Here is a 72,089-nt window from a genome sequence, read left to right as displayed (position 1 = left end):
TTGCATAATAGTTTGGTGTAAATATAAACAGTCCTACTGTCAGAGAGGTTATATTTTTAAACCTTCTTCAGTTGTAGTGTTTTTGTAAAACTTTTCCCATAAGTCCCATTTCCCTCTGAGGTCATCTGAGGTGATTTTGACTGTTTTTATCACGTGTTCGCGCTGGAGTGAACACACGGTCTGATAATGAGTCAAGCTGAGCTGCAGACTTCTTCCTCCTCGACAATAACTTTCCCCCAAACAGCAGACTGTCAGCCAACATCACCGATTTATAGTGACTCATTAACTCGCTTTATGAGCACACGTGACCCCGCCTCCTCCTCCTCTTTGGTGTGATTCCTGGACGATGAGTTTACCTTTCCCCCCAGCATGGACTCACGGTCCGGTTATGCCCTCCATAGAGACCCCCCTTCTCTGATGGCAGACCTGTGGAGCCGGGGGGCTTTGGCGACTCCCCAGGGAGGATCAGGGAGGAGGTGTAGAGTTTAAGGAGAGTGTGGTGGGACGATGTCTCCCGCAGATCTGTGCTCGCTGACTGCCGGGGTTTCAGTTCAGCCAGTGAACATCTGCACAAAACATTCAGCCCTGTTACTCACATGATGTGATGCAGGCCGTTAAAATGAGAGCAGTGGATGCTGGCTGTGTTTACGGTGTTTGTGGTTTTCTTGAGTCTTCTCTGTGAACAAAGAGAATCAGAAAGACAGAATCAGTCATCACTGGCTCTGAAATAAAAGAAAGAAAATGAGTAAAAACAAAAAAACACAGCTGTGAGGGAGATAAGAGGACTTGTGTTTGGGTTGTGAAAACATCCTCGGCCTACTTTTAAACTTCACACACCCCAGAGTGAGGGAAACTTCGGCCAGCTGTCTTCACAGCCTGTACAGCTGCTGTCGTGTCCTTTCAGACGTGTTGTCTCTCGTGATACTCCTGGATCGTCCCTGGACTTCATCATGGACGAGCTGGCTGCTGCTTTCTGCAGCCAGGGCCATAGCTAGGGATTTTGGGCCCCCAGAAAGAATTTACACAGGGCCCCCTTACCTGGTGAGACAAGCAACATATGCTGAGTCTCTTTTTTACAAATACCTCTGCATTTTAATGTATTTTTAAAATTTATGATAATTTCCTCATTTGTGAGCAACATTTTTACTATGGTTAAATTTAATTTACTTGACATATTTCACAACGCTCTGTGCCAGCTCTATTTTATGCAGATTTCAGTGTGTTGACCAATTCATTTAGTCTGGTATTACTCAGCCCTGCTCAACCAAAGAGCCAAACTGTTCAAAAATGTCAAAGAGCCACAATCTAAGTGGTGAAAAGTGGCAATTAAAATAGGTTAAAGGTAGCAAAAATGGGCTAAAAGCGGCGAACGCTGAGAGAAAAGAGGCAAAAATGGGAGAAAAATCACAAAAAAAGGGCAGAAAAAGTTAAAAATGGTGGTAAGTGACCAAAAAGTGAGTTAACGGTGGCAAAAGCGATCCCAAAGTGGCAACAATGTGTCAAAAAAGGAGTGAAAAGTGACTTAACTGGGCAAAAATCCAAAAGCGGCAAAAGGCAGCTTTAACAGGAAAAAGTGGCAAAAAATTGTAAAAGCAGGATAAAAGTGGCAAAAATGGGCAAAAGTGACCAAAAGAAGTGGCAAAAATGGGCTAAAAGCAGCAAACACTGGGAGTAAATTACAATAAAAGGGGCAGAAAGTGGCAAAATTTGGTGGGAAGTGACCAAAAAATGAGTTAAGGGTGGCAAAAATGGTCCCAAAGTAGCAAAAAAGGAGTGAAAAGTGACTTAACTGTACAAAAATCCAAAAAAAGGTGGGAAAAATGGGCAAAAAGTGGCATTTAATTGCACAAGGCAGCTGAAATGGGCATTGAGGATCACTGCTTTAGTCATTTTTGATTTAATAATGTCACTTATTACTAAGAATAAATAAATCAAAATACAATTTCATTGCAGGCGTCCCAAGGGCACCTTCCTACTGTGGGCCTGGGTAATCAGTACCCTTTTCCCCCCTGTGCTACACCCCTGCTGCAGCACTGCAAATGCTGCTCTAGTATTACCCAGCTAAATGTTCATGTAGTTTGATTTGCTCCAACACCTGTCTCAACTTCATGTGACCATCAGGTCACACATGGCATCTTGTTGCATTGTGCAGCTCTGCATCTATTAAATATGAAATAATCAGCCCTATAAATGAATCAGTCTGGCTCTAGGCAGGGCCACTCTCCTGAAACTGCACTTTTGTCGGTAATGGAATTGTTCCGTTTGGCTAGAGCAGCTGGTCAGTCCTCAGTTCTCTTACTGCTGGATCCGTCTGCTGCTGGGGGTGCCTCAGAGGTCAGTGTTTGGTCCCCTCCTTTTCTAAATATACACCACCTCACTTGGTGCAATCAGCCACTCTCATTGCTTTTCTCATCACTGCTATGCAGACAATACCCGGCTTTTTCTATCCTTTCCACCAGAAACCTATCCAAGACTGAGCTTATTATCATTCCAGCCAATCCTACCATGCAGCCTCAAATCAATATGCAGCTTGTATCAAAAAATCTCATGCCCACAAAGTCTGCCTGAAATCTGGGTGTCATGGTTGATGACCAGCTAACCTTCCAGGTTTCCCTCTATAACATCGAGAGGATCAGACCCTCCCTGACAGAACATGCAGCACAGCTCCTGGTTCAGGCTCTTGTAATATCACGTATTGACTACTGGCAGGCCTCCCTGCATGCACAGTTAAACCTCTGCAGATGATCCAGAATGCAGTAGCACGTCTGGATCAGATTCAAAACTCTAGTCATTGCTTACAAAGCAGGGACAAAAACTGCTCCCTGTTTACCTGGACTCCCTCATCCAGGACTAGACTCCTTTCTGGGTCAGCGAAAGGCACCTGGTTCTTCCAGCACCAGTCAGATGAATCAAAATTTGAAATTCTGGTTGGACGCCGTGTCCTACTTTATTTTAAGAGCAGAAAGGCTCACAACACCACACGTTTTAGTTTTTCCTTTTTAATCTTTGTCCTACCAAAACCTCCTTCTGAAGAGTGTTTTCTCCTCCTCCACCAGTCTAAACCCTTTCCTTTCTTTCCTGGATTATTACCCCTCAGTTGTTGGTCTCTTTCTGCTGCTGACAAACAGAGCTGACCACAGAGCTGACACTCAGAGGAACGTTTACAGTCCTGCAGATGGATTTACAGGGGTTGGGTTTACAGTCAGAGAGTTCAGTTTAGGCTGATTTGACCTCACAGGGTATGAACCCTGATGTCAGGAGGTGTTGTTTTTATTTATTGAAGGATACAGACAACCCGGACATGGCGAGAGCTCTTGAATGTCTAAATGTGAGGAGGAGATGATAGAAGAGGAGGAGCGGTGTGATTACAGAGAGCAGTGAGCTCTGAAGGCTCCTCAGCAGATTATAGTCTGAATTACACAAACTTAAGAACAGTGTTTATCTGCAGCTCTGTCATTAAAATGAGCTGCAGCTCTCAGGCTTTCTTATTATGTTGTACACAAACACACTCTCACGTGTTCACCCAGGAAAGTCTCCTTCTCTGATTAAGTCCATGTCAGCACATGCAGACTGGAAAAGGCCCAGTATGACTGGAATACGAAGCAGGAACTTCCTGCTGTGAGGAGATAGGATTTTATTCACCCTTACTCTAATATTTGGCCATTTCATATTTTATTTTGAAAAGCCATTTTATTTTGAAACACCATTTTATTTTGAAACACCATTTTATTTTGTAATGCCAATCTATTTTGAAAAGCCATTTTATTTTGAAATGCCAGTTTATTTTGAAAAGCAATTTTATTTTGAAATGACGGTTTATTTTGAAATGCAAGTTTATTTTGAAAAGCCATTTTATTTTGAAACACCATGTTATTTTGAAATGACGGTTTATTTTGAGATGCAAGTTTATTTTGAAAAGCCATTTTATTTTGAAACACCATGTTATTTTGAAATGCCAGTTTATTTTGAAAAGCAATTTTATTTTGAAATGACGGTTTATGATAAAAAAAACATTTTATTTCGAAATGCTGGTTTTATTTGAAAAGCCATTTTATTTTGAAATGCAGGTTTATTTTGAAACACCAGTTTATTTTGAAATGCCAGTTTATTTTGAAAAGCCATTTTATTTCTAAATGTCGCTTTCTTTTGAAAAGCCATTTTATTTTGAAATGCCAGTTTATTTTGAAACGCTTTCCAAATACAGTTTGATTTTGAAATTCTTATCAAAATGCAATCATATTTTGAAATGAGGTTATATTTTGAAACACCTTACAAAAACGCGGTTTTATTTTGAAATGCTTTTCAAAATGCAGTTTTATTTTGAAATGTGGTTCTATTTTAAACTGCTGTATTATGTTAAAACCACATTTTATTTTGAAACTCACTTTTTTTAAAAACGCTGTCCAAAACAGTTTTATAATAAATGCTTTTTTGTTTTTAAACGCCGTTCTATTCTGATATTCTGTTTTATTTTGAAACGTCTTTTAATTTTAACATGCTGTCCAAATCAGTTTTATTTTTAACGTTGTCTAAAACCCCTTTTTATTTTGAAATGCCTTTCTATTTTGACACCATTTTGAAACAACATTTTATTTTGAAAGGCCGGTTTATTTTGAAATGTTGGTTTATTTTGAAATGCCTTGTAAAAATGTTTTATTTTGAGACACAGTGCAGTTCTATTTGAAAATGCCATTGTAATTTAAAACAAGGTTTTATCCTGAAACACCACATTATCTTAAAACACTGTCCAAAACATTTTTTTCAAAATGCTGTTAATTTGAAATGCTGTTCTGTTTTGAAATTCTGTTATATGATAAAATCCTTTCCAAAGCAGTTTTATTTTGAAATGCTGCCTTTTTATTTTATAATGCCCCTCTATTTTGAAACGCCTCCCATTTTATTTTGAAATGCAGTTTTTTTTTTTTTTTAATGCAGTGCAAAATGCTGTTCTAATGTGGTCTAATATTCTCCCTGACTAAAGGATGAACTGAATAGATTTTGGAGGCCAAAGGTCAAGGGTCAGGGTCATTGGGCCTTTCTACAAACACCACCACAGAAACGACCCAAACTCTTCTCACCTAGAAGTCTATCACCACCAGACAAAAGCTTTAGTTTTAGTATTAAACTGTTAAACGGGGGATTCTGGTGACTATCTCTGCATCCAGAGCTCACAGTAAAGCAGCACAGCTCTGAAAACTGAGTAAAGTGTTTTCACAGATTCATCTTCACCTCCCTCTCTCAGAGCGGGTTAGTTCAGCTCTGGTTTCACGGCTTAAATTGAATCAGAGAACTCACCGTGGTCTACATCCTGGTCTTAAATGAGGGAGGTTTGTGTGGGTCTGTGTTTTCTCTAGAAAGGTCTCAGTGTTCTGGGAAGGAAGCCCAGAGAGGAGGATTAACCAAAACCCAGAGGAAGGAAGAATCAGATACGCTGGACTACATAGTATCACCCAGATGGAGCAGCTGACAGCGGGGCGGGGCGCTGCTAGAGGAGATCCTCTCCTCAAATAGAAAACACATTGATCCTGAACGCTCTGTTTTCTTTTCATCTCACTGTGGAGGCTCTGAGGGTTTTCCACAGTGACCCCCACCCCAGTGCTGACCTAATTATCGGTCAGGACCCCCCCCCCAGTAAGACCTACATCACCTTCACAGCTCCATGCTAACGCCATTTATCCACAGCGCCATGCCACCAACTCACACTCGTTGTGATCCTGTGTTTATGTTGAACAAAGAGTAACAGCAGAGTCAAAAAGAGTGAACTGGACTCAAGAAGGACTATCAATCAATCAATCAATCAATCAATCAGTAAATCAATCAATCAGTCTCTGTATAGTACCAATTCATAACGGACATTATCTAGTGTAACAAAGTGATTTGTGTCAGACAGCAGCTCAGTCTGAGTCCAGTCATCAGCACGTTTCAACATGGTACTAAAGATCTTTGCACATGGGTCCATTATTTTTTCTGAACCTTGCATACTGAATCCAAAGGGTTTTAATTTGCCTTCACTGTAAAAATTCATACAGTGTGGCAAATAGTTTCATACTGCGAGCCTGTGTCTCAGGCACTCCTTTAAAATCCTGCTGAATACATCCATCCTGACAGAGAGCTTCATACAGCACCCACTCATGCACCATAGTGCTGTGCCAAGTTAGAGAGATGGAGAAGAACCTTTTAATTTAGTCTTTGTTATGACCTGTAAGTAGGATACAAGCGTTAGCCTTTATCTGTTATATTTTCATGGTTAACATCCACATGACACTCTGGGAAACTAAGGTGTTTAAAGTGAGGTTTCAGTGTGTGTGTGTGTGTGTGTGTGTGTGTGTGTGTGTGGTGGGGGGGGATAAAGCAGCAGCACTGATCTGAATCATCATTTAAAGACTTGGACTGAGGTAAAATTTTACATAAAATCAAACCTGTTCCATAAAAAATAATAATGAATGAATATTTCGGTGTCAGTGTGTATATATGATTAGAACAACATGGTTTCCTTTTTCAACAAGCAAAAAAAAATCTGACAAAAAAAAGCAGACTCAATGTGCAAAGGCCTTAAAGAGCAGCCAGAAAACAAACACCTGTTTGTATCTGTAAAAGGTACAGGACGTGCCTTCTCCTCCTGAAGTTTGATGTCTGTAAAAACCACGTGGTAACGTCTGGCTCTGAAAAATGAAGCCACTGCAGAAGTGCAAAAAGTTTCCACTTCAGGCTGGCTGCTGAAACACTGAAGCATGAAGCGAGCGTTCGCTTTGGCAGTTGGAAAACTCAGTAGTTTGACTTCGATACAGAAGTTTGGTGGTTTGAACCCCTGCAGGGCACAAATCAGTACCCAGCATGGACCTTTGGGTAAGCTCGTTAACACCATGAACACCTGTCTATGTCTCAGATGTACACTATGTTGCCAAAAGTATTCGCTCACCTGCCTTGACTCGCATATGAACTTAAGTGACATCCCATTCTTAATCCATAGGGTTTAATATGGTGTTGATCCACCCTTTGCAGCTATAACAGCTTCAACTCTTCTGGGAAGGCTTTCCACAAGGTTTAGGAATGTGTTTATGGGAATTTTTGACCATTCTTCCAGAAGTGCATTTGTGAGGTCACACACTGATGTTGGACGAGAAGGCCTTGCTCTCAGTCTCCGCTCTAATTCATCCCAAAGGGTTTCTATCAGGCTGAGGTCAGGACTCTGTGCAGGCCAGTCAAGTTCATCCACTCCAAACTCTCTCATCCATGTCTTTATGGACCTTGCTTTGTGCACTGGAGCACAGTCATGTTGGAACAGGAAGGGTCCATCCCCAAACTGTTCCCCCAAAGTTGGGAGTATGGAATTGTCCAAAATCTCTTGGTATGCTGAAGCATTCAGAGTTCCTTTGACTGGAACTAAGGGGTCAAGCCCAGCTCCAGTGGCGGCGTGCTTTACACCACTGCATCCGATGCTTTGCATTGCACTTGGTGATGTATGGCTTGGATGCAGCTGCTCGGCCATTGAAGCCCATTCATGAAGCTCTCTACCACTGTTCTTGAGCTAATCTGAAGGCCACACAAAGTTTGGAGGTCTGTAGAGATTGACTCTGCAGAAAGTTGGTGACCTCTGCACACTATGTGCCTCAGCATCTGCTGACCCCACTCTGTCATTTTACGTGGCCTACCACTTGGTGGCTGAGTTGCTGTCGTTCCCAGTGGCTTCCACTTTGTTATAATACCACTGACAGTTGACTGTGGAATATTTAGGAGCCAGGAAATTTCACCACTAGACAGGTGGCATCCTATCACAGTACCACGCTGGAATTCACTGAGCTCCTGAGAGCGAGCCATTCTTTCACAAATGTTTGTAGAAACAGTCTGCATGCCTAGGTGCTTGATTTTATACACCTGTGGCCATGGAAGTGATTGGAACACCTGATTTACATTATTTGGATGGGTGGGTGAATACTTTTGGCAATATAGTGTATGTCCCTGCCAAAGCGTCTGCCAAATGGCATGACATTATAATATTGTTCCCTTTGCACAGTGTTTCCATTGGCCTGTCTGAGGCTTTAATGAGAGCTGGGCGCAAGAAGGTTTATCTGAATCCCAGCGCTGCAGCGCCTCGTATTAATAACCGCTTCAGCAACATCATTCTAGACGTGTAAGTTCATGAGGATTCATAAAAGCAGGCTGTGGCGATTAACGAGGTCAGAGACAAGGCTGCAGACTCTGTAGAAGCATAAACTCACTGGTTCACCGATGACTCCTTCAGAATAAAAGTCCATAGTTATGGTTTTCTCTAAGGGCTTTTATTGTGAAAGCCTTCATCAGGAAAATTGATGTTTTGAGAAGCAGCTTGACTCACCTCAGCAAGAGGACTTAAAGGAAAAATTACTGATTTAAGACATGAACACAAAGAGCTCTTACACTCAGATTTTAGTATCTCAGCTTTGTCTGAATAAGCATTAAAAGCATGATCTCTTTTATTTTGTTATACTGTGATATAAGTCTGTTACTGTGGAGGGCGAAACTAGTACAGTGAAGTTTCTGCTTGAATTTTTAATGACATTGCACAAACTATTTTCATTCTGACTCCTGTTGAGGCCGCCCAGAACATTTGTAGTTTTAAATTTACAGCGCCGTGTCATTTCTACATCTTCTCATGTCGATATTGTAAATTTGCACCCACACTGTCGGTTACAGCAGCTTCCAAGAACACGGGTAGCAGACAATCTTACTGGAAGTCAAAGAGGCTGATCGATATTTGCACACTGAGACTTGTCTGACCTTAGAGGAGTTTGTTCTGTCTGCATTCAGGTGAGGTTATCAGTAAAAATGCCTAGCCTGGTGTCATTTTTAGATCACTTCTCAGCTGCATCTAAATTTCAGCGAAGCTTCTATCTGTCTTTGTGGTCAGATTTCTGGGTTTACCTGAAGTTACTGGAATCTTTTTCCATATCTGAACTTTTTAAACGCCCCTCCTCTCTCTGTCAGTCTGTTGGAGTTTTTCTGTAGTTTTTCTGCTGTGAGTGCTCAGAAACAGTTGACCTTTGGGGTTGAACTTTCTGTCCTCCTCTCCACCTCTGGCCTCTGATCAGGGATTCCCAGCGTCTTCACAGCCCGTTAAGCCCTCCTCTGCAACGCCGTCAGCCCCCCTGTGGTTCCTCCTCCCATGCTGAGGTTGGCCCCGTCTCTGCTCATGACTCAGTGAGATGTTACCGTGGAAACCAGCTGTGGTGAGCTGTTCTTTACGGTCTCCACGATGAGAATCCAGACCCCAAAGATATTTCACTTCTAACCACACAGACAGGAGCACGCAGACCGCCGCTATCAAAAACATTTGTGTTGGAGACGTTTTCTCATTTCTGCAGAAGTGAAACTTTAAGATGAAAGAAAGAGCAGGATCCAGCATGAAGTCTGACCTTTCTGATGAAGCAGATTACTAGAGAGAAGTGTTCGAAATCTTAAATATGTGCTGATCTTCTTTTGGTTTGTGTGCTTTATGGGGCCAGCTCTGGTTTCCTGTGAGGAGTTTTTGAGTTGAGTGCCACCTCTGTGAAAGTTTAGAGTGAAAGCTCAGTTAACATAACATAATTGTACTATAGTTTTCAGAAGCTGATCAATGGATTTATATCTAGAAATAAGAATACAAAGTTATTATGACAGTGTACAAATATATGTCATTAAAACATTTTAACCTGTGTGCTCTCTGACAGGCTGATTTTATAAAAGTCCTGGTCAAATGATGGTAACGTTGCGGTGCAGATGGACTGTCCAGATTCATGGCTATCATCAGGCAAATCCATCTTTAAAACTTCAAGCTGATACACTTGTTCCTGGTCCGAGAATGACTGGACCAATCAGCATCATTTGAGGAAAAAGAGAATCAGAATCAGCTCTATTAGCCAAGTATGCTTATTTCCAATGTACAGGAATTAAACATTAATTTCAAAAATACAAACAAAAATGGAAGAAGTAAAAAAAATTAAGATTTAAATATGTATACTTTCTTGTTGGATATTTTTTTTCTTATACTTACAAGTCTGTGTGCCTTGATAGTTTGATTGCAAGATGTGCAAAGGGTGTGTTAGGGGTCAAGCCTGGTAGGGGGCGGGCCTTCCTGATCTCACAGCCAGCGCTGATTAGAGGAAGGGACTGCTTGACTGAGCTGAGGCAGGCATGTGTGCCCGAGTGGAACGAACCAAGGCCGAGAGCTCTGTTTGGAGCGAATGAAACACTGTTCCCCTGTTTATTTTCTGTTCTTGGGTTTATCTTTGAGTTTTGTTGTGTGTTTATTTCATTAGGGGCTGCACAGCTGTGACAGTGTCACCAAATAAATACATTAATAATATGAGTGTATTTGAACAAAGAGTAATGAATGGAAGGATGAAAACAGCAGGTCTTCTTTAAATAGGTCAAATGAAATATTCCCTGTATATTCAAGTGTATGGAATATGAGTCCCTGTTGTCATTTTTTGTGTATTAATATGTGGTTAAAATAATAAGATAACAGGACGAGTTAATATAAGGAGGATGTGTCGTGGGGGAAAGGGCGGAGAAGGAGAGACCCAGGAAAAGGACAAAGGAGCAGGCAGACCAAAAATCATAAGCCTAGGTTGAGAGATTAGGACCTGAAAGACTTAAAGAAAACGTAACGAGCTGTCCAGTACAATAAGTAAAAACATCAGAAATAACAAACCGGGTAGCCATTTACAAACGAAGACATTAAGTAATATTCCAGCACTTCTCTGTACGGACGCTGGAGTGTGCATCGGGAGTCGGACAAAGGAAACCTTTCCCTGTGGATTATGTTTCCTGGATCAGCTGAGATTGTCCCTTTTTGTAATTTTTTACATGAAGATTGGCCTTAAATATTATTTCCGCATAGGGCAACAATGAGCTCCATCCATTAGCAAGTTCACTTTATAGGAGGCTTAACTGGAGGCTTAACTTCAGTGCCTCAAACAACCAATTAGCACAGATTAACTTCATCTATTTCACATAAAAATAAGTTTGAACATGTTTAACGTGTAAAGAGGACTTTATCGCGGTGCCATGCAGCGCTGTGCCAGGCCATGGTGCACGGGTCTCTATGTGCTGGTATGTATGTGCGCATTCATGGTTTGCAAAATTGGCTCAACATCATTAACATAAATTCTGCCATCTCCTCTAAAGCATCTTCACACAGACACATTGGTGCTGCTGGTGGGAATGGACACACACTCTCAAGGCATTTATTATAGGCGTGTGCTTTTTACGCGGTACCATTTTCATGACGGTAATTAAAGCGATATCCTGGCCATTTTGTAATACGCCGGTATACGATCTGACCGCCCATTCCTACTGTCATCAGACATCACTGTCACGTGTCGGATCCAAAGCAGAGCGAGCTGGTTGAGGCGACCTCGCATTGTGGTCGTGAGGAGGAGCTACAGCAGGTAGACTCCACCTGCCTTACCTTGAGCTTGGCCGCCATATGCTATCCTGGCACGGGCAGCAGACACCTTGAAGCCCCAGACAAATGTCATATTTCCCAGACAGGTGCAAGACTGCTGACTAGACGTGATCAGAAGCAGGACAACCCCTGGCCAAAGTGAAGCCATGCAGGCTCACTTTGAGGGAGATTTAGAGCGTTAAAACTGATGAGCCAAGACAGGGCTGAGACGGTAGGGAGACACAGCCACACGCAGCGCACACACACAGTATGAAATTATGACAGTGTGAGGTTGAGGAGACCAAGCCACATCTGTCCACAAGCAAACACACAACCATCTGACGCTGCACATTAATGATTCCCATCTCTCCTAACCACTGAGTTATACAGTATATTAATGAAACACTGGAATCAGATCTCTGTTGATATTGGTACCAAACATAAGGTATCAGAGCTTAAATCACTGTGGTGCATCTCTACTTTGCTCCATGGAGTTTGTTAATTTTTAGAAAAAGCATGCAAACAAATAAACGTCTGGATAAAACCATGCTGTATGAAGAAAAATGCACGTCACTTTATTTTTCAGTTAGCCACTTTCTTTCTTTGTGGTTCTATTTTTTCATGTTTTTCAAGCAGAAAGGTTGATTTTTTTTTCAACAGCTGAGAGTTTAGCATGAAAAAGTGAATTTGAATTTCTCACTGAGGCGTGAGATTCAGTCTGAAGGGCCTCCGTGTTTGTGCAGCGGTGTGAGGGTTCCTGACGTTCGGCTCTGATGATCATCACAGCACTAACAGCCGCAAACATGAACGCCACACAGCGCGTAGGCAACCTGCTGCTCCTCACAGCCTCAGCTGGGTGTGTGTGTATGTGTGTGTGTGTTTGTGGGGGGGTGTTCTGAAACTACAGGGGAGAGGGAAACCCTCCTAACGCAGTCTGTGTGTTTTAGCATGCTTGTGTGTAGTGACACCAGTTGTCAGCAGCGTTGCGGTTGCAGGCTGTCAGCTTGCTGCAGCAGGTTGGGTGTCTGTGAGCTTTAACGCCCACATGGCGTCTTTATCAGGATGAAACTGTTTCACTGTTTCACTTCATGGGTCTCCAGTATAATGCACATGATTGCACAAAAACTCCACTCACATTTGCACAGAATATTTCCAGAATTTTTCAAGAAGAGCTGCAGGTGTGAAGGCAAACAGACGATTTTACTCAAGCTGTCTTCCTGCAAGCCTCGTGGTCAAATTTCCCTGAAAAGTCCAAAGCTATGTCGGGAAATAAGAGTAACTGACTTCCTGTTATACACATTAAAAAAGAGAAAATCAGGGGTAGATTGAAGATTATGGCACTTAGACTGCAGGAGGAGACGTTGTGAGGAGGATTGAGCTCTTTTCATGCACAGCTGAAGCTCCACCACTACTCTATATCCACATGCAGATTTTCTAAAACCAGAGTAGAGAAGAAGTACAGAAGAATCTGCTTTTGGTTCTTTGGAAACTTTGGAACTTCTCTTCTATATGTGTTTTGTTGTGTCTGATTCTTCTTTGTTTGTTGTTTATTAGCCACCTGGATTGGGTGTATGACTGCCTTTCTTTTCTTCGTTCCTAGTGGTGGGACTGCATCAGCGGCGGACGTAGTAATTTTGGGGCCCCAGGTGGACACAGGCATGGGGGCCCTCCACAGCCATGTTCTCCCCTTTTGAAATGCTTATTTATCAAAGAAAAACCTTTAAACTTCTTAAATCAGCAGTGATGTAGGGATATCTGGGAGTGTATTTTTTAAACCTTAGAATCGAGTTTATTTCGTTTGTAAGGGCCCGAGCACCAACCCAGGATCGCCGAGGGCCCTATTATATATGTATATATCATTTTTCTGGTGGAAGAATCGCTAACATGGGGCTTTAACTTGCTGAAAAACTCAACAAACTTTCCAGAAATTGTCCCCCTGTGGAAGTTTTGAGATTTTGGTGGAATCGTGCAAATCCATCAAGCAGGAGCCTCAAAGGGGCCCAAAAAAGCAGATGGGGGACAGGGTAAGAGCTACAGGCCTGAAAATTGGTACGCATATGCATTATCATTAGACGAGAGAAAAAGTCTCCTGGGGCCATTCTCTAAAATGTTCAGGAAGCACACTACAGACAGTTGAAGGTCAAATTTTGGCATATTCAGGCGATTTCACAAGTTTCATATTTCAACGAACTAGTCCGAGGGATTTCGTCTGTTTGACTCCAGAGTATTTTTGCTCTTATAAGACAACCTGGAGATCCAAAGCAGTGCAAACTGTGAGTTTTCATCATAGGGCGAGGCTGTTACCGGAGCCCAAACTTAAACTATTTTTTGTACATTTCTTACAGTGAAGATACACCAATAATGCCTACAACTTTCTAATGGTGATGCCGATCATCACCAAACTTTACTGGGATGATCACACATTGATCCTGAATACATGACTTCGTCACAGTGCCCCCTTCTCGCAATTGAACATTTCTGGCTCTAATTTATTTTTTAAATTTTCCCTTTAAATATTCACCCCCATAAACCATTCATTTTTATTATTTTGCAGTCTTCTAATGCTTTTATTATTTAGATTTTAAACTCTTTTAAATGTTATTTAGTTAAAGCTGGGATATTTAAAGAGGAGGTATTATACTTTTCGATTTTTAAAACATAAATATAAATTCACAATGTTGGGTGTCCATACTTCACGTATGTAAATTTTCAAACTGCAAGATAAACGTATGTGGTTGCTATCCTGGAAGTAGCGTGTAAACTGATGAAAACGGTTTGTTGGGAATCTCTCCAAGATATCCATGGAGCGAATTGATGAGGTCATCACAATAGGATCTCCTGACTGGTTCGTCCGTGCTGCCGGCAAAGCGGAACAGACCGCCCCCGCAACATGAACAGAGATGAATAAATACACCGCTAAATGCGGCGAGGGATAAGTCCACCGTTATCAAAGCCATTTAGTAACACAGTAATTAAACACTTACCAAACAGATCATCCTGCTCTATCCTTCACTGCTGCTGGTTTTCTTCCCCCTCTCTCTCCACTATCAGGGTCAGACTCCGGGTCTAACACGTACGGATGTATATCAAAGTTCGCCATATTTTCCTCAGTCGGACCGGTCCATTCAAAGTTTACAAGTACGTAAACACAGCCACATTGGAGGGGGCGGGCACAAAACATTGAGTCCTGCCCCCAGCCAGCCTCCGGAACATTGGCCAATCAGGTCCGAGGGGGCGTTTTTTTTTTTTTTTTTTTGGAAATGTCCAGACAGATTTCAAAATGTCTATTGGAAGACTGTAAATGGACCTCTGGTAACCAAATAACATTAGAGCTGTATGGATTAAAAGTTTTTATGTCTATTTCGATAAAAATAAATTCAATTTAAGCAAAGAAAAGAAATTGTTAAAAAATGTTTTCCTTTGTTTTTGGTCATGTTTTACTGAAACCTCCCATTAATTAACCAACATCACTTGTTTAACAGGCCACAGGATCATGTGGGAGCGCTTGTTTTGTTCCTCAGACTCTCAGAGACAAAGGCTGTTTTCAGTGGGTCATGAAGGTGGGCCAGGAAAAGAATATCTAAGCTATATGAAAGCCCAACGTTGACAGTGCATCCATACTTGTTTTTAAGCTCTTCTTGTAAATACAAGCATATTTTGGCCATTTTCTCAAGATTTTCTCTGACAGAAAAGTTAATTTCCTCAAGATAATCAGAATATTCCACTAGAAATTACCGAATAATCATGCTGCCTCTGTAAATGGAGTAAAATAAAACATGTGCATGCATGTCCCTTTGTACTAATGGGCTTTGTTAACATGTTTGATTTTTCCTGTCTTTGTTAAATCATTTTCTTCAATTTTAGGATCCAACTTGCACATTTTCTTTCATGAAATAAATTTGGTATTTTTAAAACTCGGTGCTGCACGGCGGCACGGGGATAAGCGCTGTTGCCTCACACAAGTAGGCTCCTGGTTCGCTTCCCTGTCAGGGCCTGTCAGGGAGTTTGCATGTTCTCCCTGTGCATGCGTGGGTTCTCCGGGCACTCTGGCTTCCTCCCACCACCAAAAACACGCTCATTATTTTAAATGATGACTCTAAAATTGGCCATAGGTGTGAGCGTGCCTCTGTATGTCAGCCCTGCCATTGACAGGCAACCAGTCCAGGGTTCCTCTCGCCCAATGACAGCTGGGATAGGCTCCAGGCCCCAGCAACCCCTAATGGGATAAACGGTATAGAAAATGGATGGATGGATGAATTTTTAAAACATTGCATTACAGATATTCATGAGGAGGTGGTGGTGGGTCTGGATGCTGGACTTGTAGAGAACTACTGGTCTTTAATATCACCAAGTTTACCTCATATTTCCTACTTTTAATGAGTGTTTTAAGGCTTTAAAATTCCTTCTGCACTGACTGGTGCAGAAGAAAGGGTTAAGTTGGGTATTTCTTCAAGGGGCCCCTTGTGCCCAACAGGTAAAAGCAGCTGATGAGAGCTGGCATGGGGGCGGTGGCTCTGGGACCCTGGAGATCCCTGTTCAGGAGGTTTGATGGGACTAATTGGACGTAACACTGACGAAGGAGGGTTCCCACCTGAAAAAGCCGGGGAAGTGCTGGCTGGTCATTTGTTCCCTGGTAACCATGAAGCTGTAAACTTGGTTATTTCTGCAGTAAAGGTGGATTTTTCTACAGGAGCCTGCCTCTAGTGGACACTGGAGGAACTTCATTCATCCCTGGATGTTGTCACTGAAAACGATTAGGATTCATTTGGTCCCATAAACACCCTCTCAGTCTGAGAGTTGGCGTGTTTACGTTTCCAGCCCACTCTCTGGCCGTTGGTGAGTTTGTGGAGGAAACGTTTTCCTGATGAAGCTTGTTCAGACGTCTGGTTTCTGATGGAAAGTCCTCAAACTCGTCCTGGACCACAGACGCTCTTTTCTTCAGAGCCAAGCTCCACCTGACGAGCGTTCCTCCTCGTCTGAGAGCGGATGGAGCGACCCCGGGGGACAGACAGCAGCACAAACACGGGGAGGAGGCTGACGGGTGGACCGAGGGGGGAGTAGTTTTCTGTTGTTGGAAAAAGAGAGAGGGAAACCCAGACACAAACATAAATATTGGCTCTGCCTTCAATGACTCCCCCCAAACATAAACACATCAGACATGGAAATCAGCGCAGCGTCTGCTGAAGTCTGGGAGAGTGAGGAAAGGGAAAATCATCACCACCAGTTTTCTAGTTTTGCTCTAAAAAGATGAATTAGCTCTGAAGATGAGAGAGAAACATCAGCTGTCAGACACCTGTCCGTCCGTCTGAAGTCAAAAATCTGGAAACCAAAAGAGAAACAGAAAAATTACAGCTGGAGAGAGAGTGGCGAGGAGGCTTTGACATCCATGTCAGACTGGGCGGATGACGGCTGTGGAACGGCTGCATGATGGCCGGATTTTCATTTCAGGGAGCGTTTAGTCGAGGCTTTCAGACTTTTGATTCTAGAAGTCTGGCCTGTTTTTCTCTTGAGCGGTGGACGTCTGTCAGACAAAACTGACAGCCGTGTTCACCTGCTTTAGCAGATGTGTTTGTCCATGTCAGTAGAATATACCACAGGGCAGATTAAAGCTCGGTCACACTTTTAGTTTGTGCTTTTCAAAGTAAAAGCCTGGCTACTTCTTTTGAGGAACTCACCTTGTTGGAATGCTTTTATTCTGAAATTTTCCAGGTCACTTGTCGGAAGATTTAGGTCGTGTTCACACCTGATAGTCTGGGGGACTCGGTCCGTTTTGGAACGGAAAGTGCAACATTGTTGGACCAAGACTGAACACCTACAACCTCTGCCTGTTAGGGGCGCCGTCATCACAAACAAACAGCGACCAAGAAGAAAGGCGGCATAGAAGAAGACGAAACGGAGAACTCCAGCTCCTTCCGCTGTTTTTTTTTCCACATAAACAATGGAAAAACATTGAATTATGCTGTCTTGGGGTTTCTGCTCTTGCACTGGGGCATAAGGAGCAGCCAGCGAGGTGGTGAGCTGTCCAACATGCCGTTCTTAACATGAGACAAATAAATAAGCACAGACGACGACGTGTTGCCATGGCTACACAGACGCCAAGCGAGGTACCAACAAGCGATTTGCCAAAAATAAGATTTTATTGTGCTTTTGGGCTAGACCTGTGTCTCAATAAGAAACTGATAGCTCTGATTTGTAAATCAGACACAGATAGTATGCTGTATTGGTCGGGCATGTAAGTGACAAAAAGGACACCAAACGCCTTTAAAACCACTCCATTAAAAGCCATTTTGTTGTGTTTTTATGCCTTCAACAATCAAAAAGCCGTAATTGAAGGCATTTTTTGTTATTCTCAAATGACAAAAGAGTACCACAGAAGAGTTCTGTGTCCTTTGGCTGAAACTACAGAGGACTAAAGCGGGCTAAAGTCAGACCAGCAATTGCTCTGTGAGAGCAGGAGTTGTAGTCTGTCTGCCTGTTAGCATCTTTATCACACATTAACTGACTTATTAACCACATTTAAGTGTTAAGATCCAACACAAAAGGATTGTGACGTCTCCAGTCACCAAACAGGACGGTTTGTCCAGTTTGACAGAGAGCACCCCCCCACGTACATCTGTAGTTTCAATCATTTCATGTTTTTGTGATGCAAGTATATTTTTATAAATGGCCTACATTATATGTTGATCTAACTGGCCACTGGATTTTTAGCTCCAATAACTGTTTAAGCGAACAGTTTCATGTTCTAAGCTTTTAAGCCCCTCATGAGCCAATCTTTTCCACTGACTGATGTTTACTTTAATTTAATGTGTCCCCCCAGAAAGGGGCGGGGCCAGCATCATTTGTGCAAAGTACTCAGAAGGGCTGCTCTTATCCACAGGGTGTAGCACGGGGGGGTACTTATTACCCGGGCCTGCAGTGGGAAGGGGCCCTTGAGAAGCCCACAATGAAAAGTGTGCCAGCTGTTATTGGGCGAGAGGTGGGGTACACCCTGGACTGGTCTCCAGTCAATCACAGGGCTGTAAAAAGCAGGATAAAAGAGTCAGAAACTGGACAAAAAGAAGTGACAAAAAGTGGGCTTAAAGCAGTAAAAAATGATTCAAAGTGGAAAAAAATGCAAATAAGGGCAATGAAAATATACAGACAAATGTAAAAGTTGACAATTAAAGCCACCTGTTTAAGTGCGGGAAACAAAATGATTAATGTGACTTACAATGGATCATTTCTGAGGTCAAAGTTTCCCTTTTTTAAGGTGTTCTGGGGGAATAATATTTCAAATGAAGACATTAAAGAGCCACAAATCATCACAAAAGAGCCACACACTGAGCATCACTGAAACAGAGTCAAATACAATACTGGGGGCCCTGCTCCTCCCTTAAACATGTCCAAATGGTCCAGCACTGCAAAATAAAAAAAAGTAAATTTGGTTAAAATAATGCTCATAAATGGGGAAATTATGGTTCAAAAATACATTAAAATGCAGTGATATCTGTAACATTTGTTGCTTGGCTAGCCGGTTAAGGGGGGCCCTGTGTAATATTCTTTCTAGGGGCCCTAAATCCTGAGCTACAGCCCTGCTGTACAGAAACAGAAAAAATCCCCATCTTCTGCCTCAGCTGAGTCAGGGTCTGTACTTTCCGTCTCCTCTGATGTCTCTTGTCTTTTCTTCTTGACGATAACGCCAGGATTATCAACTAATGATCAATAGTTATCAGATTCAACTCCAACAGAATACACTGTTTTGCACAGTTTCCTGTACACAGAGAACATGATGGGAAATAATAAAGTAAATAATCATATTGGCACAGAAATTTGAGGATTATTTCAAAAACTAGTTGGCCTTGATTCAAGTCTCGCCTCCACAATCCCAGGGAGGAAATCCAGACTGAAGTCGGGCTTTGGATCACCTGGTGTGCAGCCACTCTCAGACTCTGTTATCCCGTGACAGACGCAGGAGGAGGAGTGTGACTGACAGACACCATGCAAACGCCACACAGACACCGTGTCAGAGTTAACAGCGGCTCTCTGGTCAGGCTGGTGATGACATCACTCCTGGGTCTGCTCCCAGAGTTCCCTGCTGCTGGCTGACATCCAGACCTACATCTGCAGAGACCCCACGCTCCCACAGCGACGTAAACACCCAGACAGCAGTCCTCTTCTCTGTGAGTGAAAATAAAGTTCAGAACGTTCCAGTCACAGAAAACAATCTGCAGCTCACAAAAACACAGCTGCTCAGTGGAGTGAGGAGAGATTTCCTCCTGCTTCAGCTGCAAAAGTCAAAGAAACTCAGAACAAAGAGGCAGAGCTGCAATTCAAATAGACAAAACTGTGAAGTCAGAATTTTTACCAACATGCATCCTGATTAAGACATTTCAACAAAAGGTCATTTTAAAGTCCTGGTCATGCAGGTTTTAACTGAGTCTGGATGCACACGAGACTATCTCAGGCCTGTTTGCATCCAAATGACCAGGAGAGGAAGGGGTGGCCTGGTTCTTACAAAGATGATGGATTGGCCAGATTCCAAATCTGCCATCATGCAAAGCTTCAGGCTGATCTGCAGGACCAGTCAGCATCACGTGACGAGGAAGAGGAGAAGCTGCAGGTGTGGTTTAGCCTGTAAACTACGGTGCAGTTTCTCCTAAACCTTTACATCAGCTTCATTTTTCCAACACCTCTAGTTGGTGCATTTAGAGGATTATAAAGTTAATAATGAGCTGAAACTTTCCTCATCTCTGTGGTCTTCCATGTTTTCTAAAACATTAAGATTCAAAAACCATCTTTTGTCCAGCTAGTTGAAGGGAAATTAAAATGAATGCTCTTATAGTCAAACTCAGGTGAGTAATAAGGGCCAAAAAAATCTGTTGACTTTCAGTTTCTCTTTGTTTTTATCTCTGAGACGTGGTTTCTTCTGTGAGAGGTCCATACCAGTGGAGTCAGCCGTGTCAGCTGCTCAGGGCTGATGGACTGAGACTCACACATGCTGAAATGTGACCTTAACAGAGAGAGGAGGAGGGGGGTCCATGTGTCAATCTGGATCAGTTTGAAATTCTGCTCTGGAACAAGAAGAAACGACACAATCCTCGGACTGTAATACGGCGTAACAGTGAACTATGTCCAGCGTGAGACGATAAGGTCAAAGGTCATAGTGTCACAGTGGGAACGGCCAAAATTTCCACAAGTGTGTCTGTGTAAACGAATACCTCTATGCCGTTCACCCTCACCATTTGATTTGTTTGATTATAATTGTTATCCAAGTTTTTAGCATCAGATGTATTTAAACAGAAAGTGAGGGACAGGATAGAAATTTACGACTAAGAACAGGTCCATCCCTGATGAAGGTTATGAGCATAACTAAAACATGCAGGTCTAACAGAGTTAGGTGAAGTTGTGCTAAAATTACCTACTTCAGCTCCAAAGCCCAAGGGTAAATGAGGGTAAATGTACAGCAAAGAGTATTACTAGTGTACAGTAAGAAATTAAAAATAATTCTTTTGATCATTAAAGTTCAAATAACATAAATTGCAACCTGCTGCAGCTACTTCGCAATATGCTTCAAAACAAATTTTGTTCAAATTTTAAGTGTTGTTTTTTGTTCATTCCATACCATTATGGGACGGTGTTGCCTTGAGGCAACTGGCCCCAAAAAGTACCCTCAAATTTGTTTTTTTTTTTTTATTATGTTTATTTAGTCTATGACAAAAAACACCACAAAATTTTTTTTTTCCACCTGGCATCATATTACATACTATAGAGGGTTACAGTTTTGTTTTGTTTTTTGTAGAGAGAAAAACTATTGTGACCAAAAGTGAAAACCGGCTACTAAAATAACTACTGTCTCTAAGGACGCTCCACCACTGGACCGTAGATGTTTGGTTCGTGCATTACTGTAAACAGCTGCTCTAGTCCTTGAAAAGAGAAAGTTGAAGAAATTTGTACATTAATGAAACACATCAACGTAGCCCACCTGGAAAGCTGGAATGGCTTAAAACTGGTTAATAGTTTAATTTAATTTGGCTTTAGGTGTTAGAACTCATCTAGGATGGGTATGGGGACTCGACTTAGACTCAATTCAAGTAAAGGGGACTCAACCTGGGGTGTGTCCATTAAAAGCATGTTAAAGCAATATGAGGGAGAAAAGCTGTTAAAAAGGCACAGCTAGCCTCTTAGCCGGTGACTCATTCTTAGCAGCAGCTTGGCTGTAAGAGCATGTAGAGATACCAAGCCCCGGTCAGAGAGCTACAGAAGGGATGTTGGTGAGTTCTGTTATCAGGTCATCACTGATGATGGATCGTTCATGCAGAGGACTGATGCACAGACTGAAGTGGAGTCAGAATCTGAATGCACAATACAGCCGCTAAGAGCCTCAGAGATGATTGATAGCACAACATTAGAGCTGTCAGAGGAATATCAGCTGCATGTGAACAAAGTGAGCGCTAAGGTTTCACCGGGCTGTTTTTAATAAGACGAATGTTGTGGTGGGAGCCAGCAGGGTTCAGCCAGGTCACCGGTTATATCGGTGTTCCAGTGTTTTGTCCTGCTGGTGTCCTGTTTCATGTTCTGGTGTTTCTGAGGAGAGGAGGGGTGAGTCGGCCAGTCGGACAAGAAGAGAGGGGTGACAGATGAACAGGACGGGGGAGGATGGGGGGGGGGGGGGGGTGATTAAGCCAGCGTCTGACACCCAAAGCTCCTCTCGTGCTCTGGCAGCGACTGCTGTGGTCTGGAATCTGAGAAATGCTTCTGATGGAACAGAGAGTCTGTGAGCGAAGGATTCTGGATCAGAGAGGACAAAACAAAGATGTGGGAGTGGGGGGATACTCTGACACAAATTTTAGAAGCTTCTTGTTCAGAAGAAAAGAAGCTCTGTGTGATTCTGTTAAATAAGAATCTGACTTAAAGGAAAGGAAACATGTTAAAGGGGAGTGGGAGGGCTCTGAGTGTTTTCACACATGTACCTCTCAGAAGTTCCAGAAAAATTCAGGCAGGCTGTCTCTAAAATCTGTCAAACATGCAGCTCATGGTGGGGATTTTCCACTACAGGACAAGAAAGGGGGCCATGCCCTACAGAATGAATGGGATGTGGCACTGATAGCATGGAGGCTTTCTCTGTGCAGAGGCCGCTGTCTATGAAGTAACTTGTAGTTTGACCTGTGGCTCCTTTTCCGCATGTCATTACCCTCTCTCTCCCCAGTTTCCAACTCGGTCCACTCTTCATTCACAGTTAAGATCCTTCAAAAGGATGAAGCAACGTCTGAGGTATCTAGACTGTTTATTATGAGGCTGATGGAGAAAAGTGTGGCTGAAGTTTTCAGATGTTTGCATTCATACATGCAGCTCACCTTGGAAATGTAGAGAAGTTTCTAGAGTTTTAACCATGTGTTAAACGTTTAACATGTGACGGTCTGTTTCCTCTGGCCCGCCTACACCTGGAGCATGAGGCATGTTACTGGATGATAATTCCCATGCTGTAATATGTGTAGTGCACATTTTGACACGGAAAGTTTAGAAGGCTTGACACAGCAGTATTAAAATCTGCAAGTTTCCAGAAAATCCCCAACATCTCATTTACAAGATGCTTATGCTAGTCAACACGTGTGTTATGGTTTGAAACGTGACTGTGTTTACTGGTGACTTACAACCAAATTAGTTGATAAAAACAGAATACTCTTGAACGTGGCTTTGTGTAGTCTGATGAGCACATTTTGATGAAAATCCAGAGAGGTTTTAGAAAAAGGAGAGTTGTGATGACATCCCTGCTTTTTTAGATTTTAATATCTCTTCATGCGTACAGAGAAGGGCCTCTTTTATCTCGTTCTTCACGAGTTTCTCTGTCTGTGAGCACCCTTAGGTTGGTGATTCAGCTCATTGGCTGGAGTCACATTCATGTTAAATAAGATCATTATCTCTGCTACCTCCTGTTACTCCTATGTTTCAATCAGAAAACTCGAACACAATTGTAGACCAGATGTGTGGTAGTCTAATGTCAACACTGGTGCTTCCACTGTCCACTGAAGTGACGTCATGGTAGTCGCATCTTCAAAAGTTCCATTTATTGGTAAAGTTGGCACTCCAAACGCAAAAATGGTGCAAATGAGGAAATCATTTGTATCATTACAATAAAGGCTTTGTAGTGTTTCCTTCCTCATTGGTAACATTTTTGTGTTTGGAGTGCCTGCTTTTCTCCTTTTGTTGGACAATTCTTTCCCTGTTTACCAAGAGCACCCAATTTTGGTTTACTATTGAAGCATCTGCGTCACACTGAGCAGCCAGTCAACCCCCCTCCTTTGTTCTCTACAAAGTAGGGTGCATGTTTGGGATGTGCCAAACCAATCCTGGTATGGGATATCAGTCCCGTCCTGACTAGTGTTGCTAGATCTTGTATGGTTGACGATGGACAACCCACTGAAATCGAGGTCAAAAAGAGATCCGAGTTCACTAGAGCAGGGGTTCTCAACCCTGGGAATTGTGAGACACTAGCTACTTTCACACTGCTTCTCTTTTCTGTGTCTGTTACGCCATCATTAAAACAAAGAATAAAGTGGATTAACTGGAGAGACTGCGAGGTTAGAGTGCTGATACCACTCTGTACAGGAGAGTGGAGAGCAGACACATCTCTGCTCACAGCAGCGTCTGAAAAGTGCCATGATGTGTTCAAGTGAGCTCGGTACTCTGAAGTTTCCGACCTCTGACGTAAACATGTGGGCTGTGACACTGCTTAAAGTCGGACCTCCAACTCAGAAACATGGAGAAAAAAGGTCTATTGGATCTATCTATATTGGCTGAATCTCAAACTCCTCCCTAAACCCTGAGCCCTGAGCCCTCATTGACTTAACTGACTGCACCTGGAAAGTGATTGAGTGAGTGAGGCTGCAAGGGCTCAAAGTGGTAGAAACAGGAATGGGACAGCCTTTTGTTTGTTTTATTGTTGACAGTCGGCATCTTGCAGAGCTTAAAACAAAGATAAAAACAAGCGTGCCTCACCTATAGACCTATTCTCTCAGTGGATGAAGGCTGTTTTATATCATATATGCACAGGAAAAATACTTCTTTTTTTGCAATGTCAAGTCCTTTTGCACCCTCCATGTTATGTGTTTACAATTTCACCCTTATTTCTTCACTTTTGTAGCGTTTAATAGCGGGCATCCCCTGAAAATCCCCGTCATACGTCACAATGCAATGAACTATGGGTAATTCCCTCACGCCAGGTCTGCAGAGATGCCCACTCATGGAAAGGGTGCATGAAGGGCTCAAAAAGTCAATGAGAGATCCCTCACGTACTTTATGATTTGACAGTGGGACAGCCCTAAACCCTCATGGACTTAGCGGGAGCACGCCTCAAAGTCTGAGTGTGTGCGTGTGGACATTGGGATTGGGCCTTTGTCTATTTTTCTTGGAATTATTTAACTAGTACTTCCCTCAGTGAACCTGATGTAAAATGTGACTGCAGACATGCTGTTCAGCCTGCTCACGTTTCTTCATTAAAGTAAAAAATAAAAATAAAAAATTAAATTGAACTCCAGTGTTAATATCAACCCGATCATGTTCCTATTTGTCCCTTTTTTAAGATTATTTTTGGCTCTGTGTACCTTTTTTGATAGGGGAGGACAGCTGATAGAATTGAAAACAGGAGAGAGAGGGGAGATTCAAACCTGGGCCACCAGCGTACATGCCTTAGACTGCGAGGTCATCTGCATCTGAGGCCATCAGTAGTTTATGCACTTAACATATCACTCTTGTAATTAAATATTTGCTTTTGACGGAACAAGGGAGAAAAGCTGTTAAAAGTGGCAGTACCAACCTTCTTCACTGCACAAGCTCAGGGTAAAACAGTGCACTGGGTGACAAATGAGAGAGGGGGAGTGAGTTCCACATAGCTGGAGAAAAAAAAGGAAAACATTTAATCTGATGATGTGTCCTGATGCAGGTCAGTTTACCGGTGAAGTGAGTGAACAACACTGCAGACTTTAGTCTCTGTTAACAGGCTGACAATCTCCAGAAAAAAGCTCTATGTGTTCAGTACACAGTGATGTGTGTGCATCTGCTCCTCATCCTCACTTCTCCAGCTATTGTAGATCATGTCTGTGACACATGCTTCATCCTCACTGCTTTCTGTCATTGAAAAATAAAAGAGCTGTAGCCAAAACTTTAATTTAATAGCCAACTTGTTCAAATATGTCAGGTTTATATCATACAAGTTTCGGGCCTAAGCTCTTTTTGCCCATTTTAGCCATTTTTGTCCTGCTTTTGCCCTTTTCATTAGTTTTAGCCACTTTTACCCTGCTTTTTTGCAGTTTTCCTCCTTTCTTTATCACTTTTCACCCCTTTAAGCTGCCTTTTTACAGACTTTTTGCCCATTTTAGTCACTTTTCACTCAAATTTTGCTGCTTTTTGACCACCAGTAACTCAACTTTTTGTGATTTTTCCTCCATTTTTGCCACCTTTCATTGCCACTTTAACCCATTTTTGCCACTTTTCGCCATTTAGATTGTAGCTCTCGCAAAGGCATTTTTCACCAACTTGGCTCTTTGGTTGAGTAACACTGTGCTAGAGACTGAAATGCTGTAGTTTGGATATTTCTACAGACCAAAGCTTTTTCCATTTTGCTGTTGTTATTTTTGTGATTCTGATTTTCCCATCTTTTATTCAAACACTCATGGGTAAAATTGGCCTGTGTTATCAGCTATTATGTCCTTAAAACCTTTATTATAAACATATCCTGTAAAAATAAAAAGCCAGAACAGTGTGAGGATGTTTTTTCAGCCTCCCTGTGTGAATATTTCAATCATTAATCTGTGGTGTTGTTTCATTATTGAACAGAAATGTAGATAAACCTGTCCCTGTGTATGTGGAACCACTCCCTCTGTTCCTGCTTAGTCAGCGAGGCAACACTGCCACCTACCGGAGATAGAGGAGAACAGGGAGATTTTAACAAGAGGTAATAGGAGGACATCTAGAGGTGGAGACAGTCACTGCACCAAAAAGACCCAAAGGAGTAAAATAAATCTGTGAAAAGTGATTTTATTTGATGTGGAAGAAGGCACTGGACATGTGGACTAAAACTAGTCTGCTAACAGAGAAGTGCTTTATTTTTTTGGTGAGTTCTGTGTGTCAGCTTCAGCATTTATACAGCTCATTCATGTTAAACTAGAGAACATCTGGTCTCATTGTTAGGCTTAGGGTGAGTTTAGGGCTCTGTCTACTTCCTGGATCAGATCAGGGCTGGGTGTAGCGCAGGTACTTCTTCCCAGAAGGCAGCTCTTTGGTGTCGATCCCATTGGGGAAAAGAGCGGCAGCTTCAGCGTCGGACAGAGTGGGGATCACCATCACTTTATCGCCAGGCTGAAACACAAACCACAAACATGGAGAGATCAGCAGAGAGCAATGAGGAAGAAGACTCCAAAACCCAGTAATGCCCAACTGCAGCAGCGGGTACCGTACAAACCATGCCCCCTAAAAAACACGCTCCTTACAAAACACGCTCCCTACAAAACATGCCCACTTATGCCATTTATTTTAAGGTTAACTTAGATTAATTTAAATAGGCCTTAATTAGCTTTAGGTTAGGTTTAACATTTTACATTTCACTGGTTAGATTTAGGGGTAGCTCATTGGGCTACTCCTGTTTAAAACTTTCAGTTTTAAGGTGTATGTTTTAATTAGTTAGCTTCCTGGGGTTAGGTTTAGCATTTAAATTCCACTGGTTAGGGTTAGAATTAGTTCATTGTATGGTTCGATGGGGTGTGTTTTGTAGGGGGTGTGTTTTGTACGGAGCGTGGTTTGTAGTGGCTGTGACTGCAGCTAGACCCTTCTCCCAAAACCGCTGGCTCTCTGTTCGGGTCGAGGCAGCTTCATACCACCAGAATTTATCCTTTTCATCCACCAAGTAGTGATTTATGGAGTACATCCTGCACTCTCGGGCAGGGCTCCCATACTTTTTCAGCTTAAAGGGATATTTCAAATGTTTTGAAGTTGGGCCATATTAGGTACGTAGAAGCAGTAGTGGCATTAGCCTCCAGTGATTTTAGTGAGCACTGCTCCTTTAAGAAGGACTCTGGTTGTACCAGCCAGGAAGCTAGGCTATACAGCGTTACAGATGGGTACAGTTTCTCCAGAAAATTAGCAAGTTTTTGGTAAAAATTAGCCTCAATACAAAGTTTGCTCAAACATAAGCACTACTGAAAACTATTGAAATGAAGCATTTTATTTTTTACCCAGAAAGCCTCTGTGTTTTTGTCCCTATTTTGCAATGCAAGAGCACGTAAGAGGTAGCCAAAGTCTGCATTGCAAAATGGTGAGAAAAACACAGAGGCATTCTGGGTGTAAAATAAAATGCTTCACTTCAAAAGTTTTCAGTAGTGCATACATTTGAGCAAACTTTGTTTTGTGGCGCAGTTTTACAAAAACTCGCTCAATCCTGCAGAAAAGAACAAACCCATCTTTAACACTGTATAGCCTAGCTTCCTGGCCAGTACAACCAACGAATCCTTCTTAAAGGAGCAATGCAAACTGAAACCACTATTACTCTATTGCAACCTCAAAAATATTGAAATATCCCTTTAAGACCTGACAAAAAGTTTGCACACTCGAACGTACAGAAATAAATCATTTATACCCATTAACATCTACATATTAGGAGTTTAAAAAATCTCCACTGGCTGTTGAGCTATTTTATGTTTTGTTTTGACGACAGTATCTCTGATGTAGTTTGTTAAATTAGGCTTTGGATTCATGAGCTCGATGTGAACCCCTTAATGCTCTGGTTTCTTATCGGGCATCCAAAGACAGTCATAAAGGTGTTTGAGTTTACCTTCCAGTCGACCGGCGTGGCGACCTTCTTCACGGCGGTGAGCTGCAGAGAGTCGATGACTCGGAGAATCTCGGGGAAGTTCCTCCCCGTGGTGGCCGGGTAGAGGATGGACAGCTTCAGCTTCTTATCGGGGCCGACCACAAACACCTGCAGCAGGTAGACACCATAACCTCAGTATGGACATAATCCTTACTATTAGAACAGGGGCGTCAAAATCATATAGAGTCCGGGGCCAGATGTGCTCCAATGAGAAGTCCTGAGGGCCAGACTATTTAGGCCATGAGTGTGAAAGTCAATTGCGATTTTGAACAAAGTCAACATTTAAACATAAATTTTCAACCTCATCTTCACCATTAGTAAAATATGAAAAAATATAAATAACACTGATAATAAATCATTCTGAGATGAAAAAAAGTAAAAATGATAAGTTTAAAGGTTCAAAGTCCAAGAACAAGTCAAACTTATTAGTCCAAAAGGTCAAAACATGAAATTTAAAGGCAAAATAATGTTTTTTTAAAGACAAAAACATGAGATGGAAAGTCAAAATCACAAGTTTAAAAGGTAAAAATATAACTTAGAATTTGGAACTTTGAGCCTTGAAAGTCAAAACATGAAAAAAGTCAAAATCACAAGTTTAAGTCAGAATTGTGAGATGCAAAATTGAAAATATGAAATGACAACATTAATTTCTTTTCCCACCTTCCTGACTTTTATCTAACTTCTTTCACCCTTTACTTTTTCAGGTTTTTATAATTAAACAAGGATATTTTTAAGTTTACATTTTAAACGTGTAAAGTTCACACGTTTACTGGAGGAAATCTGCAGACCTCGTACTGGTGGTCCAGTTATAATAGAAAGATCTTACGATCTTGCAGGCAGGAAACAACTGTACCACGGGCTGGATTTGACCCCGGGCCTTGAGTTTGACACCTGTGTGGATGTTTCACAAGTGTGTTTTTGTGCAATTTAAAGCAGTGTTAATTTCATTGACTAAAACGATGACTTAAACTAGTTGTCACCTTTTATCCATCAGAAAGACTAGAATAAGACCAGCCACAAACAAATCTTTGATGACTAAAAATGACTAAAAGTAAGTTTGATTTTCTTCAAGATGACTAAAACTAGACTAAAATGTAATTTAGTTTTCAGACATTCAAAATCAGTGATATTTCTCCACTGTGGGTAAATCTGTCAAAATGCAATGCATCTATATCTATTCTGTCTCTCAGCTGTAGAAAGCAGGGACCCAGGTTTGGCAGATTGCACAGAACACACAAAAGTGATGTAGTACCAGATTTAGGCGAGAAAATAAATGCTTGGACTAAATGTGAGGACTTTTTATGGACTAAACCTAGACTAAAATGTTTTAGAGTTTTCGTGGACTACAACTATCAAGGGTAGAAATTACTAAAATTTGACTGAAACTGAAAGACGTCTAAGAAAAACACCTGCCAGAAACAACACTAGTCTGCAGGAGTTTTCTTGCAGTTTTCTTCTATGACGTAGATATACAGTTAAATCCACAATTCCATGGGCAAGCACACAATTATTATTTTTTATTTGTATTATTCTTTATCATTTTTTATTATTATTTACATGTACCAAAATGAATTTGAAATCAAATAATCAAGATATAACTAAGAAAATATGGTTTTAAATATATTATTTTTTTAATCCACAGCCATGTAGTTACACGCTTAATTCCATATTTCAATGAAAGCCTTAAATTAGAGCTTGAAGTCTAAAATTCAGTTAGAGTTGGGAAATTAATCGAAAAATAATTGAAACCGACATTTGGAGCCTCTAACCAACATAAACCTGCTGTGTCAATTATTTCAATTTTTTTCCCCTTTTCTTGGAAAAATTTGACTTTTTACGAAAAAACAATTTCATTTCAGCTGATGTGTGTTTTGATTTCAAATGTTTCAATAAATAACCATAAATTGTTCATCTGTGCCTGTTCTTTTCAGTTGTTTTATTATACAAATATTTACAGAGCAAACAGTCGGAGGTCGGGGTTGGAATAATCATTCATTAATCATAATCAAGGTGAAAAGTTCAATCAATTGTGATTTTGAATTTTGCCATAATCGCCCAGGCCTAACTTCAGTCCCATCTAGATTGTTTTATTTCAAATCTGTTGTTAAATAAAAGCATGATGACATAGGTGTCTTTGTCCAAATAATTATGGACCTTACGGTAGTTTTCAGTGCTAATTGATGATCTTGACAACCATAATCAGTAGTGGTCATTACTCTGCATTTCTCATCAGTATTAATTTACCGAGGTAGCTAAAAATAAATAAACGTACAAGTTGAATTAACTCGTCCAATGCCTCGTTTCATTTTGATGCAGATGATACTGTTATTTATTGCTGTTAAACAATGATTATTCAGGCTTTTGAGTCTTTACAGTCTGCTTTTATTGTAGTTTAATTGTGCACAATCAACTCAATTGTGCACATCTGTGGCATATCTCTCTATATAAGTACACAGACTGCGCTGAAGCGTCAGCATAAGCGTCAGCCCTTGTGGAAGCCCACATTGGGTGAAGCCCACATTGGGTGAAGCCCACATTGGGTGAAGCCCACATTGGGTAAAGCCCACATTGGGTAAAGCCCACATTGGGTAAAGCCCACATTGGGTAAAGCCCACATTGGGTAAAGCCCACATTGGGTAAAGACCACATTGGGTAAAGACCACATTGGGTAAAGACCACATTGGGTAAAGACCAGCGAGTCTACCTGTGCGAGTCCACCGAGCAAGGCCACCGACAGGCAGCACTGCCTCATAACAGTCTAACGCACCTCAGTAGTCTAACGCAACATGTGCAACCAAAAAGTCATATAGTCATATATGGGAACAGAAAGAAGCACAATAGTTACAGAAAACGAAACCTGCATAATCTATCCACTTTGCAGAATGCCTCTTTTCCACAACCTTTTATCACAGTTGGCCTCTGGAACTGCCAGTCTGCAGTTAACAAAGCAGAATTCATCCATTCCCTCACTAAACTGTCTGACATTCAGGTCCTAGCCCTGACAGAAACTTGGGTCCGTCCTGAGAACACTGTAACACCAACTGCTCTATCAGTTGATGCAGTGTTCTCTCATACACCTCGCTCTTCTGGCCGAGGAGGTGGCACAGGCATTATTCTTTCTCATAGCTGGAACTTCAGCCAGTTCAAACCCTTGGACAATAACACCTCATTTGAATATCATGCAGTACAGGTCACTGCCCCAATAAAGGCTTACATGGTTGTGGTATACCGCCCACCTGGGGGTCACCTAGACAACTTTATTGTGGAACTGGACATGTTACTCTCAGACATCCCTGATGATGGCACACCATTGGTTGTCATGGGTGACATGAACATCCACTTGGATAGAGCCCAGGCTACTGATTTTATTTCACTACTGTCCTCCTTTGACTTGAAACTGGTTCAAACGCCTCCTACACAAAAGGCTGGTAATACACTGGATTTGATTGTAACTCGCAATTGCTCCACGGCTAATTTGAGTGTAACACCACTTCACCTCTCTGACCACTACTTCATTCAGTTCTCACTTGGCTTACCTGAACTTCAACAATCTACTACTCAGTTAAGATCATACCGCAGAAACCTTCGGTCACTTGACCCAACACAGCTGTCTGACGAGGTCTCAGCTGCACTAGCCTCATGTAACGAGTCCTTCACACTCACTGTTAACGAGGCCACAGACACATTCTGCTCCTCACTGACCTCCTCTCTGGACAAACTCTGCCCTCTGGTGTCTAAGCCTATTCGAAATACTCCACCTTGTCCCTGGCTCACTGAGGTCATCAGAACCCAAAGGGCAGGGCTCAGAGCGGCAGAGAGAAAATGGCGTAAATCCAAACAAACCACTGACTTGAGTGCCTATCAGCAAAAACTGTCCTGTTTTACCTCTGCTCTAAAATCTGCTAAGAAGGCGTTCTATCAATCAAAGATCTGTGCTGCCACTGATGCACGCAAACTCTTCTCTGCTTTTAACTCGCTCCTCTCTCCTTCAAACCCACAACCCTCCAGTATGTTGACTCCAGACATGTTCGCCTCCTACTTCACTGACAAGGTTTCTACCATCAGCAACCAATTCTCTGAGCCTGTCCAACTCAGTTTTCTGCCACCAGCTAGTGTTGCATCACTTAGCTCATTCTCTCCACTAAGTGAGAGCGAGGTCACCAGGCTTCTGCTTGACTCTAAGCCCACAACCTGTCCCCTCGATCCGATACCATCACATCTCTTGCAGGCGATTGAGCCCACAATCAGCCCTGCTGTGAGTTGTATCATTAACTCCTCTCTGTCCACAGGTGTTTTCCCAGCTGCTTTCAAGCAAGCGCGGGTTACACCACTGCTCAAAAAACCCACTCTCAACCCAGCCCTGGCTGAAAATTACAGGCCGGTCTCACTTCTCCCATTCCTATCAAAAATACTGGAGCGCACAGTCTTCAACCAGCTCTCAGAACACTTGCAGAACAATGATCTACTTGATCAGAATCAGTCTGGCTTTAGGTGGGGCCACTCTACTGAAACTGCACTTTTGTCTGTAACGGAATCACTTCGCTTGGCCAGAGCAGCTGGTCAGTCCTCAGTTCTCTTACTGCTGGATCTGTCCGCTGCCTTTGACACAGTAAACCACCAAATCCTCCTCTCCACACTCTCTTCACTTGGTATCTCAGGATCTGCCCTACAGTGGTTTAAGTCCTACCTCACAGGGAGATCTTTTAGAGTATCATGGAAGGGAGGAGTGTCTAAACTGCATGGCTTATCAACAGGGGTGCCTCAAGGGTCTGTGCTTGGTCCCCTACTTTTCTCAATATACACCACCTCACTTGGTGCAATCATCCGCTCCCATGGCTTTTCTTATCACTGCTATGCAGACGACACACAGCTATTCCTGTCCTTTCCACCAGATGACACAACTGTCTCAGCTCGGATCTCATCCTGCCTTGCTGATATTTCTAAATGGATGAGGGAACGTCACCTTCAGCTCAACCTGCCCAAAATGGAGCTCATTATCATCCCAGCCAGTCCCACTGTGGAACCGCAGATCAGTATCCAGCTTGGATCAAATAATCTCTTGCCCACTAAGTCAGCCCGGAATCTGGGTGTCATGATTGATGACCAGCTAACCTTCAAGCTCCATGTGGCCTCGATTGCTCGGTCCTGCCGTTTCGCCCTCTACAACATCAAGAGGATCAGACCCTACTTGACAGAGCATGCTACACAACTCCTGGTACAGGCTCTTATAATATCACGTATTGACTACTGTAACTCATTACTGGCAGGCCTACCTGCATGCACAGTTATACCTCTGCAGTTGATCCAGAACGCAGCAGCACGTCTGGTCTTCAACCAACCCAAGAGAGCTCATGTCACGCCTCTTTTAATCTCTCTACACTGGCTTCCAGTTGCAGCTCGCATTAAATTCAAAACTCTAATCATTGCTTACAAAGCAGTAACTAAAACTGCTCCTGTTTACCTGGAGTCCCTCATCCAGGTCTACACCCCTTCTCGCCCACTACGCTCAGCCAGCGAAAGGCGCCTGGTACTTCCAGCACATCATGCTCCTAAGTCACTAGCTCGACTCTTCTCCTCTGTTGTCCCTAAATGGTGGAATGAATTACCCAACTCCATTCGATCTACAGACTCCCTGTCTACTTTTAAGAGAAGGCTAAAGACCCAGCTCTTCAGAGAACACTTTGCACTTAGCTAGGCAATTCTCTACTGTTGTCCCCAGTAGTAGATTGAGTCTCAGCCAGACTATTCTCCACTGCTGTCCCCAGTGGTTGAATGAGTTTCCCAACTATAGTTAGCTCGCACTGTCCTGCTCCACTTCTGGGATTTCTTTGCCCAGCTCTTTGGGAATGATCCAGCACTTGGTACTTGGTAAATAGTTGTTGTGACGTCTAATGAATGGCGATTAGTGATCCCACATTTTCCTTGATTCATTGTTGCTGTCTAATAACAAAAAAAAAACATAAAAACAAAAAAACTAAAAACAAAAAAACAAAAAAAAACAAAAAAAAACAAAAAAAAACTACATAAACAACGTATATTTTAGGTACTCTGCCTTAAACTCTACACGGCAGCACTTGCGTCCAATTGGACCTGAAGCACTTGATGGCACTTACTGATGTTGTTTCTTCTTGTCTAGATCATTGCTTGTGTTGTTCTTGCTCTCAAATGTACGTCGCTTTGGAGAAAAGCGTCTGCTAAATGACATTGTAACATTGTAACATTGTAACATTGTAATCTTGTCTGCAGGAACTTCAAATGGTTCTAAATACAGACAAAACCAAACTCATGGTATTTTCTAATAAAAGTGAGAAACCAAGGAACATCCCCTCAATCTTAACTTTGCCAGGTGTCCACTGAGCTAGTCTCCAACTGTAAATATCTGGGTTTTCTTATTGATTGTGGGCTCTAGTTCAAAGCACACAATAGTTTTGACTCTGACTCTGATTTACAGGCTTACTTGACTTGGTTCCTGCTTACCTAGCTACTCTTCTTCAGAGGACTAAAGCCATTATGCTTTGCATTCTTGTGACATTGTTCATCTGCTTGTTCCTCATGTCAGGACTGAAGAGGGGAAAAAGCGTCCACTTTTGCTGCCCCTTATGCATGAAGTATTCTCCAGAGTTACTGAGCTCATTTCTCTTGAAGCCTTTGGTTTCATCTTAAATAACAGGCATCGTGAGACCATGAGACAGTGCCTGTGTTTAGAAATTGTTCCAGCACTTTATCTGCAATTACCATCGCCTTACCAAATTATCGTTTATTTTAGGGGTTCCCAAAGTGGGCCATGGGCCGTGGGCCCCGAGGGCGTGGCATCATGACCAGGGTGCGCAACAAGGCTAAGTAACACCAGCTAATATTTTCAGCTCTGCAGAAGAGGAGCAGTTCATATATGTCACCTCAGACTCAACAATGTTATTGCAGTCAAGTCCAAGACATTGGCCCACTCCCAATGTCCACACGCACACACTCACAGACTTTGAGGCGTGCTCCCGCTAAGTCCATGAGGGCTTAAGGCTGTCCCAGTCAAATCATAAAGTGTGTGAGGGATCTCTCACTGACTTTTTGAGCCCTTCATGCACCTTTTCTGTGAGTGGGCATTTCTGCAGACTTAACGTGAGGGAATTACCCATAGTTCATTGCATTGTGATGCATGACAGGGATTCTCAGGGGATGTCCACTGGTAAACGCTGCAAAAGTGAATTGAACAGAGTGATACTGTAAAGAAAAAATATGGAAGGTGCAAAAAGGGGTGGATGTTGCAAAAAGGAAGTATTTTTCCTGTACATATATGATATAAAACAGCCTTCATCCACTGAGAAAACAGGTCTATAGGTGAGGCACGCTTGCTTTTATCTTTGTTTTAAGCTCTGCAAGATGCCGACTGTCAACAAAAAAATCAAAGGGCTGTCCCATTCCTGTTTCTACCACTTTGAGCCCTTGCAGCCTCACTCACTCAATCACTTTCCAGGTGCAGTCAGTTAAGTCAACGAGGGCTCAGGGCTCAGGGTTTAGGGAGGAGTTTGAGATTCAGCCATTGTCAGCATTTTGATGTGAGCAGAAAAGGACTACCTTCTGATAGGCAGGAGAACCCTGGCCACACTTCCTTTTTGTAGTATCCTTACTATGTGAGATGGGGTTATCTGTTGTTTCCACAATCAAACCCCCCCCCCCCCCCCCCGAAAAAAAAATAGAAAACAGTTAAATTTTTAAATTTGGACATTAAAAATCATCTGAGTGGCAGTTTCACAGCTGCACCCAAGACTGAAAAATATCTGTAGCACCAAAGCCCACACTGTAATTGTGGCAGGAGTGTGAGTCAGATATTTTAAAAAGTTTTTAAGGCGTTATTTTTTTTCAAATTTCTCTGGTTTTATGTACATTCTAACAGACAGTGAAAGGAATTTGTTGACAAAATTCATGACGAACAGTGTGTCGGTCATACGTTTACATATTCTTTCATGTCGATAAGTATGGCGAGGGGGAATCAGGACATGTTTTCATTTGCCAAAGGGGAGCCTAACAGAAAAAGTTTGGGAATCATTGTTTTATTTTAACATAGTGCTGTAATCCATCTCTGAAACGTATTATTTATTGTGACGTGTGCTGCCAACCTCTAGGCCAGGTCACCCTTTTAAAAGAGATCTCCATCTCAGTGGGTCTTTATCTGATCAAATAAAAAAATAAAAGGAAGGAACTGATGATAGTAAAAGCTATCATCAAAGGTAGTAAAGATTTACTCATCATGGTTGCAAAATTACACATGATTAAAATTCAGTAAATGAGAATAAATCTCCACTAAAGAACATATGGTAAAGTCATTCCTACTTCCTTTTTTAACTGTCATTGACCTGGTACAGTAACACTCTGCCAAATTATGTGTAATTATCTTAAATATATTTTTATGGCATCTGGTTTTCTGCTCCGTTACCACAGCTAAGGATCGTATAGAACATGGGTGTTAAGTTCAATCACAGCAGGGGCCGGATTCTAGATTCAGGACTAACCTGAGGGCCTAACAGGGTCAACATTTAACCATAAACTCTCAGCCTTGTTTCACTGGTAATAAACATGAAAAAAAAAAACAGAGTTAAAAAGAGAAGTTTAAAGGCTCACAATCTGAGAAAAGTCAATTTATTAGTTCAAAGAAGTCAAAATCATGAGTTTTAAAGGTCAAAATATGAAATACATTTTTTAAATCATGAAATTAAAAGTCAAAATATGATTCAAAATTTTAAATTGTCATCTTGCGGGCCGGATTAAACTGTTCCACGGGCCAGATTTGGCCCCTGGGCCTTGAGTTTGACACCTGCGATGTAGAACGTTTCTGTGGCACAATGAAGGCAAAGATGAAACCAGAGTGAATTTAAATCCATTTTGGGACGTTTTTATGGAAGTTATCTCTTGTCTTTTCTCTACAGGTGAGCTTCAGCGGCCTCGCTGGACTTTAAAATGGTTTTATTAATGATGGAGACAAACACGGCCCCTCATAGATAAATATGTATTAATCTTTTTTTATTATAGGTGGAAAATCCAACAGATGTCAGCTGTTAGCTTTATCAACATCATAAAAACTTTATGTAGACAGGCGTGGTTGAACTCAATCTGCTATATTTACAGGTGTGGTTAACTTTTACCTGTCCTATCAGAAAGTGGGTCAGATTTTATCTGCATTATACAAACTAGTTTGGCGATTTTATTCTCCCTATCAGCAGGCGTGGGACTTTTTATCCCCTCTAATCTGTATTATCTCAGAGCAGCTGCACAGACTCACTTTTAATTGTTGATAAATTGACTAATTAGAGAATAGGATACAATAAAAGGTCAGAAAATGACGGCCACAGAACAAATACTTCTGCTCAATTACCTACTCTCAGATAGAATCAGGATTTATCAGTTTGTCTTATAAATACAGTCATGGACGAAAGTATTGGTACCCCTGGAATTTTTCCAGAAAATACACATTTCTCCCAGAAATTGTTGCAATTACAAATGTTTTTGGTATACATGTGTTTATTGCCTTCATGCACATTGGAGCAACACAAAAAATCTGAAGAAAAAAAGACAAAATTGACATAATTTTACACAAAACTCAAAAAATGGGCCAGACAAAATTGTTGGCACCCTTTTAAAACTGTGGGTAAATCATTTTATTTCAAGCATGTGATGCTCATTTAAACTCACCTGTGGCAGTAACAGGTGCTGACAATCTAGAAATCACACCTGAAGCCAGTTAGAATGTCTAAAAGTTGACTCAACCTTTGTGTTGTGTTCCTGTGTGTGTCACACCAAGCATGGAGAAGAGAAAAAACAGCCCAGAATCATCTGAGGACTTAGAAAGCAAAATTGTGGAAAAATATGAACAATCTCAAGGTTAAAGACCATCTTCAGAGATCTTGAAATCCCTTTGTCCACTGTGTGTAATATAATCAAGAAGTTTATAACCATGGAACTGTGGCTAATCTCCCTGGACGTGGATGGAAGAGAAAAACTGACAAAAGAATGCAACGCAGGATAGTTGGAGACAGAGGAGAACTCCACTGCTGACAAAGAGACATAAAAAAGCCAGACTGGAGTTTGCAAAAATGTACCTGAGCAAGCCTCAATCCTTCTGGGAGAACATTTTGTGGACAGATGAGACTAAGGTAGAGCTTTTTGGAAAAGCATGTCATTCTACTGTTTACAGAAAACAGAATGAGGCCTACAAAGAAAAGAACACAGTACCTACAGTCAAACATGGTGGAGGTTCAAGGATGTTTTGGGGTTATTTTGCTGCCTCTGACACTGCGTGCCTTGACTGTGTGCAAGGAATCATGAAATCTGGAGACTATCAAAAGATTTTGGGCCACAATGTAGGGCCTAGTGTCAGAAAGCTGGGTCTGTGTCAGAGGTCATGGGTGTTCCAGCAGGACAATGACCCCAAACATCCTCAAAAAGCCCCAAGAAATGGTTGGAGACAAAGCGCTGGAGGGTTCTGAAGTGGCCAGCAATGAGTCCAGATCTAAATCCCATTGAACACCTATGGAGAGATCCTAAAACTGCTGTAGCAAGAAGGCACCCGTTTGCAAAAGAAGAGTAGTCCAGAATTCCAGTTGAGAGGTCCTAGAAGCTTGTTGATGGTTATAGGAAGACATTGGCTTCAGTTTTTTTCCCAAGGGTGTGCAACCAAATATTAAGTTGAGGGTGCCAACAATTTTGTCCAGCCCATTTTTTGAGTTTTGTGTAAAATTATGTCAATTTTGTCTTTTTTCTTCAGATTTTTTGTGTTGCTCCAATGCACATAAAGGAAATAAACACATGTATACCAAAAACATTTGTAATTGCAACAATTTCTGGGAGAAATGTGTATTTTCTGGAAAAATTCCAGGGGTGCCAATACTTTCATCCATGACTGCATTTAACCCAGTGGAGATCGCTTCAAGGATGGCCTCAGATACAGCTAGGAATTGTGGGCCGGCAATTTATTCTCTCCTCTTAGGAGAAGATGGATGATCACTAATATCATTCAGGCAAACATGTTTTTATCTGAGAGATCCTGATAGAATAAATCAACAAGACAGAAAGAGCAACATGTTTTCATGTTGGTTTGAAATTCTTACATAGTTTTCAAAATAAAAATATGAAGTTAGGCGCTATTATTCTTCTTCCTGTCTCTCTTCATCTCCCTCCTCTCTCTGCATGCAGGTGTTTGTGCAGCTGAATGTAAACATTAAAATTTAATAAAAACAGGCCTAGCAGCTTATCCAGACTAAACCTAGTCCTGAGAGGGAAAACTGTCAGTCAAAATCCAAAATTAAACATTTTAGAGTTCTCACAGCAACTTAATTCCAACATCTCTAGTGTGTTTAGGCTCTTAATGTGTGTTAGTGTTTCTCACACAGCGGGCGGTGAGCGGCATGCCGTCCTTGTCCCTCTCGTCAGGGTCGAGCATGCCGAGCTGGACAGACAGCTCTCTGTTGTGGTCGGCGATGATGGGGAAGGGCAGAGACGTTTCAGCAGAGCTGTTGAACGCCATCACATCCTGAAAGAACACGTCCAGGCACAGTTAATGTTTGAGAGGGTTCAGTGTGAGTTAATCATCTTCAGCAGCTTCACAGCCACGCTTTAACCAGAGAACACAGACCTTTAAACCTAAACGGAGACATCAGGAAATCAATCAGCACAGATTTTAAACTTCAGGAGTCAGTCCACACCTGTGTGATTAAACACCAGCTAAAGCAGAAGCGCTACAGCAGGGGTTCTCAACATTAGGGTCTGGACCCCACTGGAGGTCGTGAGACACTGAGAGGTGGTCTCCAAATGCCTTTAAAAAAAAATAGATATTTCTAAATGACACTGTTGCCACTTTACACCAGTTTTTCCAAATTTTAAACCATTTTCATCACTTTTTCCCACCAATTTTAACACATTTTGACACTTAAACCCATTTCTTTTCCATTTTAAAACCTTTCCTCCACTTTATTTTCTTTTTTTGCCACTTCTAAACAAAATATTGCCACTATTGCTGGCTCTGTTGACACATTATTGCCAATATTGACCCCTCTTTACCATTTTTATGCCACATTTCATAATTTGATATGCCCATTTTGCCATGTTAACCCATTTCTGGCTCAGCTAACCCTTTTTTGCCAGTTTATAGAAATTTTTCATCCCATTTCACCTAATTTCCACCTATTTTTGCCACTTCAATGCCATTTCAGCCACTTTTTAATCCCCTTTAACCTCCTAATATGCCCTTCTTTTGCCACTTTAACCCATTTTGCCTTTTTTTTGTCCCTTATATCTAATTTTTGGCACTTTTAACCAATTTCTGCTACTTTTAAAATCCAATTTCACCATCTTTCCCACCATTTTTTTGCCATAATTAACCCATTTAAGCTTTATAATACATTTCATTTCTGTTTATAACAAAAGGTTTTAAATTTTAAAGAGGGCTACTTACTGCACAAACAATTTAAACTGATATTTGTTTCTTTAATAAGAGTGGTTATTATTCAGGTTAAATATAAAATACCACAGCTTACCCCGTCTGCTCTGATGTTGTCAAAATCAGATGTAAATACATAGATTTTTAAACCATGATTATAAACATAATGTATCATGGGAAAACTCAAAGATGAAAAATGAAGAGAATATAATTTTTTTCCTTCCAAAATGTCAACATCAGAAAGAAACCCTAAATTTGAGGGATTATAAAGTCATTTATTTATAAGGAATCAAACTCAGAATTTCAGGGTTCAAAAAGTTGGAAATTTACAAGAAAAAACTTGAAATTTCCAAGTTTAAAAAGTCTTAAGTTTTGACACTGAAAACTCAAAAATTTCAAGTGTGAAAACCTAAATTTTACATCAGTGTAAAATTTTTAAAAATACAAGAAAGCTGAAAACAGTGGTTGGATTTTGGACTTTACAGTCTCAAAAATTCAACATTTTGGTTCATGTACATTTAAACATTTTAAAGTAAAAAACAAATAAGATTTTTTTTCTTAAGAATTTTTATTTTCTTTAAAATGAACAAATTCTTTTTATCATACACCACCATAATAATGGATAATTTATACATAGATATTCTGTCAAGAACAAATGTGTGTAGGCACATTATGTTGGATGGATTTTTTCAATGAAAACAATAAAAAATTGATATTTTATTTTTCCTAGTGGGTCCTGAGTGGCTTAGCTTTTCTTTGATATGGAGTGGGGGCCCTCAAAAGGACTAAAAGGCTGGGAACTGCTGGTATAGATCATTATAGAAATAGTCAAGAAAAATGTTAATATACAAAACAATGAGGGAAAGATAAAATATGAAGGTACAGAGAACATCATGGCATTGGCACAGATGAGTTTTTAAAATGGTTCAGTTTACATTTATGGACTCTGTTTCACATTACAAGAAATTAAAGTTCATATTCAGGGAAGAGGATGTGAGGCTGATCAAGTTCAAATGACGGTCCGAACCAGAGGAGCAAGTTTAGATTTTAACTGAACATCCCATACTGGGTTTTACTCTAAGAAACAGCCCAATGAAATAAAAACGTGATCTTCTGATTGACACCAAACACCCTGAGTCAGAGTAAAAATTACAGAACCCAAATCAGTATCATGGATGTCCCAGCTAAACCACAAAGAGGTAAGGATATGGTGTGCCTTTAGCTTTTGGCTTGATCTTTGCACTGCCTTGGATAAAAAAAAAAAAAAAGGTTTGAAAAGCACTGGTCCAAACACACAACAATGGATCATATTTTAGTTTTATCTTTGGTTGTACTTTACAAACCTGTACATCAGGCTGGACGGCCCCGCTGTGTGACCGTGCTTTAAAAATACCACTGCCCTCCCTCAGTGAACAGCCAATCAGGGAGGAGCATGAGTGTGTGGAAAGTCAAGGACTGATCCATGAATGTTTGACCGCTCGGGTTATAACAGTCTACAGGAGCTCAAGGTTGAGTTATCTTCACTGAAGAGGACGAGCTTAGAAAAGTTTAGAGCCTTACTTTACTAGTTTAACTCAGTTAATTCCTTAGCAGCTGTACAGTTTTAACCAATCACAACAGGCCTCATTCATTTCAACAAATGCATTAATAATAAATGAGGTCTTTTTCCTAAATCTGTTCTTAAAAAAACATTTTGCAGTACAGACATGGTTAAACTGGATTGCTCCTGTTAAAATTGTGAATTTGTGCGTATTATTTGACAATATAAAATTAAATTAATGGTGAAACAGCACAGTTTTTTTAAGTTTTAAAAGACATTCGCTGTTTTTACGTTTTTTGTGACTTTTTAAGATCTGCTACAAATCATAACATTTAAAAACAAGACATCACTCAAGCAGGGTGTAAGAATTGTTGTTTTTGTTCTGTTTTCAGTGACCAAAGAGGTTTGAGTGATGAAACAGAGGATAGTAAACATCAGAGAGCCAGTGACCTCTGACTGACTGTATCTGCAGAGTAAAAACCACAGTAAAAAGGAAACAATCATTACCTAAAGATTCACAGTGACCTGACATACCCTTCACCTCTTTCACAACACAATAATAAAGATTGTGTAACTCACCTTGCTCCAGCCGTGATGGTCCTCCACGCTGTCGATGGACAAGGCGATCATCTTCACGCCTCGCTTCTTGAACTCATCGGTGAATCGGGCGGCACAGGCGAGTTCTGTGGTGCACACGGGGGTGAAGTCCCTCGGGTGAGAGAACAGGATGCCCCATCTGCAGGGGGGAGACATACAGGAAGCTCTGAGGTTAAGAAAAAAACTATGTACAAAAACACAGGCTGATATTGCTTCAGCTTTTTGCTAACAAATTACTGAAGTAAAACATTCAACAGGTGTCAAATGTTCAGTACATTTATTACCTAATTTCACATTAAATTCTAAATGACCAGTATCTGTTGGTGCAAACCTCAATCATATCACAACAACCCAAAGTGTTTAAACAATTCCAACATATCTAAAGTTGGACCATAGAGGACGCACTTCCTGTGGTAGTGGACGAAATTACACCTGCTGAGGACGACGATGGTGCACTTCTACACCGCCAACATCCAGTCCATCCTTAGTTCATTATAAACAGTCTGGTACACTGCAGCTAAGGCGGGGGACAGGAACAGGCTGCAGCGCATCAGCCACTCTGCAGAGACAATGATCAGCTGCAGTCTACCATCTCTCCAAGACTTGTACACCTCCAGGTCTCTGAGGACACCTGTAAAGGATTCTGAGGAGGCCTGTACGCCTCCGGGGACTCTGAGCAGACCTGTACGCCTCCAGGACTCTGAGGAGACCTGTACGCCTCCAGAATCTGAGGACACCTGCACGCCTCCAGGACTCTGAGGAGACCTGTACACCTCCAGGACTCTGAGGAGACCTGTACGCCTCCAGAATCTGAGGACACTTGCACGCCTCCAGGACTCTGAGGAGACCTGTACACCCCAGGACTCTGAGGAGACCCGTACACCTCCAGGACTCTGAGGAGACCCGTACACCTCCAGGACTCTGAGGAGACCCGTACGCCTCCAGGACTCTGAGGAGACCCGTACGCCTCCAGGACTCTGAGCAGACCTGTACACCTCCAGGACTCTGAGCAGACCTGTATTCCTCCAGGACTCTGAGCAGACCTGTATTCCTCCAGGACTCTGAGGAGACCTGTACACCTCCAGGACTCTGAGCAGACCTGTATTCCTCCAGGACTCTGAGCAGACCTGTATTCCTCCAGGACTCTGAGCAGACCTGTACGCCTCCAGGACTCTGAGCAGACCTGTACACCTCCAGGACTCTGAGCAGACCTGTATTCCTCCAGGACTCTGAGCAGACCTGTACGCCTCCAGGACTCTGAGGAGACCTGTACACCTCCAGGACTCTGAGCAGACCTGTATTCCTCCAGGACTCTGAGCAGACCTGTACGCCTCCAGGACTCTGAGGAGACCTGTACACCTCCAGGGCTCTGAGCAGACCTGTATTCCTCCAGGACTCTGAGCAGACCTGTACGCCTCCAGGACTCTGAGGAGACCCGTACAGGACTCTGAGGTGGGCAGCTTAAATTGTGGCTGACCCCTATCATCTCACATGGGCTTTCTGAGGCCCTCCCCTCCAGGTCCATCAGGACCAAAACCTGCCGCCACAATAACAGTTTCTCCCTTTTTGCTGTCAGTCTATGACCCGTTCTCCGGCCCTGCCCCTCCTTCTACAGTCCTTTACTGAGACCCAGCAGACAGAATAATGCATGCTCTGCTGTTTAACTGAGACACTGTACACTGTGTGTGTTTTACTCATTTATATAAAGATTGCACTAAAACCTAATCACCAGTAAACCTGCACATCCATACAGTTCCTCCATTTTTGCACCTTTGTACATACCTATATTGTATTTTATATTTTTATTTTGCTACTATATATTTTTTTCTATATCAATTTAATAAAGTCTAATGCCTTAATATTTTGTTATTTTACTTGTAATTGTTTCTTAATATTTTTATTCTTCCTCTATGTTATTTGTTTCACACCAAACACCAGGTCATAAATGTTCTTGGCAAAAAAAACCTGATTCTGATTTTAAAATGAAAGTATTTGTAGATGCAACTATAGACATAATTTACAAATCATCATTTATAGCAGTGAATTTATGGAAACATCACAGATGTGTTTCTACATTTGAAATCTTCAATACTTTGTTTTAAAATGAAACAATCTTGGCTATTTTAATGATTTACTGGTAAAGTGCCCTAGCTCTAGAAGAGAGATCACTGTAGGCACAACAGACGCCCAACAATCCAAGGAGAGGTGGTTGCATTTGCAGGTGCAAACTGCAGTACTTTAGAGATTTATTTCTGGACTTTTATTTCTTTATTAGGTAGAAAGGGCAGTGGATAGTGTCAGTAAACAGGGCGAGAGCGGGAATGACATCCAGATCAAAGACAACTGCTCCACCAGGGCTAGTGAGCAGAACCACCAGGCTACCAGCACCATAATCAGTTTTACCGTTAAGCAAAGGTTGGCAATTACCTGGGACCCCATGCTCTAAGAAGCCTCAAAATAAAGTCATTATAGGTGTTTCTGCACATCTATAATATAGCTATATAGTAATATGGGAATGTCTTTAATGACATACATGGAGCCAAGACTGAATAAAATTTCTATTATTTTTTAGTCTTTTTTTTTCATCTAATTAATCAGATGTTTTTCATTATACATTGATTATTTGTGGAATTATTTAATATGCAAATTTATATTATGTTTAAATATTTAATGCATTTTTATTCTTTACACTGTTTTAGCAGCAGCTGATCTGTTCAAGCCAATAAAGGAAATTAAAAATTGACAACTGAATAAAGGTGAATAACATCTGAATTGTTCTTGGGTTTTTCTGAACTGTAAGTCTGTATTTTATCTCAGGCCTGCACTAAGAGGAAAAAAAGAATGCATATTTACCAATATTGTGATTATGATATGAGGAGTGACAATATGCAAATTCCAAATAAATGCAGCCTTTCTTCACTACAAATTCTGCAACAGTTACCAAGAGATGAGTGAACAAGCACAGAATAATTATGCTTTTCAATGTAATTAACTTTTTAATGGTGTGTTGCAGCTGTAACAGGTCACAGGGAGTTTAAATTTAAGGAGGAGGCAGAAAGTCTGCAGGAGTGTGAGCTGGGAAAAAGAGCAGGGGGGAGATAGAAAAAGGAACAGAACGTCTCTGAGGAGGAAATTCCAGCGTATGATGGAGAAAACAGACGGCCGAGGGCAGCTGTGTTACGATAAATCACCCCAACCTCTTCCTCTTTCTTCAAAGTCATCCACTGTTTAATCACATGGGTTTTCTCCCTCACATGGTGGACGGGTTTCATCACATGCTAAAGAACAGCAGACTTTATGATCATGTGACCGCACCGGGAGCAGATTAAACTGGGAGCTGACCAGTTTAAACCAGCAGGAAACGCTCTGGACTGTAAGGTTATCACCGTTTCTGATAGCACAACTTTTAACACACTACAGTCCCCCTTACTATGAATGATTGGTGGGCTTAGATTAGACCTGAGTTACTCAACCCTGCTCAACCAAAGAGCAAAACTGTTGAAAAATACCTTTGCAAGAGCCACAATCTAGGTGGTGAAAAGTGGCAAAAACAGTTTAAAAAGGCTAAAAAAAAATAATAAGTTGGTGGCAAAAATGGTCAAAAAGTGGCAAAAATAGGTGAAAAGGGGCAAAGTAGGCATAAAGTGACAAAAATGGGGAGAAAAAGTGGCAAAAAGGGCAGAAAGTGGCAAAAAAAAACTGGTGAGAAATTACAAAAAATGAGTTACAAGTTGCAAAAATGGTGAAAAAGTGGCACAAAATGATTGAAAAGTGACTTAAGCGGGCAAAAAGCACCAAAGAGAGGCAAAAATGTAAATAAAAAAAGGCCCTCAATGGCAAAACGCAGCTTAAATGAGAGAAAGTGGCAAAAAAATGAGAAGAAACAGGTGAAAAAGTGCACATAGTAAAAAACTGGTGAAAAGAGGCAAAAACTGGTGCCAAAAATGGGCTTACAGATGTAAAAACTGATTCAAAGTGGCAAAAAAAATTGAATAAAGGAGCAAAAAAAATTGCAAATGCGGGCAATGGAAATATACAGACAAAAAAATAAACTGCCAGCTGTGTAAGTGTAGAAAACAAACTCATTAATGTGTCTTGCAATGGATCATTTCTGAGGTCAGAGTTTCCCTTTTTTAAGATTTTCTGGGGAATAATATTTCAAATAAGACATAAAAGAGCCACATGTGGCTCAAGAGCCAGACGTTGAGCATCGCTGGATTAGATAAACTGGATCTTAGATTAGAGGTGATATTAGTAATATCTCTGCCCACACTGGACGGGTTTCAGGCAGGACCAACAGACCTACATGAGCTGAAGACCTTCTCTTTCTTCATCCTCAATACTTAAAGTTTAAAGTGTGTTTGAGGGACTTAAGTTTTGAACTACATTTATATACCGGTATTGATATCAGCCAGTGCCTTAAATCAATTCAGAAATATTTTATCTTTGCAAAAATCCAATCCTGCTTCCCTAAAATAGATCTTGAGACTTTTCTATGACCAAGAGAAAAGGCACTGTCCAGATTGAAAAGAGTCATTGGTATTATGTTGTAGTTTGTCTGCAATTTCTGACCTTTAAATAGGCTAAATAAATTACCCATTACTGGATGTCTAAGACTTGTATTTTTATTGCTGTGATATCAAACAGGAATCATATCATTCTATTTCTATTACCATCAAATTAGAAATCAAAATTCTGGTAATATAAAAAAATTGGGTGGACAACCTCCAGTCTGGAGGAGTGTGTCCTTAAGTGAGGGACAGAAACCCCAGGGAGATCACGGGACACTGAAGGGGGGTTGTGGGATGTTTTCAAAGCTTTAATGAGAAATTTTAAATGATTTAAAGTGTTAAATTTGATTCATTCTTTAAAAAAAAGATTGTTAAATTAAGTTTAATTTAAAATAAAGACCTTGTTATTCAGTTAGATTTGTGCTAAAATGTAAGTAAAATATACAAAAACTACCTAAAATGTAAATTAGCACATGATGCTTTGTGCAACATGGTTCTCTTTAACCACCTCCAGGGAGGATGGGGTCCCCAGTTTCTGATACTGGTATTTTGGGAGTTACAGGCTGAAAATTCTGGCAACCCCTGCATGGATGACACTCCAGTCTGCTGGATGGTCAGCTGGTTGATTGAGCTCTCATCAGTGAAAAATCTTGTTGGTCAGGTAATCATGAGGAGAGAGAGAGAGCTGTAGGAAGGAAGCATACAGCAGAGGGCGATCGAGAAAGAGAGAGTGCAGTTAGAAGCAGTGATGCAGATATATGTTATATATTACATTCTCAGTTCACCTCTGCAAATACACTCGGCATGCTGCTGTGACAGAAAATAAATCCTAGATCAGATTAAAAATGATTCATTTCATTGGTAAAAAGCCTGTTATGGCTGTTTTTAAGTGTTTTAGACTGCCATGAGAGGGCACTAACATTACTGTTAACGATCATGTCAACGTAGAGATAATGAGCAATGTGATTGGTGGGTTTGTGGGTGTTATTTCAGCTGACCAAGTGTTTCCCAGTGATGGCTGATCAGAAGATTTTATTTTCAGAAGCTGGAGAGTAAAAGTGGAGTAACGTTTATGAAAGGAAAGAATGAGACCTTAAACAGCGTGATTGTTTGTAACTCCTGCAGGAACCTTTTCAAACGTCCAGTGAGGCTTCAAACTGGGACAGAGCCCCTCACAGTCCAACATCTACTCCCACTACTCAAACAAAAGGGGGGAGGATTATGTAATGACTCACACTGGGAGGTTTCACTCTCACATATTTGTTAAGAGTGTTATCCCGTTACACAGAAGTTGCACTGATGAGATTTAGGGGAGGAAAAAACAGCAGAAAAACAAGAAAGAAAACGGGGCTAGGGCTGATCGACTACAGAAATATTCAGAGAAAGTGAGCCACTTGTAAGACTGCTTATTACTGCTAAGGTATATTGCAACCATTAGCTACCACCTAGAATGGAGCTGTGGGCTGTACGAGTGCTGCACAATCAATCTTATCAAAATTGTGATGTCAGTCTGTGTGATTACAGAATCTTATAAAAGGCTGTAATTATCTGTATTCAGTCGTCCTTGCAGAAAGGCCTTTAACCTCTAAATGCCTACTGTATCATATTTGATACACACATTTAGGGGACCTCTATCTAATCAAAATGATCAATATATTACTTAAAAGTCCAGGTGGATGAATTATAAAAAAGCCCAACAGTAGATCATTGGTTGCCAAAAATGTCTTAATGTATCAAAAGTGGTACAAAAAATATAAGCTATGCGTAATTTTATAGCAATTTTTCTTTTTTTTGGATTTGGGTGGAAGGTTAAAATAAGTATTTCAGTTACAAAAAATGAGAATTTACTGGCTATTATTTGATTTAACATGCTTTAAGGGTTTAAGTTTACAACAATGCCATGATTGCACTTTGTAGAAGTACATTGATTTTCAAAAATGGAAAAACTTTGGAGTTAATTTTTAAGTTGTTGTGAGAGCAGTACAGTAAAAACTTCAGGTTTTGTATCTTTCATGCAACTTAATATAAATATTAAGTTAACCACTTGATAATTGATAATGATTAAGTCAATCAAAAGTTTTGATTAAGAAATACAGACTTCAAAACTCTCTTTATTCTCTGCATTTTCACATTTAACCAAGCAGGTAGACCCATGAGACCAAAGATGGATTATATCATAATTGCAATTAGGGCTGAACGATTTAGGAAAATAATCTAATCACAATTTTGTTACCCAATATTGCAACTGCGATTTAATATGCGATTATTTATTAAGTTCCTCATCTCATGTATTTTACAAAAAATAATAATAATAATAATAATTAATTCCATACTATAACCAACACAATATTAGATTAAACCAGGGCTGGACCATTTTGGAAAAAATATCTAATTGTGATGATTTTGACTCATTTTGCAAATTGGATATGAGCTGTTGTATTACAGGGAGTAGTAATTTTATTACAACTCTCATATTTAACAAAGCATGTTAAAAATACTTTTCACTGATTGGTCAAATAAGTGAAAGATCAGGTCTGCAAAAATTGTTGCTTAGTTTGGGTGTTCTAATAGTGAAGACAGTAACCAAACAGTGACACAACTTAACTAGTCTCAATGTAAGATTTGGAGTGGACTTTACATGAAGCAGGCACAACAGCCTGCAGGAGCGTAGGATAATATCGGCAAGCAGCTGCAGAAAACAACGACATTAAAAGCTTAAATTTTAACATGAGATGTCACTCCTTAAATGGTGCATCTCCTGCATGGATGATGATTGTATTTGGCATTAAAAAGGTAGAAAATTGGTCCAAATAGGTGAAAGGATGCAGGGTACTGGATTTTTGATATGGTGCCAGGTGTCTAGTGGCTTATCTTCCATGTTGGCCCAGGTTTAAGTCAGATATGTGTGCTCTGTGTCACAGTAAGGCATGCATTTAAACCTTTCATCAATAAGACTGCTTCTTTTTCACCCATTTGCACAGTTTTAGGGCATAAAAGCAACACGACCCATTTATGTATGAGGTTATCACCTACATGGCATGACACGGTTTCGCAGCCACAGAGCTCACAGATGCACAATATTCATAACCTGACATGCCAGATGGATTTGTTTCACACATCCATCTGGGAAAGCTTCAATAGGAAATGTCTGAGGAAAGGCAGAAGCTTTGAAAAAAATTCGGAGTATGATTGGGTGAACTTTCTGTCTGTCACATCTCTACGGGCCAATCAGAGCAACAAAACACATGAAGTAGCCGCTATCAAGCTGCGCAGCTACTGAGGATTAACACGAAACATGGCAACTATAGACATGTCAGTACTCGACTTTTGTCGTTTTTGACAAGAAAACAACTCACTGCTGTTCTTTGTTCTCCTTTAAACGCAGAAATGTTGTCAAGTTCTGATAAAACTGGCGCTTTATCAGCATCCACGCTAAGCTCTCCCTCCATAACTGCACCAGCTCTCGCTGCTGCTTGTTTAAGTCACGACTCTGCTGAGCCTGAAAGTACTGCCCCTCGTCGCTGATTGGTCCTGTCACTTCCTAACCAGGCTCAAACAGTTCAGATGGGAGCTTTCCAAGATGGATTCGCCAGTGAGAAACAAGTAAACGGGCGTACCCATCTGCTTTGCAAGGTTACAATATTCAAACATTCCTTTATAATAATGAGACCATTTAATCCTGATTTCTCCTGAATGTGTACAGTAAAATGAGGCACATTTGTCCATAGAGTGGTAATTTGTTGAAGTAGACCTAACACTGATCAGTAGAAGAGAGTATGTGCTTTGTCTCATCCCATGTACCAGATTTGTGCCCATTGTAGGAAACTGTTCCACATTTGTTGCACTGTAGAAACTCCATCTCTTATTCATCTTTGCCAGTCACTGTTCTCAGTTTTAAATGGGAAAACGTTTCCAAATATCAGACCTGCCTTGCTTTTTCTCCATGTTATGAAAAAATGTATGTTCTTTATACATTATTGCAGTGGTTCTCAACGTTGGGGTCAGGACCCTATTTGGGGTCACAAGACTCTTAGAGGGGGTCGCCAGACGCCTCAAAAAAAAAAAAAAAAAAAGTATTTTTTTCAAAACCAACTTTGTTACTGTTATTTTCCACCCATTTTTATCACTTTTCCCCACCAATTTTTGCTCATTTTAACCCATTTTTGTCATTTCTAATCCATTTCCAAGACTTTTTTCTGACTGTTTTTCCCACTTTTAAACCAATTCTTGCTGCTTTCTGCCTATTGTTGTCTCTGATGACCCATTACTTGGATATTAACCTATTTTCACCCCTTTTTGCACCCATTTTTGCCCATTATAAGTACATTTGACTAGTTGTTATGCCCATTTTTGCAAGTTATACCTACTTCTGCCAAGTTATCTGCCTGAGTTAACCCATTTTGCCAGTTTAAACCCCTTTTTCTGACTTTTTATTCCCATTTCAGCAAAGCATCACCCATTTCTGCCACTGAAATCCCCTTTGACCACTTTTGATTCCAGTTAATGCCATTTATTGCTGCCTCTCTTATCTATTTTTTAGCAGCTTAACCTTAACTCTAGAGTGGACCATGATTTTGCATGATTTTGCCCCTAGTTTGGCTGGGCCCAAGAAAGCTCTCCCCTTTATCCCCCTTATGGGCGGTCTTGTCTCTTCATGACTATTCTTGAATGTGCATGGCTGTGTTCAGCCACCTTCAGGTACAGCGGGGATCCCTGGTTTGTGGCACCTTTATTTTTGGGGGTCGCGCGCTGAAAAGGTTGAGAACCACTGCATTATTGGTTAATTCAGTCACTGTAGGCATTAAATATCCTGGACCACCAACAGTCAGCTCTGGCAAATGTGCATTGTGCTCCTAATGCAGCCACGTGTTTCTAAACTTAAAATTAACTTTTTAAAAATATGGCACTTTTTACTGAAATAGAAACAAAAAATAAAGACCCTGCATTCTTCCACGTGGCTGGTTATGGGGCTGAAGTATGTGCACTGTTTCCTATATTTTTGGGTCAGTATAAACAAGAAATGGCCTAATTTGGGGTAACCAGCTCTGTTATGTTACTGGAAAACAAATTGACACCATTAAACTTTTCTTAGAATGATACAGAAGTATAGTTTTTTGTTCTAGAACCACCCAAAAACTTTTCTGGAACACATTTAGTTTGATAGTCACTTCAGGACAAGCACTGTTAACTTTCATTGATACTGAAAATTCAAGGGAGAGGGTGAGATTGCTGCAATCTGACTTTTATATTTCCAAATTAAAAAAAAAAAAAAGAATCTTAGTTCAGTTAAAGGAACCTTTCTGATCTGGTGGTGGTCTGAACGTGAGGAGCTTTTTAATGAGTCTGAATGGAGTTTTTGGAGCAGAACACAGTGCTGTGCATGTGAGTCTTTTCTGTTATGTAAAAGCTCTCAGACAGGCTGGGATCAGGTTCACAGAGACAATACAAACACTACACTGCAGATCAACTAACAAAGAAACCTCTCTTCTCAGTCTACGTGAACTTTTCTATCATTTAAAGTCTTATTTTGGTCTGTATTGATTGTTTCACGCTGCACAGTCATGCTTGTATAACCGTGACAGTTTAATCCACCAGGTGTCGCGTCTTAACAAAAAACATTAAATCAGTGATTAAAAAATAATAATTAAAATTAATACTTTGAAACTGGACCTGCAGCTCTCTCTTTACCCCCCCAGCAGCTATCACAAAATCAGCACTGCAAAATAAAACTACCCTGTTGTTCTAATACACGTTGTTTGAGAAGGTGTTCTCTGAGTCTGCGCACTCACGAGTCTCCCAGGAAGTCGTGGAATTTGATCCTGCCGATGGTGGTGTCGGCCTCGAAGTTTGGGAACACATCTCCGAGCAGAAGCCCCGGCATGTTGGCTCGGTGTCGGTCAGCGAAGAGAAGAAAGACCGGGAGAGATGGAGCTGGTTATCACCAAGCGCAGCGCGTGAACGGACCAGGAACTGGGCGGAATTACATCATGACGCAACAAGTCAAAGACCAATCAGAGAGGAGGCGTAAGGGAGGATCATAAAAAAAAGATTTTTATCTTCTTATTATTCAAAAAGGAGAGATATAGTTATGGACAGAACTATGAACAGCTGTCTCTGTATTCAAGTGTATAAGTAAAAAAACAATAGTAAATTAAATTAATTTTCATCCCTGTCAACTTATTTTTGATCAGATTCTTTCTCACTGGCATTTTCCACACTTTTTTACATACTGTTTCCAAAAATCAAACACATGAAGGACGCCACCTGCTGGTGTAAATCTCACAGAGGCCAAAAACATATTAAAGAAGCATGCCACTGGATTTCTGCCTGAAACTGAAGAGTATTTCTAACTTAGGTGCAGATTTCTAAAACCACGTATTAACATGTTTTTCCTTCAGCTGCAGAGAACATAAAGTCTCTCCTGTGGCTGATTAATGTGTATTTTTGTACAATTTTTGATCGTCTGCAGGCTGACATAAAATACAACGCCTCTCAAAATTCAGAATAAAATGTAGGTGTCAGGTTTACTTTATACAGGTTCTTTGCAGTCACGTGATTCTGATGACGCATGATTGCCCATTGGGGGTCAGCCTTTAGGAATTAAAGGAGACATATTTTACCCTTTTAAGACAAGTTTATATTGTTCTCAGAGGTCCCCAAACATGCCTGTGCAGTTTGTTGCTGAAAAAACACTCCAGTATAGGATTTTTGTACGTCTAAAAACCCCCCTGTTTCAGCCCTGCTCAGAATGAGCTGTTTCTGTGCCTGTGGCTTTAAATGGTAATTAGCTGTCTAACTCCGCCCCTGACCACACCCCTCTCAGGAAATGGATGCAGCAATCCTGGTACTTCAGACACTTTTATCCAAAGTTTAGGACCTGACAGGGATTTGAACCATCAACCTCCCAGATCATAGTCAGCAGGATAACCCACTGTTATCCAGCATCTCAGGTAGCAGCTGAGAGGATCAGTAAAGGAGGGCGGGACTTTCCTTCAATTGGGGGAGGGCCAACCAAACCTGGAGGCGGGTGCTTACGCTCCTGGTGAGGTCACCAGGGGTGCTTCTGGTTTCATATTTTGGTATCCTTCCTCACTCCATTTGCGTCGTTTCCTCGCGTCTTAGCTCCACCCGGTGAGGAATTGAAAGAGAGATGCGAGGAAAAGACCGGAGGAGAGAGGAGGCACAACTTAGAGAAAGAGAAATCCTTCACTTCACAGCGTCAGTCTGAGCGACGTCAGCTACTGATGATGGGCTGATCAGCTGATTCACCCTCACAGCCCAAACATAAGCAGACCCATATTTAAAATCATTTCAGAAACCTTTATGATGACTCACAATAAAAATGGTAAAAAAAAAAAAACAAAAACAAAAATGCAATAAAATGTATCAAGAGAAGCAATCTTGACATTACATATCTGATTATCAGTAGAATGTTTTTGGTTTATAAACTCAACCATTTAATCAGTGTTAATATCCTCATCTATGTAACCTACAGATACATGTTATTAGCTGATAACTGAAGCTCTCTTTCACATAATCTGATCAATAATCCACCACAGAGTTCTGTGAGTTTGTGGAATTTTTCAGTTAAATACGATCAATAAACAAACTTCTGCCTTAGTGAGGCCGAAATTCTGTCAGATTACATCATCATGTATAAAGTTCAAACATAAAAATATTTATTATTTAATCTATCTTTATTTAAGGGTCTTATTTTTAAAAAAAAAAAGTGCTGTAAGAATATAAACAGTCATGAACCGTGCAGAGGTGCGGCTTTTCTGGCAGATGCCGCGCCTCCAAACCAATCACGTTGCACCTTTGGTAAAAAGACTTCCGTGGAGGATACACGGGTGTTTCCTCGCTCAATGCTCCTCCAGGAGCTGTTTCCTTCCTCGATCCTCGCCTCCTCCAGTTGCATTTAAGAAATTGGAAGATCCTTCATCATGGCGGAGGGAGGACAATTTCCAGGTCAGTCGAGGAGAGAGGAGGCGAGGATGGACAAAACTTTGTTAACGAGAAGCACCCCAGGTGTAAAATCTGAGAACGGCTTGTTTCAGCACACATTTCCTGAAAGGCGGAGAAAGAGAGGGAGAAAGGGAATGGATTTTTCTGGTATTTGAGGGGGCTGTGGACAGGCCAGAGGCACATATTTATGTTAGAACAGCCTGAAAAAGTGATTTTTGCATGTCTCCTTTAATAGGAATGGAGCAAAGTTAGTACTTTAAAGCTCTAAATGGACCTGTATACTGCAATTGTCATTAATAATTGTTTACATACATTGACTACAATCCCCACATTTTACAAAAAAGTTATTTTTACCACAGTTTAACAGATTTACCTGGAGAGGAGGTGCTCAACATCACTGTTTCTCAGTCCTCTAGACCAGTGGTTCTCAACCTTGGGGTCGGGACCACATTGACGGTCCTGAGACACTGAGGGGGGTCTCCAGATGCCTTAAAAAGCTAAGAATATTTTTTAAATTACACTGTTGCCACTTTACACCAATTTGACCAATTTTTAACCCTTTTTCATCACTCTTAAACATCAATGTTGCCAATTCTAGCACATTTTAGCCCCTTAGAACCCATTTGTGTAAATTTATACCCTTTCCAACACTTTTTTTCTGCCTGTTTTTGTCATTTCTAGACCAATTCTTGCCACTTTCTGCCTATTGTTGCCTCATTATTGCCACTATTAACCCCTTTGTACACCCCTTTTGCCAATTTTAAACACAATTAACCTATTTTTGCTAGTTTATATCAATTTTTCATCCCAGTCCACCTACTTTCCCTCATTTTTTTGCACTTAAAGCTATTTCAGCCACTTTTTAATTCACTTTAACACTTTTTGAACCCATTCTTGCCAATTTAATCCATTTTTGGCCACTTTTTTATTTTTTGCCATTATTCACTAACTTAAGAAACATCTTTTACCCATTTTAAATATGTTTTTAACAAAAGTTATTTCATTTTAGCTTAACCTAATGGACCATGATTTTGCTGGTCCCCAGTTTGGCTGGATCCCAAAAACCTTCCCCTTTATCCACCTCTATGGGCAGCCTTGTCTCCACATGACTATTCTTGAATGTGCATGGCTGTGTTCAACCACCTTCAGGTACAGTGGGGGTCCCTGGTTTGTGGCACCTATATTTGTGGGGTCCCGGGCTGAAAAGGTTGAGAACCACTGGTCTAGAGCAGTGGTTCTCAACCTTTTCAGCCCAGGACCCCCCAAATAAAGGTGCCAGAGATTGTGGACCCCACTGTAGCTAAAGGTGGTTGAACACATCCTGAAAAATAACTGCTGTTATCAAAGAATAAAAAAGTATATTTCTTATTCATTTGTTCAGTAAAATGTAAATTCCTTTTGTCAAAAATAAGAGTTCAAATGGGTTGAAAAGGACTAAAATGGGTTAATAATGGCAAAATATTGTGGAACTAGTGATGAAATTGGTTTAAAAAGTAGTAGAAATAGGTTAGAAATTGGGAGAAAAATGGCACATATGGGTTAAATTGGCAAAAACGGGCATAACTGGTAAAAGGGGGTTAAAAATGGCTGAAAATTGCTTTAAATTGGCAAAAATGGGTGGAAATTTGGTGAAATGGGATGAAAAATTGATATAAACTGGCAAAACTGAGTTGACTGATAGAGGAAAAACAGGCAGGAATTGGCAGAAATTGGCTAAACTGGCAAAAATCGGTATATCAAATTGTGAAATGTTCTCAAATTTGGCAAAAAATGGATGTTAAAATTGGTTAATAGTGGCAATAATGGGTCAACAGAGGTAACATCAGGGGTAAGAAGCAAAAATTAGCTTAGAGATGGCAAAAGTAGGCAGAAAAAAGTGGTGGAAAGGGTTTAAAATGTACAAAAATGTGTTTTAAGTGGCAAAAATATGTTAAAATTAGCAATAAAATGGTGGGGGAAAGTAATGAAAACGGGTTAAAGTTAGGCAAAATTGTTGTTAAGTGGCAACAATGCAATTTCAAAAATATTATTAGTTTTTTGAGGGCATCTGGAGACCCGCCTCTCAGTGTCTGGCGACCCTCAACGGGGTCCCAACCCCAACGTTAAGAGCCACTGCTCTAGACCTCCTATTGTCATCTATCCAGATGAAGTAACACCAGAGTCCAGAGGAGTCTAGTACAGAACCAAGAGGCTAGTTGAGCCCCTTTAACATACATGAAAATTTCCAAATTTTGTCACAAACATGCTTTTCATTGAATGTCCAACCAACGGACTAAACCTTGAGGGGCAAGTGAACGAGTACAGATGAGCCATTCATGAAGGAGGGTGTTCTACTAAACGGCTCTTTAATGTAAGTTACTGTACCTAACTTTCGTTTGAGTGCCAATTTCCTTTCCTCCATTCTTTGTCATTATTCAATCCACATTTAGTTGGCAAAACTGGTACCAATGAAGTGTTTGGGAGCCAAACAACCAGCCTACTACTCTAATCTACTGGTTGTTGAGTCTAATGATCTGTGTCTCTAAAAAGAGACAGATTTCCCATTGTAGCGGGTGACACTGGACGGACATCAGCATCATCAGCTCGTCCAGGCTTCAGACAATGGCTTTTTAATTCCTGCCTGCTGCTGTTTCTTCATGAGTTTTTAAAAATTTTTGCCTAAATATTTCACTCTCTTCAGTACACCAGAGTATCTAAAGAATCAAGAATGCCTTTTTGCACTTGAATGCCTGGTATAGTCATAAACAGCCCTTAACATGGCCTTTTTGGTAGTTTTTCTATGAAGAAATAACTTCTTGCCTCCCATTAGGAGTTCTCTGCTGCCATGTAATCTGCAAAGCACCTATTTACTTTTAAATGAACACACTGCTACCAGCTGTAAAGAAGAGTGCAGTTAAAACCATTAAATCACTTCAGCAGAATTAAAGGCTTATCAACTTGCCGAGTCAAATCAGTAAATTTGAGGTTGGTGACATTTGTTCTAAAAGTTTAACCAATAGAACGATTATCATCGTGTGTCCCTATCTCCAAATAAATTAAAACTAAAAGAGAACAGAACACTTGCCACATTTTAAAGACTTTTTTTCATTTTTATTCTTGAGGAAAAAGCTCTGAAAACAAAATCCCGTTTGACTGTTTCCACAAATGTAGGCTTCATCGATACGATGATGTGCTAATATTTTTGAGCATCACTTCTCAAATAAAGGAAAAAAACACATGAGCGTGCATCTGTAGCACTTGTCATTTAAATATCACAGTCCTTCATCAGATCAAAATCATAAATATGACATTAAAGCTGCACATTTTTGAACCAAAAATAAAAACGGATATCAGTCTTGCTTGCTTCCAGATGTTGAAGGAAGCTCCTGCTGCTGCTGTGTGGAGGCAGAGCTCTGAGAAGGTGGCAGCTGTCCACCCTTTTTGTTTTTTAAATTCTTCTTATTGTCTTTGGGGACTTGATCTGTGGATGGAACAAATAAAAAGTTGGAGTTAAATTTCAGAATTACTTCATTGTTTAAAGGTTTTTACTCTTAGACATAGAAAAAGGAAAAAGAAAGTGTCACTGTTTGAGCCTCTGCAGCTCTGTGGATACTCAGATGATCACAACATACTGTCTTTTGTTATGTTGAAGCACAGTGATGAGTCAAAGTTCACCACCTGTCTGTTTCTGATTCTCCAGCTGAGCTTCAGGTCGATCCACCCACAGACTATATTCTGGATCATTCAGTAACGTCTTACTCTGTCCACAGCTCAGACATCTCATCACGGTGAAACGAGTCTTTCTTTTATTACCTAAAGAGACGAAAAAGTTAGAAAATAAACAAGAGGTTAGCTTCTCTGATTATTTACACATATCAAACCCAAAAAACACAAAGACCCTGTTTATATTTAGCACCAATGATACATTTTGGTCATTCAGATACAAAGAGACAACACCTCAGTCTGTGCGTCCATACTCTGAATCAATAATCCGCCTTCAGTGATTACCTGATATCTGAACAACTAAAGATGGAGTTGAGATTTGCCATTCATGGTCATTACAGTCCTAAGAGCTGGCTCCCATTTGAGACTTTCACCAAGCTGCAGCAAATAAATCAGAGCCAAAATTTCCATCACTCCTGGTGAGGCTGGATGGACATAAATTAAGCCGTGCTTTTAGTTTACAAGCAGAATAACATGGATCATGTCAGCTGAGCGGTCTTTCATGCATGCCAGTACAGGTTGTGCCAACCAATCCAATCCAGATGAAGACATATGAGAACAGCTCTGTGTGCAGTCTGAGGATTATCTGAATACCAAGGCCGTATACAAACCAGGGTTGCTGCATTGTATAAATGGGGTGAAAGACACAGCTTAGAGAAGCTAACTAGATCCCATCCACAGTTACATTAATATTACACCAAATAAAGGCTTACTGCAAACCTCAAACAGACTCACGTCGTTGTCTTGTTGTCGCAGTAACACCGGGGATGAGCGGAGAGCAGCACCTCTTACAGATCGTTCTCTTCACTGACGGATCTCTGCAATTAAAAAATAACAAACCAAAAATATCAGAGGTATAGAATATGGCTTTATTTGTGAATTTTGTTTCCAACCAAACTGCTAAAAACTGACAAGAAGAGTTTTTCTTGCTCTTAGAGCTTCATGGCATTCTTTCTGACTGTTCCTTTCTGGGATTGAGGGGCAAAATTTTTTGCATTATCACTATGACAAAACTAGGGCTGTCAAAAGATTACAAATCATAATTGTTATTAATCACATCCTTTTTATTGCATTTTAAAATTTCACTTTTTGCATTGAAAGTAGTTATTGTTTCATTTTGATTTTTCTTCTGCTGTCTTAAATTGAGGGTAGCTGACTTCCTGTTTAGACAGAAACTTGCTTTTATAAGTAGACTGAAGAATATCACATAAAAATAAATACCTTTAATACAATACCAGAGTATTGAGAGCATTGAGAGTAAAATAAGGTCAGCATCAAAGTCAGTGAGAGAATAAAAGCTGTCTGGTTATAATAAATGATTAACAGAAATATCTTTAGAAGATTACAATCAAACATGAGGACAGAAAAGGAAACCAGAATAACTTAATACATAAATCACACCTTACTGTATTTCTTGCCTTTAATGTAGGGTTGTAAGGGGTCACATTGGGATAAGGGTATTGAAATTAAGTACTGATATCTGTGTTGTAATTTGGTCCAGTAGGTATTGGATGTTTTGGTACTGGTACCATGCCGCTACCAGACTTCCCTACTTGTTATAAATCTTATAGGAGTTAAGTGAACAGTAAAAAGGTAAATGTTTGATAACACAAGGTTCTGATGATTTCTGTCTTGTCCACTGAGCTGTCTGTGAGTTTTTCAAGTGAAATGAGTCATTATTGAGCAGTGGTGGACTTATCTGACAACACTGTGGCTGCAGGGAGACGCTGATGTTGATTAACCAAAGTGTGCTACAAGGGACAAAAAAGCAGGAACTTAATTGCTTTTACATTTTTTAAAATCCTCAGTTGTACTTTCAAACTAAAAGCTTATACTGGATAAAGGAACTTGTTCCTTTATTCTTGTTCGTTTTGGCGGAGTATGGAAATTCCAACAATGTTTTTGTGCCATTTAATATTAAGAAGTGAAGATGAAGTTAACTGTCATGTACACAGTAAAACTAAGACATCAGCAGTTGAAAATTATTACACTTTTGAGAGCTAACAGGTCTGAATGAAGAATGGGGAGGTGGGGAGGGTGTCAAGTTTTTATTTTTTGGTGGTAAAAAACATAAAATGACCCCAACTCCTTCTATTTTTGTTGCCAGGATACTGAATCAAGTATCAATATCATTTACTTTAATTATTCCATAAGATAAAATGTTTACATTTCTCAACAGGGAGTGAATATTTGCCATGCACAACATCATCAGCCTTTTGGTATCAGCATACTAGTATATTAACTTAAAAAAGTGAATTTTACTGGCACTGACAGATATGAAAATGTGATTTTTATGACCGATGTTTTAGATATGAAAATCAATATGAGCAGTAAATACAGGCTGTCTGAACAAACAGGTGAGTGGAGTTTTAGGTTGGACCAACAGACATATATCAGATTAAGTTTTTTTCTTTATTCATCATCATTACTTTCATAAGTCTGTTTTAAGGACCAGTATGAGTTATTTTGTTCATCTTTAAGCTGTGACTTGTGTGTTTTCAGGACTGAAGTCTTTTTTTTTTTAAAGTAAACTTATTTATCCTGTCTTTTCACCATGTGTAATGCTGCGTTCCATTTGTACTGGGAAGTTGGAATTTCCGAGTTCCCACTGGGAAATTTCACCTGGAACGCCCCCTGATTTCCGACTCGGAAATAATCCGATATGGCAGTGACATGCATCAACAGTAGTGAAAGCTCTAGTAATCATTACTAGAGCTTAAACGGAAGTGCTAATAAATAATACATTACAGTAATGCATTATTTATTAGCAGCTCTGTTTTGTTTTTGTGAAACTAAATTAGTGGTTTATGTCCAACGTCTATCTGTAGACATGGTACTACGGTGTTTGTATGTGTAAAATGCCGTGTTATGCGTTGTTTTCACCTAGAATAGCTAACAACGGCTAACAACGGCTAACCGTTACACCAATAACAACAACACAGGTTTTCCGACTTGTTTACTGGAACGCCGTCAACTCGGGTGTGACGTAATTCCCAGCTCTGACCTCCGACCTCCGTAAATGGAAGGCAGGGATATCTCACTGATTTCATGCTGAAAATTAGAAAAAAAAAACGATCGAGATCAAAACAACGTTATCTCAGGATAACGACATAAACTAATCATAAACAAACTACATTCTCTGATTTTGCGGGTATTTAGAGTAAAATTATAATGATTCATGTCCTCTTGGGGCTTCCGTACCTTCTTTAACTTCGCCTTGAAAATAAAGTAACTACCAGACTTAGTATCACTTGGGGAATTTTACTCACTGTTTGAGGACTAAACGCTTCGTTATCGTCTTCTGTGTGAAGCAGTAGAACCGTGCCAGCTCCGTGTTTTCAGGATTCTGAGATAAAACGCAGTGAGCCGCCTGAAAAACACAGAATGTACGACAGTGTGATTAGCATGGTGGCTAAGGTTAGCAACGAGGTTACTGGGGAGTAACAACGCTCAAAATAAACTTTATTTCTTACCTGATAGAGAAAATTCAGTCTTTGATAAGCTTCTTTGTCTTTCATTAACGCTGCCATTGCATTAAATGTCCACAATGTAGAAACGATCAGAATAAACAAGGGTAACACTTTTTACTTCTTTTACTACCTCTTCTTCTTAGGTTTAATGTTTGCTGGTTTCCTCAATAGTGGATGCTTTACCGCCACCTACCGGAATATTGCAGCTTTACACTAACATTACTAGCACCTCAAGGAAAACTAAAGACCAACCTTAAATACTTTTTATTTTGGTATTTTAATGTTTGCTTTTGAAGAAAATGATTTTTGGTAGATAACACTGTTTTCTTACTAAAATGCAAAACATTATCATCTAGTATTTAATTTTCAAAAAAGACAACTGGTTGGGAAAACAACAAGATGCCTTTTTCAGACACTTAAGAAATGTGGTATTCGAGTCTAAAAATGTAATTTGATACCAGCTTTTGTACATCCTCAAGGTAAAACTAACTAATTACCTAATTAATAGCTAAAATGGACATTTAAATGGCATACCACAGCAAATACATAAACCTCAAAAACCTTTAAAGTCTTGCCTCCAACTTCTTTAACTTTCAGCTGCACTGTTTAAACCTGTATTTTCAGTATTTATGGATCTTTCTTAGAGTCAAATTCAAGCCCTTTCTGAACACTTTCAAGTAGGACTTTCAATTTTTTTCTAGGACTTTACAGCTGTGTGGATTTGGTGTTTATACAGCTACACAAAGCCTAAGCCACTGATCATCAAGTGGTGGCCCAGGGCCTGAGCTTCCTGTCCGGCCCCCGAAAGATAATTTAATTCATAAAAGGAGGAAAAGAAGATTTTAAGAGTATCCTTTTGCTTTAAATGTCTATAGCTGTTAAATACATCCCACAAACAATTAACACTGAAATAGTTTGAGAATGACTAACCATTTGATCTGTTTTTACAGAAATTTACTGTCAAAATTAGTCCATATTCAAAAAAAATGGTTAAGGTTGGCAGAAGTGTTGCAAAAATTGTCAGAGAAAAGTGGTGAAAAGAGGTTAAAATGTGTCAAAAAATGGTTAAGGAGGAAAAAGGGGAAAAATGTATCAAAAATTGAATTCAAATGACAAAAAATAGTGCAAGAAAGTGAAGAAAAGGGATTAAAAAGTGGCAAAAATAGAAGAAGTGACAAAAATTGATAATAGAGTGGCATAAAGGGCATAAAACGCAGAAAAAATGGTTTAAGGGGGTTAAAGTCTTTCAATAATTGGGTTAATGAGGCAAAAAGGGGGAAAGGTATCAACAATGGGTTAAAAGTGGGAAAAAGCTTTAAAAGCTGCAAAAATTTTCGAAGAAATGTAATAAAGGGGTTAAAAGTGGCAAAAACAGAAGTGGCAAAAATGGATAAAAGAGTGGCACAAAGGGGTTAAAACATGCAGGAAAAGTGATTTAAAATGGGTTAAAATCATGCAAAAAAATTGATTAAAAAGGCCAAAAGTATCAAAAAGGGGTTAAAAATGTCAAAATGGGTTAATATTGCTGCTAAATGACAACTAGGGAGGGTCCATTCTTTGTGATTTTCAGGGGTCCGGCCAATCCTGTTGTCAGGTCTGTCTCCTTGTGGCCTGCTGCATTCTAGATAAAAGGGATAGATCTCACTGGTAATGACTCAAAATGTCCTGTAGTTTCAAGGGGAATACAAAAACTACTGCAATAATATTTCAATCAGACCAAAATGTTCATTGAATTTTTGTGTTTTTGAAAATCCGGCCCCCAGAGTTTCTGTTGAGACTAAATCTGGCCCTCGTACAAATGTACTTGATGAACCCTGGCCTAAACTATTATGCCTATGAGTGCAAAATTAATCATTTTATCATCAAACAGTACCCAAAAGAGTGCACCAGTGCTCTCCAAGTGTTCTAAGACTTTGTCCTTAGCTAAAAACAAATTACAGCTAAGAAAACTTTGGTGAATGCCAAACCTCTTAAGAACCACTAAGTAGATTTCTTTTTCAGGATAGTTGTAAATGAGGTCCAAATGTTGGGCAATAATTGCTTTACTTATAAATTGCAAGCAAACTCCTGCACACAGCTTTATGTGCACAAAAAGGTTGGCCAAAAAACTGAAATACTGCCCAAGAATGTCTACATTTTAGACACCTCTTTTTATGGTCAAATTCAAGCACTTTCAAAAGGAATTTCAAAGCCTTTCCTTTGCTTTAGAGCCTTAATATCTATACAAATACATTTCTAAAAGAAATATTAAATCCCTACCTTTTGATATAAAACTGATTTTATGCTATCAACAAGCACTGTTTTTGAAATAGCAGTCAATCGATAACCAATCAAAGGTGACTAAAATAATAACATTTGTCATTAAACATTAATCTAAATGATAAAAACATGACAATACTTCTAGTTTATCCAGTTTCTGCCCTCTCCTCAACTGTAGTTATTCATATTTTTACAATTATAATAATTCTCTGACTTTAAAAAAATCCCAATCCACAATTCGTGCAGAATTATTAGGCAAGTGAGTATTTTGATTTTATCTTCATTTTTATGCATATTTTACAACTCATAGCTCCATAAACTGGAATGCTTATTGGAATGAAGCATTATCAGGTGATGTTTATCTGTCTAATGAGGGAGGGAGTGGCCTAAAGTGATCACCACCCTATATCAAGGTGTGCAGAATTATTACGCACATATAGGCAATTAAATTAAAAACTAATCATTTCCCATCTCCCTTGTTAATTTATATTTATTATAGCAAGAATAAAAGAAAAACAACTGAAAATTAACAAATAAACACTTTAGACTTTAAAAACAAATATTCAGTGACCAATATAGCCACACTTCTTTTCAATAACCTTCATGAGCCTTCCATCCATGGAATCTGTTAGTTTTTTTGATCTGCTGACGATCAATTTTATGTGCAACAGCAACCACAGCCTCCCAAATGCTGTTCAAAGTGCTTTATTGTCTTCCTCCACTGTAAATTTCACATTTCAAGATGGCCCACAAGTTTTCAATCGGGTTTAAGTCAGGTGAGGAAGGGGGCCATGTCATTAATCTACCATCTTTAAGGCCTTTGCTGGCCAGCCACGCAGTGGACTACTTTGGTGCATGTGATGGAGCATTGTCCTACATAAAAATCATGGCCTTCTTGAATGATGCAGACTTTTTCTTGTACCACTGCTTGAAGAAAGTATCTTCCAAGAACTGGCAGTAGTTTTGAGAGTTGATTTTATGTCCATCCTCAACACGAAAAGGTCCAACTAATTCATCTTTAATAATAGCTGCCCACACCAGTACCCCACCTCCACCTTGCTGTCGTCTGACTCGATGTAGAGCTCTGTGCCCATTAGTGATCCAGCCACAGGCCCATCCATCTGGTCCATCAAGAGTCACTCTAATTTCATCTGTCCTTAAAACCTTTGAAAAATCTGTCTTCAAGTATTTCTTGGCCCAGTCTTGGTGTTTCAACTTGTGGGTATTGTTCAGTGGTGGTCTAATTTCAGGTTTCCTTACCTTGGCCACATATCTGAGCACTGAACACCTCGTACTTCTGGACACTCCAGGCAGGTTGCAGTTCTGCAACATGGCAGCACTGGATGATAAAGGGTTAATGATAGCCTCACGTTTAATTCTTCTTAGTAATTTAGCAGTTAATTTCTGTCTTTTATTCTCCACACGTTTCTTGTGACCTCGATGGATATTTCCAACAAAACGTTTGATTGTTCGGTGATAACGTTTCAATAGCTTTGCTATTTCAAGTGTGCTGCATCCCTCTGAAAGGGATTTTACAATTTTTGATGTTTCAGTGTCTGTTAAATCTCTTTTTTGGCCCATTTTGTCTGAGGTGAAGAGGCTGCCTAATAATTCTGCACACCTTGATATAGGGTGGTGATCACTTTAGGCCACTCCCTCCCTCATTAGACCGATAAACACCACCTGATAATGCTTCATTCCAATAAGCATTCCAGTTTATGGAGCTTTGAGTTGGAAAATAGGAGTTAAAAATGAAGATATAATCAAAATACTCACTTGCCTAATAATTCTGCACGCAGTGTAAATGCAGCTTCTTATCATGGGAAGCAAACACTTCAAAATTCTAGTAATTTCAAGCATTTTATCCCATGTCAAACAAGACTCAAACCTTGATAACTCAACTTTAAATCCATTTTTTTCCAATGATTTTAAGTACTCATATGAGCTCTTTGTTTCAGATGAATCAGATGGAGATTACCACTTAAAGCTTATAACTAGCCGTGTCATTTTCGTGTTCCTCTACAAAATGAAGGTCTGTTTCATAACTTAATTGCCGATACACACCAATCACTTCCACACCTGAATCACAAAAGCACAAACAGTTGCATTTATTTGAGTGTGCAGACAAAGTTGTTAGTCATCCAGAAGAGACATAAAAATAAAAAATAAAAAAACAGGCAACAAATTGTCTTTACCAGCCTTGGACAGCTATCACGATGATATGGCCTTGTTTTTTTAAACTAATTATTAAGTACACAATATACACATGGGGGAGAAAGCGCATTTGTTTAGTCCAGAAGAACACAAAGGACAGAGATGGACATACAACACAGTCATTTTTAATAACAACAATAGAGAAGAAAGTATAAACCCTGTCGTCTAACATCTTTATCTGCCTGTAAGGTGCACCTCTGCTTTCAGGAGACTAATGAACGGGTTAAAGGAGGCGGCGCTGGTACAGTAGGTGTGCCAGATTGAACGCTGACACGATCACAGCACACATTCATGATGAAGAATGCACTGAAAAGTTTCCTATTCAAGAGAAATGTCCATAAAAGGAGTTGAAATAGCGGCAAGTGTTCATCGAAGGAGACCGACTACATAGGGAGGAGGGGACACATATGAAATTCAAGTATCAAAATAACTAAGACACTGACGAGCTGAAATTACAAAGGTAGTAAAAATCATGGGAAGAGGAACACCAACACAATCAACAATACATTAGGCAACATTTTGCATTTGTTTTTAAGGCAGTTGATTAAAAAAACTAAACAGAACTAGGCGTCTTCTTCATTCAGAGTTAAATACAAGCCTAGCCCCGACGTGTCACCTGGAGATCTGCGGTAGAAAAAGAAGCTACGCCGGACTCTAAGCACTTTAGTTTGACTTGTCTTCTGACGTCAGAGAGAGAGGAGAGTTCATGTGGACAGCGGTGGAGGTGTGCTCTCGATTTTTGGTCTTCTTCACAGTGAGGTTTGTCAGGGCTGATAAGGCTGCTGCGTCAAGAGTGAGGAGAGTCACTCTCAGCCTATTGTCTGGCACATCAATCTAAATGGTTGGCACGTTATCAGTGCACAGCATGGGAAGGCAGGGAGCGTGCATCATCCGCTAACGATTGCCCTTCATGGCCTCCTTGGCTGCCAGGATGAGCGGCGTGAGGCTGGAGAGAGGCTTAGCCAGCTTCAGGAACGGATGCTGCAAAAAAAGAGAGAAAAAACAAACAATTTCGTTTAAAAAGTGCAAATTTTGTTAAATGGGTGAATTTCACCTTCAGGGGAGCTCTCAATCAAAAAGACAACAAAAGATGGCAGATAGTTGGGCAACTTTGGTTACAAGCAGAGCCACATAAACTTTATTCTTTCTAACAAAGGACCAAAGGTATTAAATATAGCAGGATTCTCTTCAGTTAATGATAACTCATACTCTAACAAGAGAGAAAAATATACAGCTTTCACAAAAGTTCCTAAAACCAACATTTATACTTTTAAAACTCACATGCAATTTTAAATAAACAATGTTTATTTCAGTCAGTAAAACACATAATTTATGCTGCTTTTTCAATACATTTAAATGATTACTTACAGGTTATTTAAGTGTAATCTGTCTTATGTATCTACTTTCAGCCAATTATATCTCTAATTTCTTGCAGAGAGCCTCACATACGTGCATAATTGAAAATAGAAGAGTTACTAATTTTCGTGTGTTTATGGCAGATTGTATCATGTTTTCTTCATGTTTAAAATTTTCTGATTTTTAAAGTTGACTTCATTGGCTACATAAAGTAAGGAGGAAGGCCACATGTGGCCCCCAGGCCGCCAGTTGTCCATCCCTGGCACATTAAGACACACAGCTTATCCGAGCCCATCCCGACCCTCTGGTTGATTCTTTTATCAACTTCAGTCGAGATCAAAAAGAGCAAATATTTAAATATTTGGGGGATTTTAACCCTTTAAAAGCCAGTTTGACTACAAGAAGTCATTGCTGGTTTTTAAAAATTAATTGATCAATTAAATCAATTAATCAATCAATCAGAGATAAAGAGTAATTTTCTAAAGCATAAATGTCAGATGTCTGGGGGATTTCTTTAAGCAAAGTCCTGGATATGTCAAAAACTAGTAACTAAATGATTTTGATGCATTATTGATTTTTGTGCAGCGTCAGATTTAAAACTGTGCTCTCTAAGAAGCCATTCATTGATAAAAACGTCCGTTTCCAAAACAGCAGTAAGAATACTACAGATCAGTATTTCCCAATTGTTTGGCTTAAATCTTTCATCAACTTCAGCCTTGATCAAAAAAACTAAATATTCAACCATTTTAACCCTTTAAATGCTGTTTCTAATACATATTATCATTTTCATATGAAAACCAAACAAAATGTTTTTTCATTTTAATATATATATAATATATCAAAAGGGTTCGTCCTGGTAGTTTCAAAGGTTAGCAACAAAATGAGTTTTGATGCATGACTAGTTTTTTTTTGTAGTTTCAATTTAAAACTTTATTTCTTAATGAGCCATTCATGGACAAAAATGTCCCATTTATTCCCTGTATAATCACATTTTTAATCTCCCTGCCCCAGAAGAATACAATCATGGATTCTGTAATGTCAGTGATTTATTTAGAAGTAAAACTGTACAACTGATCATTTTTGGTGTACACACCTAGATGGCGCTATTTTTCCGTAGTATGCCTATGTATGAAGTACTTGTCATTTCTTACTCAGCCATAGAGATACACTCTAGTAATGCGGTTTAATAATTTCCAAAAATATATTGTAAATAAGCATCAGATTTATGCAACAATCCCCCTTTTTATTTTTTATTTTTTGCATTTTGCAACAATTTTGTGAATTGCAATCAACATTTCGGGACATTTTTGGCTTATTAGGGTGGTAAGTTTGTACAGAGTAAACTAAAGGCCTTTAAGAAAATTGAAATATAAAGATTTATCAAGAAAACAGCATTCATACAATGCCGTCATACCGTTTACAGCAACACAGACAAAATTATCCCAAAATCAAAATCAAGAATTCTCCCTGTTGGACAAAAATGCCCAGAGTTCAACCAGAATGTCAATCATGTTGACATTTTGGTGCAACAATTCCACTTATTCTACTGTTAAACAAAGGTTAATAATGTAAAAGTAGGATTTTCTGACCTGCAGCAGCTCTTTTCCTCCGCCTCTTTTCTCTACGTCCATCTCCAAACAACGGTTGAGGAAATCTCTGAAGACCGGGGACAGCTTCTCAGGGTTCTGCAGCTCAGGTGTGCCGTTAGTGGCGATCAGGTACAATGCCTGCACAAAAGAGAGACATGTAACATTCAGTTTTCAGTAACTGCATAATCTGCACAAAATCACAACAACTTGCTAGAGGAAGATGATTTTTGACAAAGTAAATAAACCCCAGACTCCCTTTTTCTTTAGCTATAAGCCCTTTAATATGGGTATTAAGTGGTGTTGTTGGCCAATTTGGGTCTACATCCTGTTGTCTGAGTGCAAAATATTTAACTTGTATATTTTATGGAAGTCACTGCATGGTGATAAGCACAGCCGCTTACAGTGCCATTTGTTATTTATAGTAGTTTTTTCCCCTGTTGGGTTATAATGTCTGCCTCGGTCTATTCATTTATTTAACTAGCATTCGCTGTAAAATTGCTGTTCTTATATCACTTGTTTCTGGATTTAGGAGCAGAAAACTAACCTAAGTTTGATTTAATATATTTGATTTATTCAGAAGCTAAACGGAAGACTGTAGTAACACAGAGGCTCTTATCAGTTTTTTATAAGGAAAAAACAAAAAGATCCTGGTATATTTTACGGTTTTAACGTTTAAACAACAATAAGTAACCTGCAGTTACTGTAATGCTGTTTCCACACGTAAGTATCAAACTATAACCAACAATCTACCAAGACACTCTGCTTTTAAGTCAGTCTGCGTCATAAACGTAGTAAAGTTGTCTGTGTGTAGAAATTCCTTTGCCGACGGAATGAGTGGTATTTGCTGGTATTCAAAAAGAAAACGCAAAAGTGACTGAAGCAGCAGAAAAAGTGGACAATCATATTTGTTTCTAGACAAGCAGTCGACTATTTAGTGCTGAATAATCCTCCTGAATGTTATTGTTGAATGTGCAGGGCAGAGCAATGTCCCATGAGACTCCTGACTCACTGCAGCTGCTCACAAAACATGTCAACGTCTGAAACAACCCAGCATAGCCTCAATAATTCACAATTATTTCTTATTTTAAAGAGTGGCAATAAGTGAGCCATGGGACTCATAGAAGAGGATTTTATTCAGTGTTTCATGTCAAATATGTCAATAAATGCCATAAAACTAAGAGTATAAGTCCCCCTATTTAAGCCACAGCCTGTGTTTTAGAGTCTCCCAGAGGGAAAAAAGGTTGGACTATCTCCCTGTGCAACGATTTCTATTTCCTTCAGTTAAATCTATAATGTGCAGCTTTCATGCAGCTGTGGGGCTGTTTTGGTGCTGCCTTTAATGGCGTTGGAGTTTGAACATCTACTAGCTATAATACAGCAGTTCAGCCCTGGAAGGGCACTGCCCACCTCCACTTATCACTTCCTGTCTTGAACAAAGGAGTCTTTCCAATCAAAGTTATCAGTAAATTTCTCTTGTCTTTGCATGCAAGATTACGACTCAAAGAGGGAGTAAAGATGTTAAAAAGTGGCGCCAACCCCCACCAGTCTGATTTATGTATCTAAAACTTAGAACAAAAAGTAAAGAAATTTGTGTTTGGTACATTGTTTCTTTCTTTCTTCTTGTTGTAACAATGCTTCTTGGTAATAAATCTTATACTGTTGGAAAGCATGTTTATTACCCTTTTAAAGGATGCCACATTTGTAAGGATCATGCATTTGTGGGATGAGCAGCAGAGCTGAGTATGTGGGTTGCACTCATAAAATGTGCCAAATCTTCTCTGCCAATGCCAAACAGCTGATTCTGCCATTGACTCTTGTTTGGTGTTTGGTGGATTTGATGATTGAAGTTTGAAGAAACAAGATATATTGACAATTTAACAATTTATTCATTTAACAAACAGGAGCCTCAGTAGAGAGTGGAAGAACCAAACACAGCCACAACAGCCTGGCACTTTCTCCTCATGCTGGTCATCAGCCTGGTCACACACTGCTGTGGGATGGCATCCCATTCTTCAGCCAGCATTTGTCGCAAGTCAAATGTGTTGGTTGTGTTGGTCACTCTGGCACCAACAGCACACCCAAGCTGATCCCACAAATGTTCAGTGGGGTTAAGGTCAGGACTGCTGGCAGGACATCCCATCCTCTCCACTCCCAAACTCTAGAGGTAGTCTCTGATAAACCCTGCTCTGTGGGGGCGAGTGTTGTCATCTTGGAGGAT

At 40.2% G+C, this 72,089-nt stretch overlaps 2 protein-coding genes across 2 annotated transcripts; both read right to left on the bottom strand.

The window, feature by feature from the left end:
* Positions 1 to 26,400: 26,400 nt before the first annotated feature.
* prdx6 (peroxiredoxin 6) lies at positions 26,401 to 53,280 on the bottom strand. Its single transcript, XM_041792383.1, has 5 exons — positions 53,106 to 53,280; positions 42,788 to 42,944; positions 39,619 to 39,762; positions 28,206 to 28,352; positions 26,401 to 26,737 (listed from the first exon to the last, which is right to left on the bottom strand). Exons 1-5 carry the CDS (start codon positions 53,195 to 53,197, stop codon positions 26,612 to 26,614), a joined length of 666 nt encoding a protein of 221 aa, XP_041648317.1. The 5' UTR covers positions 53,198 to 53,280; the 3' UTR covers positions 26,401 to 26,611.
* A 5,065-nt stretch (positions 53,281 to 58,345) lies between these two features.
* On the bottom strand, positions 58,346 to 62,613 carry rpp21 (ribonuclease P 21 subunit). Its single transcript, XM_041790672.1, has 5 exons — positions 62,457 to 62,613; positions 62,253 to 62,353; positions 59,719 to 59,801; positions 58,939 to 59,073; positions 58,346 to 58,741 (listed from the first exon to the last, which is right to left on the bottom strand). The coding sequence occupies exons 1-5, from the start codon at positions 62,511 to 62,513 to the stop codon at positions 58,611 to 58,613; spliced, it is 507 nt and encodes a 168-aa protein (XP_041646606.1). The 5' UTR covers positions 62,514 to 62,613; the 3' UTR covers positions 58,346 to 58,610.
* Positions 62,614 to 72,089: the final 9,476 nt, after the last annotated feature.

Source organism: Cheilinus undulatus, linkage group 7, assembly GCF_018320785.1.
Source record: "Cheilinus undulatus linkage group 7, ASM1832078v1, whole genome shotgun sequence".
NCBI lineage: Eukaryota > Metazoa > Chordata > Actinopteri > Labriformes > Labridae > Cheilinus > Cheilinus undulatus.
This window is presented reverse-complemented; position numbering and strand designations above follow the sequence as displayed.

Excerpts from the sequence above, each read along its gene's own strand:
- prdx6 (XM_041792383.1), bottom strand. The coding sequence starts at position 53,197 with ATGCCGGGGCTTCTGCTCGGAGATGTGTTCCCAAACTTCGAGGCCGAC. Across the intron at positions 28,353-39,618 it reads TGCCGCTCACCGCCCGCTGT|GTGTTTGTGGTCGGCCCCGA; the intron begins GTGAGAAACACT and ends TACCTGCTGCAG. Across the intron at positions 26,738-28,205 it reads CCACGCCGGTCGACTGGAAG|CCTGGCGATAAAGTGATGGT; the intron begins GTAAACTCAAAC and ends TTTGTGTTTCAG.
- rpp21 (XM_041790672.1), bottom strand. The coding sequence starts at position 62,513 with ATGGCAGCGTTAATGAAAGACAAAGAAGCTTATCAAAGACTGAATTTT. Across the intron at positions 62,354-62,456 it reads GACTGAATTTTCTCTATCAG|GCGGCTCACTGCGTTTTATC; the intron begins GTAAGAAATAAA and ends TGTGTTTTTCAG. Across the intron at positions 59,074-59,718 it reads TGCGACAACAAGACAACGAC|GTAATAAAAGAAAGACTCGT; the intron begins GTGAGTCTGTTT and ends TCGTCTCTTTAG.